General features: G+C 41.4%; 2 protein-coding genes across 2 annotated transcripts; both read left to right on the top strand.

Annotated features, from left to right (window-relative positions):
- Nucleotides 1-19607: 19607 nt before the first annotated feature.
- Nucleotides 19608-39655, top strand: LOC147891609 (uncharacterized). The gene is made up of 7 exons (XM_087388467.1): nt 19608-20085; nt 20261-20660; nt 37354-37644; nt 37775-38020; nt 38696-38820; nt 38929-39027; nt 39144-39655. The coding sequence occupies exons 1-7, from the start codon at nt 20039-20041 to the stop codon at nt 39556-39558; spliced, it is 1623 nt and encodes a 540-aa protein (XP_087244593.1). The 5' UTR covers nt 19608-20038; the 3' UTR covers nt 39559-39655.
- Nucleotides 39656-52714: 13059 nt separating this feature from the next.
- LOC147891608 (uncharacterized) lies at nt 52715-65905 on the top strand. The gene is made up of 6 exons (XM_087388004.1): nt 52715-52897; nt 63604-63894; nt 64025-64270; nt 64946-65070; nt 65179-65277; nt 65394-65905. The coding sequence occupies exons 1-6, from the start codon at nt 52715-52717 to the stop codon at nt 65806-65808; spliced, it is 1359 nt and encodes a 452-aa protein (XP_087244130.1). The 3' UTR covers nt 65809-65905.
- The last annotated feature ends 6184 nt before the right edge of the window (nt 65906-72089 follow it).

Genomic DNA, 72089 nt, shown 5'->3' with positions numbered 1-72089 from the left:
CATAACCCAAATGGCATAAGAGTTTCATTCCATTCTGGCTCATGTGCCCCAACCTGCAATGCCACAAAGAAGTGCTTGGCTACTCGGTTATTGCAACAACATGATCAGATACCCCTGATACATGTAAGGGATACAAAGTCCCACACTTGGCACCCCTGGCCAAAAGCAAAGAGCCCTTCTGAATTTTCCAACTCTGAAAGCCAAAAGTGGTGTGAAAACCAGCATCATCTAGCTAAGCCATTAAAATAAGACTCTTGGTCAACTTAGGCACTTGTCTCACATGTTTCAAAATAAATGCAGACCCATTTGCCAAAGAAAAATTTATGTCACCTACTCCCACTATGTCACATGCATAGTCATTTCCAAGATGCACACAACCTATCTTTCCACTGTTATAAGTGGAGAACCATTCCCTATGGGGAGTAACATGGAATGAAGCACCAGAATCCAAAATCCAATCCTGGGAATATGCATCATCTGAAGTGGTAAGCAACTCTGCAGATAAGCTAGACATGAAGAGAACGTCATTATCACTATCATGTGTGACTGCATTGATCTCCTTGATCTTCACTTTTCCTTTGTCCTCCCTTGGACTCTCTTCCTTCTGATTTGCATCCCAATTTGCATTCTTTTTCTTTATCTTTTTGCTCTCTTTTCATCTTGTAGCAATCCTTTTTCGTATGGCCCTTCTTGCCACAGTGGTAACACTCAATGTTCTGTGCCCTGGATTTGCTACGAGACTTCCCTCTTTCTTGGGACTTCCCCCTGAACTGTGATCTGCCCCTTTGCACATTTAAGGCTGCATCTTGCTTGTTGCCATCCATAGACTTCCGTCTAATCTCCTCAGCCAACAAGCTACCCACAACATCATCAAATTTTAGTACTCCACCAGGTGCAAAGTTACTGACAGCTGTACAGAAGGTATCCCATGAGGATGTAAGAGAAATATTGCCTTAGTCTCTGCATCAAAATTCATCTTCTGAGGCTGAAGCTAGCTGAAAATAATATTGAATTCATTCAAGTGAGAAGCAAAGGAGACCCTTCCTTCATCTGCAGCTCAAACAACCTCTTCATGAGGTAAACTTTATTAAAGGCAGTTTCCTTCTCATAAGTGGCACACAGTTTCTTCCACAAATCTTCCGTAGTCTGCTCATTTACTACTGTGAAATAAACTGACTCTGCAAGATGAAGTCTAATAGTAGACTTTGCTAATGCACCCAACTCATTCCAATCATCCTCAGACATATTTGCAGGCTTAGCTTTAATCCCTACCAAGGGTTTAATCTGCTTCTTTTGAATAAGCACATCCCTTATCTATTCTTTCCACAAAGAAAAGTTTGTCCCATCAAACTTGTTAATGTTGAAAAACTCCTTTTCAGACATGGAAGAGGATGCCATGATGCAAATAAAGCAAAATGCCAAATACTAGTGCCTGTAAGAGAGAATCACACCAAATACCAAGTGCACCCAAATGTGTATGCGACAATAGAGTGAAATATCACCAAAACTCAAAGCTCAAAGCATCAAAATATGCAGCTGACTCATGTGCATGTACTATGCATCCATATGAGCAAATCTGGCCCAAAAGAAAATGCCAATTGCAATGGCAATCCAAAATGCCAATAAGTGCCAAATGCCTCAAGCATAAACACCGTCCATGGGCATAAGCATCAATAATATCTCATCCAAGAGAGCATAACACTATCAGTGCATCAACTGCAATGTGTCAAAGTTGTCCCTCAGCATAAAATATCATCCATGTGCAAAGCATCCATAAAAATAGCATCCCACAAGGCAATCTGGGCCTATCAGTGCATCCAATAAGGATCGCAATGCATCCAAATGGCCTATAAATCATCCACTGCAACCCAATGCACACCGCGAATGAGCGCACATGGCTCAAACTGCAACCAGAGTGATCTGCATAAGGTATGCTCAAGAAATCATGGTCCCACAAAAAAGACCGCTACTAAAAATAGAACCTGAGATACCTTAAAACATGGGCGCCATTGCATAATCGGACTCAGCAAGAAAATCTGCAAATATCTCTCTTCTGCCAAAACTCCAAAATCCCAACGATGAGTGAGAAATGGGAGTCAACACTTATCCACTGCCATTGGCATAAATCTAAGGTTTCAAAACCTTAGAATGAAAAATGCATAATAGAGAGATGAAATCGAATACACAGAGATCTATAACTCTGAAAATACTCCACCGAATCACGCAAGAACTGACAGGTAGGGGTTTTTGGGCATCCGGAACGCAATGGGATAGACGGTTTTGGAAACTGTGGTCTCAATCACTGGGTCCAACACACGGACTGAAAAACGTTTTTGGAAATAGAACTGTTTGTAAACTCCACCGGAGTGCGAATGATGAGCAACATAGAAGTTTTAGGACCTCCTGAGTCCATTGGAATTGATAGATCCGCAAATGGTTGCTCTAAACTTGAGTTCCAACACCCAGGCAGGATAACGTAGGAACTGACACAGTGAGTCAGAATTCCAATGAAATGATCCCAGATTCAAGAATGAAGGTGTTTCCAAGCTCCTGAAGTAAAGTGGACACCAAAAGCAAGCAATAGTTGCCTCTACAAGTCAATACGGAGTCTCTGTCGTCGAACAGAATAGGGAAAAGCTTAAAAAACGACTTTTTCTTTGAAAACACTTAACAGGCTCTCAAAACCACTTCGCAAAGCCAAAGTGACTTTTCCAAAGGTTCCTCCAAGGTCTCTACACACTCGGATGCAAGTAAAGTCACCCACAAAGCTTCCCACAGAGCTTCTCCTTCCTCCCACAGAGCTGCTGAGCTTCCAGGCATTCAGCACGCTCAGCTAGATCACCCAGGCTCTGATACCAGTTGAGAGTGCTCTCAATGAAAGTGGAATGAAAGAGGGAGAGAGAGAAACAGAGAGCCACACAAGTTTTGGTGGGTGCAGAACACCCTAATCTTCTTTTTCATTCATTTATATATGTGTTTGAGTATTGTATATAACCGGGGTAAAGGACCAGTGACCTTTAACCCCCACATATACATACTTCATGTTTTACCTTCTTAAACTTTTTTCCCTCGATCATGTTCTTTGCAACAACAGTGGAGACTAAACCCTTCATTTGTTTGACGGGAATTAAATTAGGATTAATGTTTTCTTCCTGAGGTCTCAAAATTTCCTTGCAGCAAATACACTTTGCAATATCACAGATTTGCTTGCAAGAAAGACACACACATACAAATACAAAGGCTAAACAAGATGTGCTCTTACCTTGCTTTTTGTACTCTGCACTTACATCCTCCAGTGCCAACTTTCAACTCCGCAATGTTTTGAATTATCTTGCCTCATTGTCCGTCTCCAAGAACCGTTCTCTTCATTCTTGCTCTTCGTAGCTCATTCTTTGTCTTTGAATGCTCTTCTATTTCCCTCTGCTCTTTCAAGTTTGGATTTATCAACATTTCTTACACCTTCTCCATTCTTTCTTGGACATACAATGTCTTGTACATTTTCGCAGGTGAATGTTGAGTTGAAATGTATCCATACAATCCATTGTTCCTGTCACCCACAAACCTCAATAGCATTGTTGGATTAGAAAATGGAGGGCTCAAATTTCTCAATGGGAATTTTGGGTAAATCTGTTCATCGCACCATAAGTCGATATGCTGGGTGCTCTTCCCATGTTTTCCTTCTGCTCAGCATTTACAAGCAGAACCTTTCCTCTTTTCTATAGTGGTGCATATTGTTCTTCCAAATCAATGTGCAAATGGTGTAATCGCTTCTTTTGAGGTTCTTCTTCAGCAGTATGGTTGCACGAAACCATTTCGTGAGGTTTGGTTCTTCATCTCATCTACTTTTTATAAAAAGTATCGTTAATCTTTTGTGGTAACCATTCAAATATCTTTATGAGAGGCCACCAGAATGCCATCGAAAGATATGCGAAATCTATATGGAGAGAGAATCTATATGGAGAGTTTAAGGTAGTGTCTTCTTAGTTATTTAAAAGGACTGCTTTATCCCTCCCTGAATTGACACACTTGTAGCCTTGAACTGACTTTCTCCATAGCGAATTTCTTACAAGGCCCCAAAATGAGCTCTCTTTTTTCCTAATGCATAATGAATACCTCGACCCGGATATTGAAAAGCAATGCCTCGCTGAGGGACAATAGCTAGTCCGAGATTATCAAGAGAAATTTGATCGATAGCTCAAGACCAACAAGGGCACAGACACAATACATATAAACTATCTAGCCATTAGTAGAGCCCCTAAAGCCTCTCCCATCTTGGAAAAGGTAGATGAGGAAAAATCAGGCCGCACATCTATGGGATGTTCTCTCCTAAGAGATAAGATGTTCGAAAAGGACCCCATGTGGCATCAAGATGCAGAGGCACACCCTATGTCCTTTTATGCCTTTGAAGAGCCATAGTCAAAAGGCCAAGACCCGGTCACTCAACCTTGAGATGTGGCCGGGCTAGCCACATTCTTATCCACATAAGTAAAAATGCCTATTGCATTGCTATTAAGAGGGAATCCCATCCTTTGGAGAGATCTTTCTGATTGGATGAATGGATAGTGTTAGATATCAATGCTCCACTCTTGTGTAACTACGCGAGAACCAGCTTACTCTACTTGTAAGCCCCCCATATGAGGAGAAGGCATTTGAGTAGCTCGGTTATCCGGTAGGTCCTGGTTTGGACACCAGATGGGGGCCATGTGTGGCCTGATGGGGGCCATGGTGTCCTGGTTTGGACACCAGATGGGGGCCATGTGTGGCCTGATGGTTGGACGGCTTCATATTGAGTTGGCACACCACCAACTAGGCTACATGCAAGTGTGGGAAGGCATCCCTTGACTGACCGCAGTGAGGGTAGATGGAGCATTTCTCGAGGTAGCCCACTCTCAGGTTGCAGGGCCCATTTGGAGCCTCAGATGATCTCGGATGGCTGTGGGCCAAATGGCAACCGTAGGTCCATTGCTCTGTTTTGCGCACCGGTTCTATCGTATGGTCGGTGGCCTATTTTAGGACCGACCCCCAGTCGACTATTTTGGGCGGACTGGGTCGGCCACCCAATTGAGCCTAACCGACTATAACTGGTGGCTATATAAGAGCAAGCCCGTGAAGCCCATTTCATCACTGGCTTCAGCAACCCTTATTCCTTAGCATTCAGTCTCCGTCTTCTATTGTTTCCAGCACGCCATCGAAGCTTCTTTCATAGGAGCGCACAGTTGGGAGGCGGCGCCATCTATTGTATCAATTCTACAGTAATCAAATTTTTTATTCTCCATACTATCTTGTTTTCTCTCTTGCATATGAGATCCTATTATCTGTTGAGCACAGACGTTGTATTATTTTCTTACAAGGTATCAAAGCCTGGACTCTAGCAAGAAGATTTGGTAGTGTGTTTCTGTTTGCGAGCAGATTGTGAGAGATGGCCCAGCCTGCAAGACTGCGAATCCCACCGTTCGACGACAGTGGAAAGTTGGATGGCTCTAGCTATCCTCTCTAGAAGTTCAAGATGAAGACCATCCTAAGCACATATGAGTTTTGGGACACTGCTACTGGGGTGGACATGAGGCTGGTTCCGAGACCGGATCCAGCCAATGTAGGACAACAGATAGTACCAACTGCGGATGAGATTCTCACGTGGACAAGAAGAAATGCAGATGCACTGTGTTCTATTGCCTGCAGTGTTAGTGATTCTGTCATGGCGTTAATTTAACATGTCACCACAGTAGAGGAGGCATGGACGGTCTTGAAAAATTAGTATGAGACCAGAATCAGATGCAAATTCAGAATCTGGAGACTCAACTCGCGAATGAGAAGTTGTCTAAGTCTGAAGCGGCACAAAAGTTCATCACCAGGGTAAAGAATCTATGCGATCAGATGACTGCGATTGGCATCACCATCACCAGCGAGAATCTAGCACGAAGGTGCATACGGATTCTCCCACCAAAGTACGATGGTCTTGTTACGGCGCTGAATACGCAGAACAGAAATCCGCCCCTCAACTTTGAGGATTTTAGCGCGATGCTTTTGAAGGAGGAGATGCGTCAAAAGACGAGGACTGAAGAAGATTCGACTTTTTGGACCGGATCAAAGAAAGGTAAGGGTAAGGACTCTGGTAACCCATCTTCTTCTGATGATAAAAAGCGAAAGAAGAAGATCAAGTGCTTCTATTGCAACAAGGCAGGGCACAAGCAGAATGAGTGTCACAAGAAGATTGCAGATGAGAAGAACGGAGTGAAGAAAGAGTCCAGCAACAACGCACAAGCAGTACCAATAGAGCTGTTCGTAGCAATTGAGGAGATTTGCACGGAGGCAGTTCATGTACTTGCGGATGAACCTTGGATCATTGACAGTGGTGCGTCGCACCACATGACCAGTCGGAAGGATTGGTATACCTCTCTACAACCGGTAGGGAATGACATCATGGTAGCAGTCGGCAATGATGCAAAATGTCCAGCAAAAGGAAAAGGTACGATTGCTTTCAAGTCAGATGGAGTTGTAAAACAGTTGTCCGATGTTCTTTATGTGCCAAATATCAAGAGGAACTTGTTGTCCATTTCTGCGATCATGGATCGGGACCTCAAAGTTCAATTCGATAAGAATGGTGCACAGATCCTGGATCTTCAAGGAAAGGTCATTGGTAAAGGTACACGGCGCAACAACATTTACGAATTCTTAGCTTTCAGTGCTCGAGCGGATGTGAAGAACACTAAGCTGTGGCATGAGAGGTTTGGTCATCTAAACCTTAGTTCTTTGAAGGAGATGCATAAAAGTGGAATGATTGCAGACCTACCAGAAATTTCTGATCTGCCTGATGTATGTGAAGCTTGCATGATGGGCAAGCAGCATCGGCAGCGCTTTCCTAAAGAGGCCAGTAGAGTAAAGGCTCCTCTAGAGCTCGCGTTCATACGGACCTCTGCAGAAAGATGGAGATGGAAGCTTTGGGTGGTTCCTTCTACTTCATGACATTGATCGACGACTACGGTAGAAGGATATGGATATACTTCCTGAAGATGAAAGACGAGGCTTTCAGTAGGTTCAAGGAATGGCATGTAATGGTCGAGAAAGAATCGGGGAGGAAAATGAAGAAGCTGAGATCAGACAGAGGAGGAGAGTTCACATCGACTGAATTCGAAAGTTACTGCAAAAGTCATGGAATCAAGAGGCAGAAACCCCCGCCACATACATCACAGCAAAATGGAGTAGCAGAATGCAAGATGCACGTCATTTGCGAAATGGGCCGGAGTATGATGAAAGGGAAAGATCTGCCAAAGACTTTCTGGGCTGAAGCATGTAACACTGCAGTTTACATTCTCAATCGTAGCTACACGAAGGCTGTGAACGGGATGACTCCACTGCAGGCCTTTTCTGGTAAGAAACCTTTAGCTGCACATTTTAGAGTTTTTGGATGTAACTGTTTTGTGCATGTCCCTGATGCTACCAGGACCAAATGGGAACTGAAGAGCCAGAAGTGTATTTTCTTGGGCTACAGTGAAGAGGCGAAGGGTTACCATCTCTATAACCCTATTACCAAGAAGGTAATTGTAAGTTGCGATGTGGTCTTCTCAAAACAGCCACATCAATTGGAGGAGGATGCTTCCTTCCCAGACAACCAAGACCAGGATATCCATCCAGTACCACCACCAACAGCAGACCGAACTCCCCCAACGGTGCTTGGGAGGATTCAAGACAAAGAAGATGAAGAAGAGCCTACAGAACCACAACGGCAACGGCCATTCCTGAAGTGGGTAAAGCAGCTTTTGGATAGCAGAGAACCTCCAGCCATTGAGGAGGAACCATCCAAACATCGCCGGTCCAAGAGATTAGAGGAGCAAAGAAGGGTGCAGGAACACTTGGTCACCTATGCTTTGATGACAGAAGTGATCCATGCTGATGAACCCAAGTGTCTTGAAGAGGCACAGGGCGATGATAGGTGGATGGAGGCTATGCAGTCAGAGTATGGCTCCATAATGAAGAACAACACTTGGGACCTTGTGGATCGACCACCAAAGCACAAGGTAATCGGAACCAAGTGGGTGTACAAGGTCAAGTACAAGTCCGACGGCACGTTGGATAAGTACAAGGCTCGGCTCATGGCAAAAGGATTTGCACAGGTACATGGTTTTGATTATCAAGATACTTTTGCTCCCATAGCTCGACTAACCACAATTCACAGTGTTTTGGCTTTAGCTGCCCACGGAAGTTGGCCTGTGTTTCAGATGGATGTGAAATCCGCCTTTCTGAATGGAGATCTCAAGGAGGAGGTATATGTGGAACAACCACCAAGTTTTGAGATCCCCAGTTCAAAAGGTAAAGTCTACAAACTGAAGAAGGCAGTTTACAGGCTGAAACAGGCCCCACGAGCATGGTACCAGCAAATTGATGCCTACTTTCTGCAAAACAAGTTCACGAGGAGCCCATCTGATGCAAATTTGTATATCTTCAGAGAAGGAAGCAGGTGTATGATCGTGGTCCTTTATGTGGACGACCTTGTCATAACAGGGAACCATGAAGAGAAGATCTCGCAGACGAAGCATTTGCTAGGAAGAGAGTTTGAAATGACAGACCTCGGACTGATGCATTTTTGTTTGGGGATTGAAGTTTGGCAAGAGCCGAAACAGATCTTCATTTCATAGCTGAAGTATGCTGGAGAGATACTGAAGGCATTTGGCATGGCTGAGTGCAAAACAGTTGGTACCCCTATGGAGGTTGACACGAAGCTCTCAAGCGAGGATTCATCACCACTGGTGGATGAAGCACAGTACAGAAGGCTAGTGGGCAGCTTGATTTACCTGTGCAACACACGGCCGGACATCAACTTTGCGACTGGTGTACTAAGCAGGTTTTCCAATAAGCCCCGGGAGAACCATTGGAGGGCAGGGATGCAGGTGCTGAAATACTCGGATTGGGCAGGAGACGTGGATAGCAGGAGATCAGTGACAGGGTACTGTTTCTCACTTGGATCTGGAGTTGTGTCATGGGTTAGCAAGAAGCAAACCACAGTTGCTCTTTCTTCTATCAAGGCCGAGTACAAATATGCATGCTTTGCTTCTTGCGAAGTAGTGTGGTTGAGGAGGATTTTGGGAGACATGGGTGCAATGCAGAACAAGCCTACGCAGTTATCATGTGACAATCAGAGTTGCATGGCAATTGCAAAGAACCCGGTGTTCCACGCTCGCACAAAACATATTGAGATTGAATATCACTTTGTACGCAAGCTGATCATGGATGGAGAGGTTCTTAGTGTATTGTCCGACTACAGAGAATGCTATGGACATCTTCACAAAGGCTCTTGGAAGAGACTTGCTGGAGAGGCATCTTCATCGACTTGGCATTGGGCCGAAAAAGTAAGTTCACTTGCGGGTGGACATTGAGGGGGGGTGTTAGATATCAATGCTCCACTCTCGTGTAACTATGCGGGAACCAGCTAACTCTACTTGTAAGCCCCCCATATGAGGAGAAGGCATTTGAGTAGCTCGGTTATCCGGTAGGTCCTGGTTTGGGGGCCATGTGTGGCCTGATGGTTGGACGGCTTCAGATAGAGTTGGCACACCGCCAACTAGGCTACATGCAAGTGCGGGAAGGCATCCCTTGACTGATCGCACTGAGGGTAGACGGAGCATTTCCCAAGGCAGCCCACTCTCAGGTTGCGGGGCCCGTTTGGAGCCTCAGATGATCCCGGATGGCTGTGGGCCGAACGGAGACCGCAGGTTAGTTGCTCTGTTTTGCGCACCAGTTCTATCGTATGGTCGGTGGCCTATTTCGGGACCGACCCCCAATCGACCGTTTTGGGCGGACTGGGTCGGCCACCCAATTGAGCCTAACTGACTACGACTGGTGGCTATATAAGAACAAGCCCGTGAAGCCCATTTCATCACTGGCTTCAGCAACCCTTATTCCTTAGCATTTAGCCTCTGTCTTCTACTATTTCCAGCATGCCATCGAAGCTTCTTTCACAGGAGCGCACGGCTGGGAGGCAGCGCCATCTATTGTATCAGTTCTACAGTAATCAAATTTTTGATTCTCCATACTATCTTGTTTTCTCTCTTGCGTACGAGATCCTGTTATCTGTTGAGCACAGACGTTGTATTATTTTCTTACAGATAGATGGTCACCCTTGAGGAGGTGCCCACTAAGGTAGTCAAAGCCCCCACAGAGGAGCTAAGCCTACTTAAGATACTGCTCAATAAACTAGGCCAATACTTTGAAACCAATTAAACTAATGCTATACTTTCGATCACCTCCATGACAATCTTGTATGGAGGAGCAAGTGTTGGCATAGTCACAAAACTGTGTTGGATCAAGTGGGGATGGCCTAAGATTGAAAGTATTAATCTAGTGGTCAAGCTAGTAGATGATACGACATCCCAACCAATGGGGGTCCTGAGGGACATCAAGATCAAAACTTTTGGACTCACCTACCATATCTAGTTCATCGTTATGGATTTCCATGGCCAACTAGATGGTTATGACGTGATTCTAGGTAGACCTTTTATGCATGCAGTAGGAGTAGTTCATGAGTGGTCCTCCAATAGGAACTATTTGCACAAGGACAAACATATGAGGGTCGATCTCCAAACCTAGAAGGCCCACCCCATGATCAGTAATCTAATCATGGTGGTAGAGTATGATACCACACAATTGACCGCCCCTATAAATGTGCTCCAAGCCTGAAATGAGGACATAATAGAGGACCGGGGCAAACACTAGTAAGCCCTGCTACCAAAGCCCAAGTTCTCTACCATTGGATGCATGTCCTCACGGCCATAGATGCAGTTGAGAAGATAGGAACACAAATGGCGGTGTAAGATTCGAAGGTTCTCAAGACTATAGTCCCACTAAATATGATTAATGTTTTGAGGGCACTGGAGGATGGAAATACAAAAGGCCAAGATTGAACTCCACTGGTTGAGGTACATCGATGTTATCATGGCTTACCACTAATTCTCTTCCCCTAGTTGTCGATGTTATCATGGCTTACCACTAATTCTCTTCCAACTAGGGAGCCAAATTAGATAGAATTAAGGCCCCCCAAGGATCCCTAAAGGCAAAGGAAACCCCTCTAACATCATGAAAAATGACAATGACTCATGAGTTGTCGTTTGCAACACGTTATCTAGATTTTTTGCTACTCCTAAATTTTAATCAATTTTACAATATTTTGGTGACATTAAAGAGAACTAATTTCATAACTTTTGCAAACTAAGTATACTTTTGAGCTTTTTTTAAAAAATGTACATATTGCTAGTTTAAAGGTGGGATTATTCTTGCTTTTCATGTCAAAAAAAAAACCAGGTCAGTGATAAGATCCAATATTTCAAGAGCTACTAGTAATTCACACATGACTATGAAATGTATAATACATCCTTTACTTAGAATTACCAAAATATGCTTTATTTTGTACAATTAATTAAGGAATTTCATCTCAATCATTGTAGTTCATTCCAATCTTTGAATTAGAGCATATTTTTTATGTTAAGATAAATAAGTACATGGAGTCCATGCTCATAGAAGAGGTTTATTGAAATTAAAAATGTCTCTAGGATTAGATAGTAAATAAACTATCTAAATGGTCAAAGTTTAGAAAAAAAAGTAATATAATCTATTGTCATTTGGACCAAATGGTTCAATTTCGCATAATGGTCAATATTTAGATGGTAAGTAAGTTTTGAGTTTACTTTATTTTATCTAAGCCATCAAAAAATTATAACTTTTAGTTTATCAAAAGTAAATTCTAAGTCATGAAAGCAATAACAATTATGGCTCGAAAATAATGATGTGAACTTGAATTTTGAAATTTGAAATTTCATGACGGATTGATATTTTTGTTGACGGAGTGAAATTTATGTCCAAAAAATGGGGGAAAAGAAGAGGTCCAAAATGAGTGAAATCTCACTTTCATCCAATGAAACTTCCTGTCCCAAAATTTCCCATCAATCGATAAAAATTTTGTCGAAGAATTCCACCCACAGAAAAATTTTCGTCCGTCAGAAAATTTTCATCATCAAAATCAAGAGTCTAGAATCCAAGTGAATTTCAATCCATCGACGGAAATCTTAGTCCGTCGATAGAAACTCTTTTTCTCATCAATGGAATTTGGATTCCAGAATTCACTTGGATTCCAGAATCTCGATTTTGATGACAGAAAAATTTTCCATCGATGGGAATTTTCTAGCAGAAGGAAATTTTTTATGAATTTTTTTCCCATCAGCGGGTTTAAGTGGATGAAAGTGAGATTTCTCTCATTTTGGACCTCTTCTTTTCCCCCATTTTTTGGATGAGAATTTCACTCCATCGATGGAAATATCAATCTGCCAAAAATTTCAGATTCCAAAATCCAAGGTCACATCACAACGGCTTGGATTGAAATAAAGTAAATTGATAAACTTAAAATACTCACTATTTAGATCAAAATTAAATTATTTGATCCAAATAATATAAGATGATAAACGTCTTTAGTTAATATTTAAATCTAAAAACATTTCTACATTCAACAAACCTCTTCTATGGCCATGAACTCCATATAACTACATATCTTAATATTGAAATATTATTAAATTCAAGCACTAGATTAACATTATATAAAAAGGAAGTATTTTTTAAAAGACAATGCATTCCTATGGGTTTATGGGTAGCACATCACATACAACATGGAGTTTGGAAACATATATTGGTACAAAACTTATACTTGAGGGCAATGTTGTTACTTCTGTGGAAGTAATTGTTATAAAACTCTTTTAACAAACAAGCTCAAGAGAAAGTTAATTTAAAGATTCTTTTAAAAAAATAAACTAAAAGAAAAGTAGAATTCATCAATGTGTAGAAATGTCTAATTACAAGCTCTAGAAGTTCTCGTGTATGGATTTGAGTTTAAAAAAATTGGACAATCAAGCACCAAAAAATAATTGGTATTTTAAAGCAAAAGGTCCAAGGACTTCCCCAGTTGGAAGTATTTGATATAAAACTCTTTAACAAACAAGCTCAAGGGAAAGTTAATTCAAAGATTCTTTTAAAAGAAAAGTAAAATTCATCAATGTGTAAAAATGTCCAAATTACAAAGTTCTCGTGTATGGATTTGAGTTAAAAAAAGATGGACAATTAAGCACCAAAAAACAATTGGTATTTTAAAGCAAAAGGTCCAAGGACTTCCCCAGTTGAATAGAATAGTTTATTCTCCTTTGTAATTTGTCATGTTTTCCAAGTTATCGATTAGAACACTTTTTCCAATTCATAATATTTAACATTTTTGGGTTTTAGAGTAAGATGTAAGTAATGTTTTTTCCATAAAAGTAGCTATTTTAAAAAGATGTTTTTGACACAAAATTGTGTATTTTGTCTCCATAGTTTGAAAAAAGGTACTTTTTTTTATTTTTTTCCAAAAAAGGAGTTGTGTTGTCATTTGCATGATTTTATTGTTGTTTTTTATGACTCCCTATTCTCTACCTATAGCTAAGGCCCCGTTAGAAACTAAAGCCCCATAGGGAGATTAGGCCCTAAGTGCCAATAGCTAGACGACTCCTCCTAAGGAGAAGTAGCCTAAAGAAAAAAATTTGGAGGATGATGAAGAAGAGGAGACTAACATACACCAAGTCCCCAAGCATTTCAATGCCTACACTGTCCAAGACCATAAGATACTTATCGAGCAAGTAAAAAGGACTAATAAGGAGGGAAACCAATATGGTCATGATGGTCCCCATAGTCAAGGACAAGGAAGTGGACCTTGCACTAGAAGATGAAGACACTAAATGAGTACATAGCCAACGACCTTACAATTGGGCAAGAAAAGGCTTTGAGTGACCTCCTATGCGAATACAAAGATTGATTTACTTGGAAGTACATTGACATGAAGGGTGTGCCCCCCCAAGGTCATGCAACATACCATCTGAATGAAGGATGACATTAGACCGATGAGGCAAAGACCCTACCCCATGGTCATGCAACATACCATCCCAATGATGGATGACATTAGACCGGTGAGGCAAAGAACCTACCCCATGAATCCCAAATAGTGACAAGCGTGAGGGAGAAAATACTAAAACTCATTGACGCAGGATTCATTTATGAGATCGAACACACAAACTGGGTGTCCGCCATTGTCATTGTTCTTAAAAAGAATAGTAAAATCCAAGTATGTGTTGATTTGTAAAAGACAAATGCTGCAACATCAAAAGACCATTATCCGCTGCCCTTTACAGAGCATGCGCTCAAGAGAGTTATGGGAAAGGAGGCTTATAGTTTCCTGGATGGATTCTCTAGGTACAATTAAGTATCCATAGCACTGGTGGATCAACACAAAGTACCATTTGCCATAGAATGGGGAGTATATGCTTCCAACATGATGCCCTTTGGGCTCACCAATGCTCTCGCTACATTCCAGTCCTTAATGATTACAACTATCAAAGAGTACTTGAGGAATTTCTTGGAGGTGTTTTTAGAAGACCTGTGCATACATTCCACGTGGCTTAAGCACCTTAAATACCTCATATTTGTTTTTGAGAGGTGTCACCTCTATCGGATTTCTCTCAACCCTCTCAAATGCCAATTTTTGGTTAAGCATGTGGTTATATCAGGGCCATGTTGTATCCAAGAATGGAATTTCTATAGATTACAAAAAAATCAAACTCAGTTTTGAGCTACCTCCCTCTACTAACACAAAGGGAGTGTAGAGATTTACTGGGAATATGGGCTATTATCGTAAATTTATCTATGACTATGTCAAGACTGCTCACCCTTTGTATAAGCTGTTGATCATATTCAACTGGATGGATGCTTTGCCAAACCTCCTATGAGACCCTCAAACTTGTTTTGGGTTCTGCCATGATCTTGTGAGCAGCACCTTACTGGAATTTAATATTTCATGTGCATATAGATGCCTCCAAGTTTGCAATAGGGTGCGTGTTGGCACATCCTAGCGAGTATAATTTGGACTATCTGATATATTTTGCAAGTCACCAACTTAATGATGCAAAGATGAATTACTTTAAGAGTTTGATTTCACCATAGCTGTATGAAAGGGACGCACCCATTTTATGGCTAATCATATGTCTTAGATTACCAATGGAGAACTTGTAGCACCAGGGGTGGATGATGATCTTCCAAATGCCCCATTATTCCTTGTAGACTTAATACGGAAATGGGCTTATGAGATTGGACATTTCCTGGCCAACTGGTTCCCACAAGACAAAGCCTTAACAAAGACATGGCTCAAAAACTCATCAAGGACATGACATCATACCAATTGATAGCCAACCAGCTCTATCAAATGGGTAAGGATGGCATAATGCACCACTATGTTCACAAGGATGAGTTTGTAGAGGTGGTGGAAGAAGACCATTCGGGTATTGTAGGAGGGCATTTTGCAGGAGAGCTCACGAGCCACAAGGTGCTATAAGTAGGCCTATGGTGGCCCACTCTCTTTGTAGATGGAAGCTGAATTTGTTGCCAGCAAACTTCCATACCTCATAAGAAAGATTATATTCCTCTGATGGGAGTTCTCAATCATAGATCAACCTTGGAGCATTGAATTCATAGGACCAATCAGCCCATGGGCAAAAGGGACACAAGTCCAATATATTATCATGGCTACTGATTATATTACAAAGTGGGCAGAAGCCAAGATGTGCATCAGCTAAATTCATGTATGAAAATGTGATCACAATTTGTCCTCCCACTCAAAATCATGTGTGATCGTGGAGCTCAGTTTATCAATGATACGATTCATATTCTAATGAGTGAGTTCCTTATCGTTCACAGAAAATATACCCCCTACTACCCTAGATAAAATGGCCAAGCCAAGAGCTCTAATAAGACTCTATGCCAACAATGACCTGCACGGTAGAAGCCAATCGTAATGACCAAGAGCACAAACTCACCATGGCACTCTAGGCATATCACACAGTGTACAAAGTCGCGGCCAACTACACGTCCTTTAAGTAGTTATTCCCATGGAATTTATAGTTCCAAGCCCTTGGGGTGGCCATACAAGATAGAATATCAGATGAGGCTATTCCCATGAGGCTAATAGAGCTTCAAAATCTCAACGATGAGATGAGATTAAGAGCAACATATGGCATCAAGGTTGGAAAACTTCAACAACAAAAATGGTTCGACCGCAACCTCGGAAACAAGAACTTTAAGGAAGGCAACCTTGTGCTATTGTAAAGCATAAGAAATACTAAGAGTAAGCTTAAATATCATGGAATGGGTCCATCTCATTGTAAAGCATAAGAAATACTAAGCGTAAGCTTAAACATCATGGAATGTGTCCATATCAAGTTGTGGAAATCACGACGCAAGGGTCATACTGCGTCGCAACCCTTGACAGAGTCAAAATGGATGGCTACATTAACGGGGCTAAGCTTAAACATTACTATGGCCCCCTAACTCTTCAGACACTACAAACCATCCACAAGATAAAGAACTTAAGAAGGAAGTCACCTGCATGAAAAGGCAAGCAATAAAGGAGGCTCAGGCCTACCAATCTAAACTAAAACAATTGGGGCTCATATCAATTTGTAAAGCAGCAGTGGAAGGACTAAATCCTATGGAAGATCTAACTATTGCACCCGCTAGAGTGCATGTGGATTTTCAATTATGTAGGGAGACAATCTACTCTGCTAAAGCCTTTGTGGACCCCGGAGCAAGTCATAATTTGACCTTTGCCAAGAGGTGTGCAACAAACCCTTGACATCTGAGGTAACCCTTGAACCCACCCCTATCATTGTATGTGCTGTAAACAGTTAGAGCACGCCATCCATAGGATATGTGGAGATAACAATATTAGTAAATAACCATAGTGTGGTAAGTAGATGTTATGTAATGCTTGCAAGTGCTGTGGACAAACAAGTGGTCCTTGGCAAGACTTGGTGTTGGGCCATCAATTGCAAAATTGACTAGCATGAACATACAATGACATTGACAAATGATGGTCGCACCTCAGTGGTCTCAATTAGTTAAGGAGTCTTGGAGTCATAGATCTCCTCAACCTACAAGTCCAAGAAAGTGCCCGCCCATGTCAACAAAAGAACCAAAGTCCACCAAGCACAATCGAAGCTCCACCCGTACCACCGTTAATACTCCGGGTGGGATAGAAAGTACCATAACGATGCCTTCCTCCTTAAAGGACAAGACCACCAAGGCACCAAGAGGAAAGGCAAGAAGGACACCACCAGTAGCTATCTCCACGTTATCAATGGTCTCAACCCCTACCTCTCCAAAGTATACCACTAGATTCCTAGAGACATGCTCTAAGCCAATACTCTCCAATCTCTAGTGGGACAACTTTGTCATGCAGCTTCGCTCCCACCCTTACTAGTGGGACAACTTTGTCATGCAGCTTCGCTCCCACCCTTACTTTCTACATCAATTCGCGTGCAAGCTTCTAAACCAAGGAAATCTCAAAGAAGGAGATGCGCAATAAAATCCAAAAAGAAAGGAGTCACCCCAAGTGGATTCCTGAGAGGTTGCTAGAAGCTCAAGGCTACTACAAAAGCAATGACTATATTTGGGTACCTAAGGCTGGTGACATAGCTACTCCACCTTCCTTTGGAACCCCCATGAAGACTAAGCAATCTTTGACGTCATCCAATGACAAAAGCAATAGTAGTTCCAGAAGAACTTGCCTCTAAAATAGAGGTAGTCCCAAAGAACCTATTGCTCACAAATCAAAGGAAAAAGTACCTATAGCAAGGTTTGTACCCTCGTATTCTTATGCTACAAGGGAAAATGTTATAAATGACCATGGCAATCACACAAGAACCTACTCCTAAAAAGGGAGCAGAGATGCAAGAACCTGCTAGAGCAGCAAAGGGAAAGTCAGAGGCCAAGCTAACCAGTGAGCCCCATGGGTTCCCAATAACAATTCCTTAATTGCAACCTCTACTTATGCTTCTACATCAATAGCTAGCATGGTAGCACCACAAGAACCTACTCCTAAAAATGGACTAGTGCCATAAGATCCTACCACTACCCCTAGTTTGCAAGTATTGGCTTCAAGGGCGGCCATCTACACAAGTGACACAGAAGATCGAGTAGTCCCACAAGTTAACTAAGAGCTCAAGTCTATACTGCTACTAGTAGATGCTTGTGCCAGAACCACGCAAGTCTACACTAACAAGTTGACAACACCATTTGTTCACAACTCCAAGGCGCAACTCTCCGCACTCCTTACAGGTGCGTTCAACAAATATGCCACTTGGAGGGAGGCAAGGTACCCTAAACCCCTACAAGTATGATTTTATTGATCATATCACGAGGTCAAGGTGAAAATAAGAGGTCCATGAGGTAGGTGAAAATAGGCAGTCTCAATAACCAAGCCTAGCCATTAGGTGAAAATAGCGCCCTCGGCCAGTTATAGGTCAATGCGAGCACTGCAAGTTTGTATTAAAAGAGTCAACCACCACAAATCAGCTTAGGTGACTAGGGTTTGAGAGTCCCCACACATTCAAATTCTAGGGTCCCTAGATCGCCATATCGCATGCCAAGCCAGCACGGCACTTTGGTCCACAAAAGTTAGTTGAAAGGACAGCACACCTTCCACATGCACTCACAAGTCCATAGGTGAAGTCCAAAAAGGTCCTCAAATCTCTAAACATATAAAAAAAACTCAACTTGTTGCTTTAAGGCTAATGCAATGAGACTACTAACACAGCATGACTCTACCACATCACTCACTGCTTTACACCTAATGCAACAACTTCGGTCTCCCTGTGATGTCCCTTTAATTAAAAAATATAGGATGCTTGGATTTTATATGATTGATTGCAAATTTGGAAGAAATCAATTGATCAAAATTCAAGGAAATATAAGATTCATGTTGAGAAGCATGGATAATATTTGCATCAAAGTCCACCTCATCATCTTTGTTTCAAAATCAAGTATAATCACTTTGATCATGAATTCATGTGGTAAGCATTGATAATATTTGCATCAAAGTCCACCTCTTTATCTTTGATCATGGATTTATTTCAAAACTATATCACTTCTCATAACCACTCATGTAAAATTTTATTTCAAACCAAGTACAATCACTTTTCATAAACCACTCGTGTAAATTCTTTTCATATTAAAAACATTTAGGTGGCAATTCAACAACATTCAATGCATAATATAGGTATGCAAATCACACAAAAACTATCGAAACATGTGAACTTCCGCGAAGCACTGCAACTCAACCAATTTGGGCGTTTGTGCACCTGTGTTGGCTGCCCGCGCTCGAATCCCTTGAGACCCCTGCTACGCATCAGCGTAGGTGTCTCTTGTAGATGGCCGTGTGTGTCTAAGCTTTTTTTAAAAACATGTGAACTTCCAGCTAAATTAGGAGGTTCACACACCGCTAAAGGGAGCCCAACCACACCCCAACGTGTGGGCACCCAAAAAGACTCCTACGGAGTTTGAAATGGGCGCACCCCATTATACACCGGCTACCCATCGTGGGTTTTACAAAATTGAGTGTCCAACCATGGGCAACCCCTTAGCACACTGCCCAACGGATTTGCAAATGATGAGCGAGACCCAGTAATTGGTGGTGGCCATTGTTGGGGGTAGACAAGCTTGACTGCGCTTGGGGAGGGCAGGACCGGAAGTGGTGTGTGTAACTAGATGCCCGCCCATCGGTAAAAAACTCGCCTACTAGTAGGGGCTGAAGTTATGCCATGTAGCAAGTAGGTGCGAGCTAGGGCTTATCCTTGTCCACCGTGGCATTAGCTTGTGTTGGCAATTGTGCTCCTCCCAATCGCTCAATTTCCAATTAGCTAGGGAGCAGCCAGCACCCCCAAGGAATTGTGCGTACGACGATCGACAGTGTCGAAAAAGAGCGCTTGCTGCAATAGCCTGAAATCATATTCGGAACTTGAGAAGCTGCTGCCATAGAATAACAGTAGAGTTTAATGAAGCAAGACACTTCTGTCTTTTGGACTACTGTGAAGAAGAAGTTGTTCTCCTGCAGAGTGGACGTGAATGGAAATAATTCCATTAGCTGATAAAGGCACATCTTCACTTCTTTAATACTTTGTGGGCTGAGTACACGCGCTTCTTATCTACAATGAACCTGCTGGAAGCTAGTCGCCTCAGCTTATTTCACAATCTCAGGTGGCTGTTTACTTTCTAAACGCTCATATTTGGATAAGCTCTATTCCTAAATAGGTGCAAGCTGTGTGGACTGGGTGTGCGACATACTCTGTGGTTTTTTCTTCTGTCACATGTATGGCGCCGAACTGCATACGGGATTTGTGCTTAGCTTGCTTCACATTGGTTTTGTTTTCAGCTTCTGTCCGAAATCTGTTTCTTCTCCAGAGCAAGATCATGCAAAAAGTGGCAGGACATTGTTTGCGGAGCGTGCTTTATTAGCACATAGCCCCTTCGCTTGTCACAGAAACAGTACAGTCATGACGGTGAGTGATAAAGAAACTCAACGTGATCAATCTGCCAGTCTCGACACTGAGGCCGTCCAAATTCCAGTAAGGGCCTTGAAGTTGCCAAAATCCAGGAAACCTGAGGCAGATCCACATACGGGCTGGTGTAAAATGATGGTGGAAATCAAGGAGCGTGGCTCTGCTGTGCCAGTACTCCGAGTCTACAGGAAGGCAGGAAAGTTATCAAAGGAGACCGTAGTGGGCACCCTAATGAGGTTTAAACAGTTGAAAGAGTGGAGGTTTATCACAGAGGTGAGTAACAATTATTAGAAAATGAGTTTTTTCATGTAGTTGGTTGCTAAGGTCATCATCACCTGCCCTTATACCCTTTCTCTCAGCTTCTACACTGACTTCTCTGCAAGCTACAACTCTAGCTTTTGGCTTCATTAACAGTAGGGTAGTGTTTCTGTTTTAGGTTTAGAGTTAGGTTTAGGTCCAGCCTAGAATAGGAGCCCTTCTGGGCCCCCTCAGGGCTGGAACAAGTGAAGAAATGGGAGGGGAAGGGCTGCCTTTATAGGCTACCCTGCACCCCTCCCTAGGCTGCCATTTATGGGGCCTAGGGCTGCCTTTTATGGGGTCAAGGGACCAGCCAACCAGCCAGGAAAACCGACTGACAAGTCGGCCATCTTGGTTGGCTCAGCCCTTCCAGTCCTATAAATAGGGGGCCTCCAGGCCCCCATTTATCATTCAGTTCCCCCACTCCTTCAGCCTTCTACAGCTCCTCTCCAGCCCCCTCTGAACAGCCTGATACTCACCCACAGTGGCCCTCTGACCAGCCTCAGCCTTTGGCATCAGTTCAGCCCTTTGGGAAGGTGTTCTTGCAGCGTATCAGACGGGGAGTCAGGACAGCAAAATGGAGTAAGGTTTGGGGTCTGTTTCAGCAGCTCTTTTCCCATTCTCTATTTACCCTCATCTCCTTTCTCTCTCTATGGTGTATAACGATAATTCCTCGCTAAAGGTTTAGAGAAGGTCTTGCTGTGAATTACACGATGAGATTACCGTTGCATGTTACATGTGTTAGAAATGAACCCAACAGAGGGTACACACAGCGTAAGACTTATAGTAATGCCCAAGAGCTCTCACAGTGTGTGTGGGGTGTGGAATTACAAACTTCTTTACTTAATGTGCGTCACATAGATTAGATGTGCAGACTCATCAATAGACAATGAACCAGCTAGATAGAGAAACCACCAAAACATATTTCCGTCCAAAACTATGGACACAATACAAAAGAGATATAGATCCAAAGTCCCACCAATGGTGTGGTCCTCTGATCTTACCACAAGGTCCTCCTCCTATCAGCTGGCTATCTCTAGACTCGAGCCTGTGTGCTCCACCTCGAGCGTCTGTAGACTTTCCGTCCAGTGTGTTCTTCTCCACCTTACTGCTTGTGAATCAGCCTAGGTGGACAGCCCCTGCCAAGCTTTGTCTGCAGCACACAGGTCCCTGTTCCACTGCTCCAACCTGCTTGTGAATGGCTGCTCCGGAAGGTATGATGATTTCAGCACCTTGCTGCCCTAGAAGACAGCCAAGGTCCAGCCTCTCCCTAGAGCTAAGTCTGCAGCACCTGTTGCACTCTCTCACCTCCTGTAGATAGGCCGAGAGAGTAGACTTCCTGCCGCTCCTTTCTGCCTTGGAACTGCTGGCTGCTGGATAATGAAATGAGGCAAGTGCCTCTCCTTTTATAGGCCTCAAGGCCCTTTCAAATGGACCGACCAGCCAGCCCTAAATGGGCCGACTGGACAGACCTGGTTGGCTGGCCCAACCAACCTGGTTGGCTCAGCCCAACCAGCCCTATATAAGGGCCCTAGCCAGGCCCTTTTTGGGCTGCTGCTAGGCTCCCCTTTGCTGCTGCTGGAGACCCCGCTGCAGGCTGTATACCTGCCCATAGACCCCCACTATGCTGCGCTATTTCTTGGCTCCCTGATCTGCCCACACGTGTGTGCCTCAGCTCCGTACTGTTCCGTACTGTTTCTGACGTCATCCGTGAGCTCATGGCCTCTTCTCTTGCGTCCCTACTGCTGTCCTCTGCTCCGCCTTATGCTCCTGCAGGTCAGCCAGGTACCCTCCTTCCTTGGGAAACCCCACCAACCATGAATGCTCCAGATCTGTCCCAAATCCACACATCTAGCTATTCTCTCTTTGGGCACATCTTGCCCTAGGTCTCCCTCCCCCACGCTCTCCTCATTTGGGGGCTTACAGATGGGGAGGTGACCTTTCCAACACCCCCTCTCACCGACACATCCAGGTCCAATGCCAACACGTCGATGAAGATGCTCCAGTAACTCCCTAGTCGTAGTCCTCTGGAACTTTTTGATGTCGAAATCTTTTCCTGGCTTTTCATCCAGTGGCTCCTGCTCCACCAGGTCTAGTTTCGCTTCCGCTTCTGCACACCATCCTGGTACACAAGTCCATCTTTGGTAGCACCTCATGGCACCACCTCCTTCAGTCACGTTCCCGCCTTTGAACTCGAGCAATTTAGCCGTCACAATCTTCCAGTTGTCCCAGCCATTGATTGGAAAAAGCATATTTACCAGTTCAAGATGAACGGGGTAGAATATGTTTTGCGAGGTGAAAAGGATTTACCTCGAGGACCATTGATTTCAGCCATGGAAATTCGGAAGACTCCGAAAGAGTTTCTGTGTCTGTGTATAGCATCGGTAGAGTCGATTGATGATGCATCGGCTAGCACTAAGGCTACCCAAGATGGGGAAATGGCCGAGTTGGCTAAAGAGATATCGGAGAAGTTCTCTGATTGTTTTAGGAATGAGTTACCTTATGGGTTACCTCCAGAGCGGAATGTTCAGCATAAAATTGAAATTATCCCGAGGGCAGAACCTGTAAATAGACCTCCCTATAGATTAAGCTTTACAGAAGAAGCTGAGGTGCTCTGTACTGTTCTGATATCATCCGTGAGCTCATGGCCTCTTCTCTTGGGTCCCTACTGCTGTCCTGTGCTCCGCCTTATGCTCCTGCAGATCAGCCAGGTACCGTCCTTCCTTGGGATACCCCACCAACCATGAATGCTCCAGATCTGTCCCAGATCCACACATCAGGTATTCTCTATTTGGGCACATCCTGCCCTAGGTCTCCCCCCCCCACACTCTCCTCCTTTGGGGGCTTACAGATGGGGAGGTGACCTTTCCAACAACATGAACGAGCCACTATCAAAGTACCAAACAACATTTGAAGTTTCACCCCTGTTGAGTGATGCAACTTCTTGTCTAGAATCCTACCTGCACACAAGAAAACCCCATTCTTCAGCCACAAGGTTGGGGCTAGCCGCTATTTGCATTGGAATGGCTGGATTCTGGAATTTGTAATCAAAGTGTCAAACTCTCCCCTCTTTTCCTTTGCAATTCTTTAATTACATTCACTAATGAACTACCTCGATTTTTTGTAGTAAGGGTATTTGCCCTTCTAGCTTATATGTAAGCAGTCATGCAGAAATACAGCAGCTAGAAGCTGAAAAACAAGCCATCTCATTGCAGCAGCAAGAAGAAGAATAATTGAGGTGATAAGACATTGCTTTCCTAAAATCCTAGCCTAGTCAACCCATGGGGCGAAGTCAAGTTATCAAGGTTGACTTTATCCAAATGACCTAATAATACTAGTGTGCTAGCACATTAACTAACACTAGCATACAACACCATACCAGGGGCTAACCTATCAACCCCCCTCCATGGTATGGATGAAGTACTTTGGAAACATCTCAGAGATACTTGGAACTCATGCCATGGTTGCACATGTTCATCCAAATGGATATAGCAACCTAATGAGTGACTATCATGAGATTGAAACTGCACTATGTTGTGTTTTCAGAGGATGAGTTTGGGCATGTTTCTGGATTCATCTAGATATATGCTTCTACCGTATTAGTGGACATGCAAATTCCACCTTGCGAAGTTTTCGTCCATGTTGCGGCCTATTAGTATTGCGATAATTCTTTTTATCTTAAGTGGTGCATTGCCCTATTAGCTAGATTTAGATGCTCGTCTAGGAGATACTAAAATGAAATCGTATAGTCTTCACAAGTAGTTGCAGCTTGAATGAAGAGATTTTGGGCTACTTTTTTATTACACTTTCGGCCTCATAGGATGAGGTAGCAACTGTTGTTTCTTGCTTACCCAAGAAATGCATAAGTGACCAAAAAAGAAACCATTACCACTGGTTGACTGCCAGGTATCAAAATTACCAGCCCAATCCGAATCGATGTAGAGCATGTAAGTGATAGTCACCCCCCTTGGGAAAGAGCAAACAAGAGACGGGATGTACTGCAAATATCGGAACACAGCTTCACAGCTTGCCAATGTGAAGTGTTTGGGCTGTGCATAAACCTGCTCAGCTGGGACATTGCATATTGAATGTCAAGACATGTGCTGCATAAATAAATGAGGCATCCCAGAGCGGGGCTGTAAACAAAGGCGTCAAAAGGGTCACTGGCATCGTGAATGGACAGCTTAAGCCCCAGCTCCATAGGAGTAGAGGTGGGCTTGCAATTTTGAAATCTAAACCGCTCCGGGAGAGCTTACCAATATACTTGGACTGCAACAGCCCAATACCTCTATCATCCTGTATAAGCTGCAGTGAAGCAACCCCAGATTTGACATCTTAAATGTTTACTATAATCCAGCCTTAAAGGCTGCAATTTTGCAGCATTAGTACCAGTGAGCAGCATGTCATTGTCATGGAGAACAATGATGGGCAAATCCCTCTCTTCCTTCCTTACTTAGAGGGTGCTTTAATGTGCACTATTCTGCAATCCCTGGCTTGTCAAAAAGGCATATATCTTTGCATTCCAAGCACGAGGAGCTTGCTTCAGACCATACAAGGCCTTTCTGAGCTTGCATACATTGTCTTCCTTGCCAGGTTTGACAAAATCCAAACGGCTGTGAAACATGGACCTCTTGAAGGTCCCCATTCAAGAATGCAGTTTTGATGTCCAGCTCATGGATCTTCCATCTATGAAATGTGGCCAAGGCAACCACACACATAACAATGGTCATACGAGAAGTGGGGCAAAGGTCTCATCATAATCTATGCATTTCTGTTGTGCATAGCCCTTTGCCACGAGGCGAGCTTTGTACCTGTCTATGTAACTATCTGATTTTCTTTTGAGCTTGTACACACTTTGTGCCAATAGCCTTCTTGCCGGCAGGCAAGTCCACCAACTCCCAAGTGTGGTTTTTCTTAATGGATCCAACCTACGCTTGCATTGCCTTCATCCAACGCACATTATATTGTGCATCATCAAAACAGTCTGGCTCCTCTGCCGCAAGTATGTTGCTGACCCAAGTAGACTCACAGTAGTGTCTCTAGTGTCACTCCGTGTATGGCTAGAAAGTGGTGCAGAAAGCTAACTTTCATGTGCAATTGCGTCATCAATCTCTTGCTGAGAAACAGGATCAGCCATAGGCTGAACTAAGGCATCACCCATTAGTATCTTGCTGCAAATTCTGATATTCCAATGGCACGCCAGGTGCAACATTAAAGGAAATGGGCAGCAGCCCGTCAGAGGCTCCAGAAGGACCTTGATTTTTGTCAAAACCAGCAAAGGGTAGGTCTGTATTTTCAGCCCAAATAATATGACTTTCTGGTAGAAATTAACCAACAAAGGGTACGCACAGCAGAAGAATGATAGAATAACCCTGGATTCATCTAGGTATATAGCCCAGGAGCTCTTACAGTGGTGGTGTGGGTGGAATCACAAACTTCCTTAATGTATTTCACATATACGTGCAGATCAGTAAATAGACAATGCTCAGGAGAGATATAGGACCAACAAAATATTTCTGTCTAATGGACAAAATACAACAGAGGGCCAAAGTCCCACCAAATCGTGGTCCTTTGCCCTCACCAAGAGATGCTGCCTTACTACCTCTGGGACACTCCTAGATCCCTGAGTCCGCTTGCTCCCTGATGAGTGTATTAGACCTTAGTCTCCGTGTCTGATCCCCTGCACCTTGCTGCCCTAAGTGTCAGCCTAGGTGTGCAGCCCTTCTTCAAGCTTTGTCTGCACTTACACAGGCACCCTTGGTCCTCCTGGATGTAGGCCCCAAGTCTGCTGCTCCTCTGCTCCAAATCTGCTTCTTGAAGGCTGCCCTGGTGGATATGTTACGAGGCCCCAAGGGGGTCCTTTTATAGTGTCTGGTAGCCCCCTATCTGTACCGGCCAAGCATGGCCATAATGGCCGATTGCTGCAGGTCCTTTAACTGACCCACCAGTCCTTTTAAGGGGCTTGGGGACCCTCTGTGGGGCTGTGTGCTGGGCGACCTGGTTTGCCAGCCGACCAGCCAGCCTCAGCTCTATTCAAGGGCAGGGGACTGCCCCTTTGCAGCCCTCATTTCAGGAGCCACCGTGTGCCCTCTGCTGGTCCTGTTGCAGGTTATAACCCTGTTAGAAATCGACCAACAGAGGGTACGCACAGCGGAAGACTGATAGAATTTCCCAGGAGCTCACACAGTGTGGGATGGGGTGTGGAATCACAAAATTCTTAAACTTATATGCATAGGATAGATGTGCAGACTCATCAATAGACAATGAACCAGCTAGATATAGAAGACACCAAAATAATATATTTCCGTCCAAAGCTATGGACACAATACAAAAGAGATAGATCCAGAGTCCCACCAATGGTGTAGTCCTCTGATCTTACCACAAGGTACTTCTCCTATCTGCCGGCTATCTCTAGACTCGAGCCTGCATGCTCCACCTCAAGCGTAAGTTGGCTTTGCATCCAAAGATCTCAGCACCTTGCTGCCCTAGTAGACAGCCTAGGCTTCAGCCCCAAGTGAGCTCAGTCTGCAGCAACTCTGGCCCTGCTTTGCCTCCTGGATGTAGGCCCAAAGATCAGGCTTCTGCTGCTCCTATGTTTGCTGACTTGCTGGATGAATTGTGAGGGCACAATGGCCCCTTTTTATAGCCCCCAAGGGGCTGGAAATCCCACCGACCAGCATCCTCTTCCTAGCCGACTTTCTGCCCCTCCCTTGGCCGACTTTATGCAGGAAGCCTTATATAAGGGCCCTTTGCTGGCCCTCTTGTACTGCTGCCAGGCCCCACCCTTGGGCACATCTATGGCCAGGTGGCTGGCCCACCATAGCCTACACCTCTGCCCCTTTTTCTGCACCTGTGGCAGGCCTTGTTGCAGGCCATACACCTGCCCACAGTCCCCGCCAAACAGCTTGCCAACAGTCTGTACTGCCACGTGTCACTACGCTTTTGTTCCAGGCTGGAGATGCTGCGCAGATCTGCTCTGTCCTGTCCTTGACAGTCTTCTGGCCATTCTCTGCCAGATCTGCCCTCCAAGCAAGCTTCCTTCAGCCAGGTATTCTCCTCTCTTTTGATGTGAGGTGCTGCCCATGTGGCAGCCTCTTCTCTTTCTTTCTCTGGGCATCTTCTGCCCTAGGTCTCCCTCCCCCACGCTCTCCTCATATGGGGGCTTATAGATGGGGAGGTGACGTTTCCAACAAATTCTGCCCACACACCTCGCCAAAAGTGCACCTTTCTCTTGGGATAACCTCACCATATTGTGCCCCCTGGGATAACCCTGCCCTGTTTGCTGTGACGTGTTGCCATGTTGCGCCCCCTGGGATAACCCTGCCCTGTTTGCTGTGACATGTTGCCTGTGCCCCCCTCTCTCTCTTTTCTCTTGGCAAGATGCCCATGTGGCAGGTCTTGCCCTAGGTCTCCCTCCCCCATTCTCTCCTCATTTGGGGGCTTATAGATGGGGAGGTGACCTTTCCAACACTTTTTGGTCACGGGATTATAGAGTCTATACCCCTTGATTTCACTGCTGTAGCCAATAAAAATGCACCTTTCTGCCTTGTCATCAAGTTTGCCAGGCAATCCCTATAAAGAGGGCTGCACCCTTGCCCTCCAACCCGACTAGAAGACCTCTAGGGCCGTTTGCCTTAGGCCCTCCGCAAGGGCTGCACCCAGCCCTACATAAGGGGACTGCTCCCCCTCCTTATGCCCCGACCAGCAGGCCTCAGCTGATAAAGGGCTCATAAGAGCTGTGGCTGCTGCACACACATGGCCACGCAAGCCTCCCTGGCTGACCAACAAGATGCACCTCCACGATGGCTGCCATGCCACAACAAATGGACAAGGGGCCCTGGATGGCTACGCAACCCACTGCATGTTGCCCTACCCTACAGTGCCCTCACGGGGAGCGGGCACATCCACAAGCAAAGGCCCTCTCTTTGAACCCTAACCTAACCTATCTTTGGCCGTGCACACCCATAACAAAGCCCTATCTCTAGAGTGACATCAGGACATGTTGACCTCCAACACCTCCTCTTAGCTCCTAGATGGAACACTGGTGTTTGGGAACTGGGTGTTGCCACTGGAACAATTGGAAGAATTCATTGTGTGATGCTTCATCACTAAAGACCATCAACTTTTGGATGAAACACTAGCACTAGGGAGCTAAGTGTGTCGTTGGAACAATTGGAGGAATCCATTGTGTGAGGCTCCATCGTTGAAGACCGCCAGAGGTACTGTTGAAAGAAGTCCCCCTCTTGGCATGAACTAGGTGTGTCGTTGGAACAATGGCACCAGGGAGCTAGGTGTGTTGTTGGAACAATTGGAGGAATCCATCGCATCAGACCGTCAGCTCATAGATGGAACATTGGCGCCAGGGAGCTGGTGTGTCGTTGGAACAATTGGAGCAATCCATCGTGTGGTGCTCCATCGCTGAAGACCGTCACAGGTACTGTCGAAAGAAGCCCCCTCCTGGCATGAATTGCCTCAACGCGATCACTTGAAACCTGGTACTGCTGCTTCCAGGCCATAGGTGCTAGATACACTCCTAGTCCGGTATTGGTACAATAAATCATTTGGTATAACAATCCAATTGCTGGTTTTGGTACATCAAGAAAAGGTACCGAAACAAAAATCCAACTGATACTGCTCCCGATGCAAGGTCTGCTTCCCTGCATAGGCACCTATATCTCAGAGCTATACAACCCCCTCATGTCCCCAAATTGATGAACCTTAGTGGTCCAATAAGAATGGGCATATAACAGCTCACTAGGATCAATCAACTGTGTCTGGATTCCCGCACTAGCAATCTTCTGACCGATCCGGATTTCCAGCAGCTCATTAAACAATAGCTATAGAGGTGATGCGTGAAAGCCTGCCTCAATCAGAGATTCCATCGCCAGTGCACTTGTCCGGCAAGTACCGCTGCTACAAACAAGCAACCAATCCTCCATCTGGATCCAGAAAGCTTGCTGGCAGTGCATCCTGTCGCGTGCTACTAGAAGGCAAGATTAAACAATATAGTGGCGATAACACCATCCTGTCGGCTACTGGTCCCCTTACTGCTCCTTTGAGGACACTGCTGCCAATAATGACCTTTTTGGCCATATCGGTTACATGTACGTGACGCCCTGAGTGCTTCCTGTTCCTCAGTTGTCAATTGCTTCCGACCTTTCTATTCAACTGGCAAAGCCTCAGGTTGACTCTTATAGGTACAATCTATAAATCTCTCCTCTTGGTCAAGCACCATTGGGACCAGTTCCTCCAAGGTCAACACATTCATCCTTCCATTGGTTATCAAGGACGAATAGAAGGCACCATACTAAGAGGATAGCTAGGACAGTAGAGTTATGGCCATGCCCTTGGAAAATATCAGCTTCCTTGCTTGGAGGATCTCGTGTTGAAGTTCCTTTAACTTGTTGATATGCTCCCTCATGGATGAAGACTTCTTGGGATCCAAGAATTGCATCTGGACTTCCTCTGGAAAACCCTCTCCATGGGAGAGGTTCGATTATTCAAGGACGCCAAGTGCTCCCAGATACTCTTGGCCACCATCATGTGCTTCATGTGATGAATCACCTGGTGAGTACAGTCCCTTGCATTGACTCGGTCCCAGAGTTGAGACAAGCTCTCGGCCTCCCTCTGCTCTAGGACTGGAAACTCCCACCAAAATGAAGTCCTCTAGATCATATGACTGTAGCACAAACTCCATCATGACCTACTAAACACCGTAATTGAGTCCATCCAATGGACAAACGATTGGGAAGGTGGGAACTCTTTTCCTCGCTCTCTACCATCTCAAACAGGGTTGCCATTTCAGAGTGAGGAGGGAATGAATCTGAGAAAAGAGGGTGGATGGGATAGAAGGAGAGAAGGGCATGGACGGAAAGAAGTCTTTCTTGAAAGGCTCTGCAGCACCCTTTTTGTCTTTCCCACCTGCATATGCATTTCCGGAACCATTGTCTCGGTTGAGATTTCTTGTTGTCCTTGGCTGAAAAAGCATGTCCCCACTATGAATGGTGCGTTGCCCTATCAGCTAGATTTAGATTTAGAAGCTCGTTTGGGAGAGACTAAAATGAAATCGTTTAGACTTCACAAGCAGTTGTAGCTTGAATGAAGAGATTTGGACTACTTTTTGATTAGCCTTCTCCTTTAGTGCAAGCCTTCGTCATGGCTGAGTTTGCCCTTCACCTTCGGAGTGCCGACAAAAACTCAGTATGAAGACTTTGTATAAATGGATGCTCAAGTATGTGTGGGTGTGTGGATTTGTATGTGTGAGAGCATACTTTTATACTATGGTCTACACCCACTGTTGGGCGTTGATGACGTCAGTGGGGATGTCATAGTAGCTAGTCCCTGCTATGCGTGATGGAGTTTATGGTTTTCAATCTTATGAGTGACTCTCGTGAGATTGAAACTGCACTATGTTGTGTTTTTAGAGGATGAGTTTAGGAATGTTCCTGGATTCATCTAGGTATATGCTTCTACTGTATTAGCGGACATGCAAATTTCACGTTGTGAAGTTTTCATCCAAGTTGCGACCTGTTGGTATTGCGATAATTCTTTCTATCTTAAATGGTGCGTTGCCCTATCAGCTAGATTTAGATTTAGATGCTCGTTTGGGAGAGACTAAAATGAAATCGTTTAGACTTCACAAGTAGTTGTAGCTTGAATGAAGAGATTTGGACTACTTTTTGATTAGCCTTCTCCTTTAGTGCTAGCCTTCGTCATGGCTGAGTTTGCCCTTCACCTCCGGAGTGCCGACAGAAACTCAGTACGAAGACTTTGTATAAATGGATGCTCAAGTATGTGTGGGTGTGTGGATTTGTATGTGTGAGAGCATACTTTTATACTATGGTCTACACCCACTGTTGGGCACTGATGACGTCAGTAGGGATGTCATAGTAGCTAGTCCCTGCTATGCGTGATGGAGTTTATGGTTATCAATCTTATGAGTGACTCTCGTGAGATTGAAACTGCACTATGTTGTGTTTTTAGAGGATGAGTTTGGGAATGTTTCTGGATTCATCTAGGTATATGCTTCTGCCATTTTAGTGGACATGCAAATTTCACATTGTGAGGTTTTTGTCCAAGTTGCGGCCTGCTGGTATTGCGATAATTCTTTCTATCTTAAATGGTGCGTTGCCCTATCAGCTAGATTTAGATTTAGATGCTCGTTTGGGAGAGACTAAAATGAAATCGTTTAGACTTCACAAGCAATTGTAGCTTGAATGAAGAGATTTGGACGACTTTTTGATTAGCCTTCTCCTTTAGTGCTAGCCTTCGTCACGGCTGAGTTTGCCCTTCACCTCCGGAGTGCCGACACAAACTCAATACGAAGACTTTGTATAAATGGATGCTCAAGTATGTGTGGGTGTGTGGATTTGTATGTGTGAGAGCATACTTTTATACTATGGTCTACACCCACTGTTGGGCATTGATGACGTCAGTGGGGATGTCATAGTAGCTAGTCCCTGCTATGCATGATGCAGTTTATGGTTTTCAATCTTATGAGTGACTCTCGTGAGATTGAAATTGCACTATGTTGTGTTTTTAGAGGATGAGTTTGGGAATGTTCCTGGATTCATCTAGGTATATGCTTCTGCCATATTAGCGGACATGCAAATTTCACGTTGTGAAGTTTTCGTCCAAGTTGCGGCCTGCTGGTATTGTGATAATTCTTTCTATCTTAAATGATGCGTTGCCCTATCAACTAGATTTAGATTTAGATGCTCGTTTGGGAGAGACTAAAATGAAATCGTTCAGACTTCACAAGCAGTTGTAGCTTAAATGAAGAGATTTGGACTACTTTTTGATTAGCCTTCTCCTTTAGTGCTAGCCTTCATCATGGCTGAGTTTGCCCTTCACCTCCGGAGTGCCAACAGAAACTCAGTACGAAGACTTTGTATAAATGGATACTCAAGTATGTGTGGGTGTGTGGATTTGTATGTGTGAGAGCATACTTTTATACTATGGTCTACACCCACTGTTGGGCACTGATGACGTCAGTGGGGATGTCATAGTAGCTAGTCCCTGCTATGCGTGATGGAGTTTATGGTTTTCAATCTTATGAGTGACTCTCGTGAGATTGAAACTGCACTATGTTGTGTTTTTAGAGGATGAGTTTGGGAATGTTCGTGGATTCATCTAGGTACATGCTTCTGCCGTATTAGCGGACATGCAAATTTCACGTGGTGAAGTTTTCGTCCAAGTTGCGGCCTGTTGGTATTGCGATAATTCTTTCTATCTTAAATGGTGTGTTGCCCTATCAGCTAGCTTTAGATTTAGATGCTCGTTTGGGAGAGACTAAAATGAAATCGTTTAGACTTCACAAGCAGTTGTAGCTTGAATGAAGAGATTTAGACTACTTTTTGATTAGCCTTCTCCTTTAGTGCTAGCCTTCGTCATGGCTGAGTTTGCCCTTCACCTTCGGAGTGCCGACAGAAACTCAGTACGAAGACTTTGTATAAATGGATGCTCAAGTATGTGTGGGTGTGTGGATTTGTATGTGTGAGAGCATACTTTTATACTATGGTCTACACCCACTGTTGGGCGTTGATGACGTCAGTGGAGATGTCATAGTAGCTAGTCCTTGCTATGCGTGATGGAGTTTATGGTTTTCAATCTTATGAGTGACTCTCGTGAGATTGAAACTGCACTATGTTGTGTTTTTAGAGGATGAGTTTGGGAATGTTCGTGGATTCATCTAGGTATATGCTTCTGTCGTATTAGCGGACATGCAAGTTTCACGTTGTGAGGTTTTCGTCCAAGTTGCGGCCTGCTGGTATTGCGATAATTCTTTCTATCTTAAATGGTGCGTTGCCCTATCAGCTAGATTTAGATTTAGATGCTCGTTTGGGAGAGACTAAAATGAAATCGTTTAGACTTCACAAGCAGTTGTAGCTTGAATGAAGAGATTTGGACTACTTTTTGATTAGCCTTCTCCTTTAGTGCTAGCCTTTGTCATGGTTGAGTTTGCCCTTCACCTCCGGAGTGCCGACAGAAACTCAGTACGAAGACTTTGTATAAATGGATGCTCAAGTATGTATGGGTGTGTGGATTTGTATGTGTGAGAGCATACTTTTATACTATGGTCTACACCCACTATTGGGCGCTGATGACGTCAGTGGGGATGTCATAGTAGCTAGTCCCTGCTATGCGTGATGGAGTTTATGGTTATCAATCTTATGAGTGACTCTCGTGAGATTGAAACGAGGATGAGTTTGGGAATGTTCCTGGATTCATCTAGGTATCTGCACCATAAAACTCCAAAGAGAATAGTTGGTGCCGTCCAACCTATCTTCCTAGGTAAGCATTTGAAAGACATCATTTGGGTTTTATAGTGTCATTTGCAAACAAAAAGAGGCAAAGAAATCTCAGCAAAGTTCACTGCCAAAGCCTATACTAGGCTTGCGGATGCACCTCAAAACTGCAGAAAAGTCTCGTATTGAGATATGTACTGCAATCTTAGAATGCTCTCTCAGAAATCAGCCAATGCTTGGCTCAACAATGCAGAAACCCAACTGACTTTGTGGTTGTGCCCAGCCAAACTCCAACAACTGGGCTGCCCCCAAAAGAACCCAAGAAACAACTCAAAATGACCTTCAAAAATTGTGTGCGCTTCCCTTCAAGTATGCTTGCCTTAGCAAGCAATAAATGACTGATTTTTATCTCTGTTTTGGAAAAAAAACAGCAAGTCCCCAACCGAATAGACTGAAAATCACGCGGAAGCGCAAGGATGGGCTGTCCTTGCATGATACTGCCTGAGACAAGTTCAAAACAGCAAGGTGAAGTCTCTAGAAGCCCCAAAATAGTCCCGAGACTGATGGAACATCTTCAAAACAGTGAAACAGGCTTGAAAAACACTTTGAAATGTGTCTTGCCCTCAAGCAAGCTGCTGATCAGAAAAATCAGTCAAGACATCCTCCAAAAACAGGTCAAAATGCTTGTAGCTTGCCCCATATGCATGCAAATGTGCTCCTCCAGCTGTAGATCCTTCAAGGAGCAGGTTGAGATCACTACTAGCTGAAAAATAGGTCAAAAAAGCTCCAACAGGTGGCAACTTGCTCAAACAGCTGCTTCTCCAAAATTTTCACCACAAATACAGGGAGGCTCCAGGGTCTGAGAAACAGGTAAAATTTTCTTTAATAGGTGGCAACTAGCTGTGAAATGCACTGAAAGTGCTGTGAAATCAGGCGCAATGCTTGTAGGAGGTGTCACCCCCTCCAGAAGTGGTCCTGGTGCTGGCTGAGTTCAAAAACAGCCTGGTGTTTTCCTGACAAATGTGAAGTTCTTCGCAACATAATCGAATTCACAGGACCTAGGAGGCATAGAGAATGGAGGGGGAACCTGCTCTAATACCAAATGTTGGAAATGGAAGCGAGAGAATGCAAGAGAATGGAAGCTAGAATGAAATTGCAGCAACACAAAATGAAGTACAAAGCTAGGGTAGTCATAGAGAGAAAACTTTCGGATGGATTCTAACTAGAGTCAAAAGATGTGTATTGACTACAAACTCAACCTCTAACTGAGGTAAGGGGTAACACCCTTAATAAAGTAAAAAAGTGCCCCTAGCTCCTTATTACATAACATTGGTCATTGTCTTTTTTTTTCCTTTTTTTTTGGACAATTTTAAATGCAAGATCTGCGACTGTTGTATTATTTAGGAATTTAGTTTATAAAGTCAGAAGAGTGCATTGTCTTGAAACAGTCCAAGTAAATACAAGGGATATTATACAGGTTCAAAATTCAGAATTTGAAGTTGGGCTTAAGCTGTCACTGCATGAATACCAATATGAACCTTTTGATGCCACTCTATACAATCAGGCTGTTGGATGTCTCATTTAACTATTTTAGACATGTCCTCACATTTACTTCGGTGTGTCACAAGACCTCCAATTAATATGAAGTCCAGCCCATTTTCAAATACTTGCAGGGTACCCAACATATTGAATTGTTCTATGTCAAGGGAGGTGTTCTTCAGTTTCATACATTCAGTAATTCAGATTGGGAAGGTAACTATGATAGTAGGCAGCCACAAGCGGAAACTGTTTCTTTCTTGGCAGCCCGTGCATACCTTGGTTTTGCAAGAAGCAACCCAATGTGGCTACCGTCTCTTTGTGAAGTTGAGTACAAGGTAGCCTTCACAACAATAGTTGAGGGTGTATGGATCAAGAGATTGTTGGGGGATCTCCATGGAAGTTTGCAAACTTGCACTCGTATTCTCGTCGATAGTCAAAGTGCTATTGCAGGAGTACGAAATCCTGTGTTTTCATGCTTGCACAAAACACATTGAGATACACTATCACTATGTTAGAGAGAGATTAATGTAGGAGAGATCAGCCTAATCTATTGTCCACATATGATAATGTTGCAAATCTTCTTCACTAAGGCGTTATCCAGAGAAAACTTTGAAGCTTTCTGCAAAGCTTTGGGCTTGATTCCTTCTGGTATTTGATCTACTTTCTTGTACATGTTCACACTATCACTACAATCTCATGAGATTGAAACTGCTACGAGGATGAGTTTGGGCATGTTCCTGGACTCATCTAGGTATATGATACCTTGTCTATGGTCAGCGTTCTTTCACAAAGTATAGAGGAAGTGGGTGTGAGTATGCTCTTATTTCAGAATCAAGCTTGGCTTGGTTATGATACTCCATTGCTATCTCATTGAAGTAGATTAGTATTTTTTCGAATGAGCTATGACATGTCTCAAATTTGATATGGGAATATGCACTTGTGAATGGTTTGGTGAGGTCTTCTAGTGTTCATGAGCTTAACAGCTCTGAGCCCTCCTCTCTCTGATGAAACAGGAGAGTGAAATCTCTTCTCTCCCACTTTACAGAGCTGGGCATGCACAAAGCACGTAGTTTCTCATCTAGAGGATGAGTTTGGGCATGTTCCTGGACTCATCTAGGTATATGCACGAAGCACATACTTCCTCACCTATGCCTCAATTTTCCTTTTTCCCAGCCTTTGTACCTTGTCCTTTACATTTTTTCCCTTCCCCTTACCAATCTTCTCTGTGTATAACCCCAAACACCTTTTGTTTCACCTTTTCCATGGCATCCCTCCATGTGGAGATACGAATGAGATGCTCAACAAATGATCCAAACTGATTCAGATACCAAATAGATTTGTTATTCTTGCGTGCATGTGTGTGCATGGGGCATGCCAACATGTGGTTGTGTGCATGCAGGTGTGCGTGTTTTGTGCTCGCAGAGAAGGGGAAGGGCACCCACAGGGGGTGGGTTATAACTAAGTGATTGCAAAGAAATTTGTGCAGAAGCAGCATTTTGGGGTGGTGGATGAGACGGTGTTGGTTTGGAACAGCACTATGAGGGGGGGGGTCTCCTAGTCTTTATGTTTGGTATGTGTTTGAGCTAGATTGCCATGGTGGGGTAATGATGGTAGAACAGACTTGAGAGAATTGTGCCCTTTTCCAGAGAAATTAACACAATATTCCCATTATTTGATATTTTTGCAATTCTCGACAAGGATATCCCCAATAAATAGTTGGATTTTGCAATCTCCAGTTTCAGGGTCCATTCATACGTTCAGTCCATTCATACATTCTTGCATCCAGCTTTTTTCTAAATTGACTATCTGGAGGAAAAGGCTGCTGTTTATTTTTCTTTATAAGCTGGTACTGATTCTTAAGAATTTACACTGCCCTTCTGTAGATTATTGAGTGGCTGCGGCAGCAGAGCTGGTGGACATTCAATGAGTTGGATTACAATCTTCTCATAGTTGCTTATGGAAAGTTGGGTGAACCTGAGAAAGTTGAGAGAGCCATACAAAGCATGAAGAAGTCTGGCTTCTCACCAAACGTTGCATCATATACTTCTCTCATTGAAGCATATGGGCAGAAGGAACTTTTCAGTAAAGCAGAGGACATATTTAAAAAAATGTTGCAAGAAGGCCCTGCACCTACAGCACTGACATACCAAACATTAATTAAGTCATTTGTGAAGGTAATGTAATTGGTCACCAGCTTCCCATATCAGCCTCATTCATTTGTCATTTGTTGGAGGCATATAATGTTCTCGCTTTTGAAGCAATGAAGAAAGTCTAAACAGCTGAATGGTTTCCTTTGGAACCTAGGGAGAAAAATTTGAAGATGCTGAGCGAATATTCAATAGTTTGGGTGTGGAAACTGGTACTATTAAACCAGACCAGAAGCTTTATAATCTGATGATTCATTCTTATGGAAAATCGGGCAAAGTGGAGGAAGCATCTAGATTGGCTCGAAAAATGAAAGCAACGGATGTTCCCTTGTCGGTGGTGACGTTCAACAGCTTACTTGCTTGTCAATCAACTGTGGCAGATACAGAAAGTGTTTTCCGTCAGGTACCAACTGTTGAGATAAATGATTGACGTTTAGTAAGACTCTTATTTCCTGCACTTGTATAATAAAGTGATGTTCTGGATATGAATTTTAGAGCTGCTTGGACAAGGGGTGTTCCATTATTTTTTTGTGTCTTGTCATCCCAAACCTTATATTGCAGCGTAACAATGTATGAGTTCATAGCACGTTTTTGTCTTTCATGTTTTTGTTTGTTTGTTAATGGGTTCCCCTGGAAGCATATGGCCTTATTTGCAGAGTCCTCCCTGTGTTGGAGGTAGTTTTTGTGTGCGTGAGCGCATGCTTGTAGGTGGGTCTTTGGGGCAGTAGTAGGGTGCTCTGATGTAGAGCTTTCTTCACTTCCCGAGTGCCGGCAGAAACTCAGTGCGAAGACCTTTGTATAAATGGATGCTCAAGTATGTGGGTGTGTGGATTTGTATGTGTGAAACACCCACTGTTGGGCGGTGATGACATCAGTGGGGATGTCATAGCGGCTATCTCTGCTATGTGTGATGGAGTTTATGGTTTCAACCTTACGAGTGACTATCATGAGATTGAAACTGCACTATGTTGTGCTTTTAGAGGATGAGTTTCGGCATGTTCCTGGATTCATCTAGATATATGCTCTGATGTAGAGCTTTCTTGCTATATCTGACAGGTGTTTCCTCATCCCATGCCAGATGCAGCGAGCGAAAATTGAGCCAGATGTATTTAGCTATGCTTCTCGGTTAAGTTCATTTTCAAGAGCTGGAAGAGCTGAGGAGGCACATTATTTCTTCAAGACAATGATTGCATCTGGAATCAAGTACGTGAGGTTAAGATAAGCTTTACAACACTCTTTTTTGGATGTCTCTGCTGGGTGGTGACATTTAATGCTTAATGGAAACGGGATTTGATGCCACCTTGCATGCAGGCCAAATCGCACAGTTTACAATGTACTGTTGGATGCTTTTGCTAATGCCAGAATGGTAAAAGAGGCTGAGTCCCTTATCAACCAAATGAAGCAGGATAGGTAAATTTTTGGTTGTCGCTCGAGGATGAGTTGCTTTATAGCCAGTGGGTGCTGCTCCTAGCATAATTCTTTTCCCTTTTTCCTGCATTGATAAGCTGTTTCATTGTGATGTGCAGATGTAGCCCTGATTTGCACTCCTTCACAACCTTAATGAATGTGTATGTAAATGCATCAAACATGGAAAAAGCGCAGCAAGTGTTTGAGCAGATGAAGATATCAGGTGTAAAGCCTAATATAGTAAGCTATAGTACCTTGATCAAAGGGTATGCTGAAAAAGGGGATTTAGATGGAATGGTCAAGAAGTATGAAGAAATGCAGCGTCAGGGTATAAACCCTAATCAAACAGTCTTCACTATCATGATTCAGGCCTTTGGGAGGCATGATAGTTTAGATAGGGCTATTTCGTGGTTCAAGGAGATGATTGCAGCAGGTCTAGCACCAGATGAAAGGGCGCGGAGCACATTAGTTGCATTGTCCAGAGCTGCAGCTAGAAAGCAAGAGGTTCTGGATCTTCTGGAGAGTGTTGCTTGATGTGATATGTAATTATATGGATGTCTGTTTGAAAAACATAATGAATGGCTTTTCTCGCTTAAGGTACTGTTGGTTATTCAAAGCACTTCATTTTCAAGAGTTGGTGCGTCATGTTTCTGAACTTCTCTTTCCCTTCTTTCCTGCCATTTGAGGATCAGAACTTCTCATTTGTGCAGAGGTGGATTCCATAAAACCAAATGTTGGAACTCTAATAATGTAATGGTGTGTTGGGAACTCTGATAATTAGGTGCCTGAAATCCCTTGCGAGGCTGGCATGAACCAAGGTTGATGAGATGGGAATAAGAATGAGAAGCTCACATCTTAACCTAGTGTGCCGTTCTGACTAGTTGTGATACTGCGTTGTGTTGTCAGTAAAGCTATCCATGATGTTCCTAGGTGTCCCCTGGAAGCTCTGGGCAAACCCCAAGCAAAGTGCACACAGAGTCATAGGCTTAAGGGATAGACGTGCATACAGTTTGTCACAATGAACATCCGTCTCAAAAGAGAGTCCGTGGGTGGGGTCGCCAAAGTGTTGGCGGCTTGGCTCACCTCTCACATAGACCTCGACGGTTCGAAGTCAGTTGCATCATTGCGCGCGTAAACTACCTAACTGGACTGAGAGTCAGCCACTCCTAGTGTGCACCTGGGTCAAATTTGCGGGTGCTCTTGCAAGCAGACCGGCTGATATATCACTCACAGTATGTCGGGTTGTCCAACCTCCTAACATGGCTCAACCAGCCATCTACAATGTTCAAACTTCATTCCTCTAATCGTTCGATCATCCCACACTCTATTGTCAACTTATGTTATCTTATCATATTTAGATAAATAGATAACCCAAATCATAGCATACCAGTTTTGCTCTAGCTTAGACAATAGTGCTGATTTCACTCCGCAAGATAGAAGACTGCAGCACATTGATATTCAAAGTTACGTATCAGATCAACTTGTATAGGGCATCAAACAAGGGCAAATGAATCAGATCCGTATTGCAAGAAGATACATAAACCAATATGCAGCATTATAGCTTTAAAACTGAAGAATGATCAACTCGGCTTCCTCCTCCGAGTGCCTTTTTAAATGTAAAGATCAGGTGATGAGACTTCTTTAAGCTTTCTCCTTACACAAACCAAAGGGGAGACACAAGAGGAGGAGGCTGAAAACTATGTTCCTCTTACTTGCAAAGTCCACACAACACAATAAACACAAGATGTATTAAAACTCTATCCATGGTGTGAAACAAATTGTACGTGAGTGGTAATTTGACTGTGCAGCAACTATAGTAAACTAGAGTAGCTACAGTCTACTCCAATGAAATAGAAATTGGCTTACAATGTGACATTTCATGTTTGGATAATATGTCCAATCCATATTGTCTCAACATTAGCCCTCCCTTTCAAAAATCTAATTACCTCAATGCCAAAGAAATGAAATAGCTCCATAATTCTTTCATGTCAAATTTCTACTTCAAAAGTAGCTTGACATCACAAATGTTTGCATCACTACAATTAAGTCATTAACATAGGTGACTATAAACACTATCCTCCTATCTTTCTTTTTCACATAAAGCGAAAAATATGCATTGGATATCAATAATCCAATACTGAAAAGATGCTTCCGTATTCTATCGGACCATGCTCTAGTCCACTTGCTCAAACCATACAAAGCCTTGTGTAACTTATAATTGTGGTGTGTTCTCATAACTTGGAGGATGCCCCATACACGTCTTCTTTCATGCAAGAAGGCATTTTTGCATCCGTTTGACTTAAAGACCATCCCCTTGCTACAACCATAGCAACTGTTACTCTCAATCAAGGTTGCCATTCTAGCAATTGGACCGAATGTTTTTTCATAATCAATGCCATACATCTGCGCATAACCCTTGGCAACCAATTGTGCCTTGTATATCTGCTCAGAGACCCATCTACATTTTGTTTCAATTTATAGACCCATTTGCACCCAATTTCCTTCTTATCAAGAGGCAAAGACATCAAATCCCATGTATGATTTGCATCAAGAGGAGCCATCTCTTCATTCATGGCTTCATTCCAATGGTTCTCCCATGTTTCTGGCCCACTTCATCCTCAAAGTATGTGGCTCTGGTTCCTGTATCACCTTGACCATATGGGCTAATCATGTCTCAATCTGTCAGTTGGATGTTTAATATGATGGATCTACACACACCTCAATCACTGCTGAGTGTCTTCAAAGCATTCTTTCTTTTACTTGCACCAAAAATAACAATAGAAGGAATCTCAAGTTCCTCCTCAAGGCTATGTTTTAATCCACTCAACAGAGTGCCCTATAGAAACATCAAAAATTGTAGAATGGTCCACCTGTTCTTTCTGTTTGCATCATGCCTACATATTACTATCTGGACTACCATAAGAAGACCCATTTGATCTTAGCCTCCCTATTTATACATTGGGTCCATTATTAGAGGACTCTCTAGGTCCACTAAGCACTTATGATGCGGCTCGGCATTTGGTAGATCGCAATTCCTTATTTGCATTTTGTGAGTGGAAGGCTTATAACACATGGACCCTTTCTACAATAGAGAAGACCCACCCAAGGTGCATTTTTCATCCTTAGGATCCAGCTTTGTTCTCCTCTCATCAGAGACATGAATACGATAACATACTTTCAAGTGAGAGATGTCTCGTTTACAAGGTGTAAATTTTCCTTCGAGCATCATGCCATGATATACACATCAATTGCTACTGCTTCAACCTAATAATGGTCTAGCATATTCTTTTCATCCAAGGTAAACATCCTCCCATTTTTGTTGCCATTTGTGGCCAAGTGGCACCAACCTTTCATATCCTCAACAAAGCATCCATGAGGATTAAATATAACTTGCAAACCCTACTCGACCATTCAGAAAACTAAAACCATGTTCTTTGTGATGCTAGGAACATGAAGCACATCTGCAAGTTACTTCATTCTGCCATCCTACATGGACAATGGCACTTTGCCAACTTGTGCAAATAGGATGTGAAATATCATCGCCTATTTCAACTGAACCTGGTTGATACACATTTCTCACATCTCTAAACCACTCACCAGGTATAATCGTGTGGTTAGAGGCACCTAAGACTACATACCAACCATTCCTGCAATCTATTGCATCTCCTATCATGGATGGGGTTAACCATATGCTGCATCACAGATAGTTGTTTATTTTGACATTTTTCTTCTTACTTGATGATGCATTGTTGTCTTGCTATAAATTCTCAATCTTATGTCATTCAAAATTTTAAAGTAGGGTTTTGGTCATGTGTCTTGCTTTGCCATGATATTAGCATTCAGTGCTACTATCCACTTGTTGTTTCCTCTGCCACCATGAATTGTGTCCTCTTTAGCGCCCCTTGGTCTAGAGTTACCTTGTCCTCCTTCCTAGGGTTGGTTTTCCTATGGCTGTTGCTCTTGATTTGTATTTCCAAAATGACCACAAAAATGACCTTTGGATGATGACCTTCCTCTGCCTCTACTTGCATTTGAGTAGAACAAAATTTCTTGCGCATTTGCTATGGATGAACCACCCTCATTCCTCATATCCTTAATGATGTGAGTATATAATCAATTTCTAAAACTTAGGATATGTTCCACTCGAACAAAGGTCCGAGACTATCCATATTCCTTTTCAAGGCCATTCAAGGTCACAAACCCATTTTGCATCATCAACTAGCATTCTAGTTAAGCCAAGGGCATATGAAAGGCCTTTCATTGTCATGGAATAATCATGGATGTTAATTTTTTTTCTCTTCACATAATGCAACTCCTACTTGAGTTGCAACTTTTGTGCTTGGGTATTGGTGCTATACATCTTCGCTAATGTATCCTACACCTCCTTAGGCATCCTACACATGCACAATCATCGCATCACTACCACTTGAAGAAATCCAATACATAACTTTCTTGGCTCTCTCGTGCCATGCCTTGATGGCTACACTTGTTGTTGCAGAGAGTGGAGAATAGGAGAGGAAACTTCTTTTAACATTCTTCTTACATAAACCAAAGGGGAGAGACATAAGAGTGAAGGTTAAAAGCTGTGTTCTTTTCTTACTTGCAAAAACCATACAACACAATAAACATTAAAATTACGTATGTAGTATATCTCTATGAGTTTTATACTAGCCCTAGCCATAAATGGTCCATAGTGTCAAACCAAACTATATATCAATGGCAATCTACCTATGCTAACTATAGTAAGCTAGAGTAGCAGTCGTAGAGCTATTATTCAATGGTGACATATTAGCGACTCTTGCAACTAACCATGCTGGTGAAATCAATCAGGGACAAGCCCCTGGGTGTTGTATCAAAGCAAACACCAACTGAGCTTGATATCTCAACATGATACAAGTTGTTACAGAAGTTGCTAATGTAGTGGTCCTAGGATCCTACCATCACCTTGAGTACTTGGGTCCCACTCTACTCCTTACATGGAGTGGGCTACAGGGTGGCCATTGTCCAATTGGCCATTAACATTTTCAATGACATTCGCCTATCCTTCCACTCCTTTGGGTCAACGCTTAGCAATTGTCCCCTTGTGGCATTAATTGGTTAACACTCAATCCCATCAATTTCAAAGGCTTCGCATGTTGTTTGTCTGAGTTGAGGCTATTTTCTAACTTGAATTGGCCAAATCAATGAAAAATTAGCATCTGTGTGTGTGCACGCACGCACGTGTGTGTGTGTGTGTGTGTGTGTGTGTGTGTACACACGCATGCATCCTATCAAACATCTATCCTACTATACTACTGGACCAGTTTTCAATGTCAAAGTGAACCAATTGCAAGCATCTACTATTGCCCTTTTCAAACACCTAGTGAGAGTTGTCTGTTTAATAACCAACCTCTCAATATCACATAAGTGAGAATAATCCATATCATACCATTCCTCTTAACAAGGTTTCAAAGTGGGAGTCAATTATTATACTCACATTTATGTCAGTACATTGTAGAAAGTACAACGATACTAATGACTAGTCTCCAATAGAGAGTACAATCTAATTTAGTAATACTTGGAGAAAATCCATTGTAGAGTGCTCCTCGAAGTTTCCAACACTCTCTCTTCATGCCTTAGATTTTTTAATGCAAATCTGATGGAGAAGTATGCCGACTCACTTGCATCCATCCACAAACATAGCACGTTAGAACATGCACACTATCAATTGTGGGACTACAGGCTTCAATGCCGGCACACAGTTGTTATCCGTGTCACTCGATCTAGATTAGCATAATCAAATCTTGGCATTTTACTATTCAATAGTAATCAGAGGTGGGCAATTAAAGATATGAAGAAATGCATATAAAATGTTAGTGAAATCCAAGTAATAAGTGGGAACCTCAAGTAAACCATAAATTTGGGTATTCCAGCAAAGTCCAAGGGAATTCCCAAGGTCAAAAAATCCATATATAACCTCAATATACTTATACCTTTCCTCGATCTCCTGTTCGAACTTTCCAATTATCAGTATCACAAATAAATTTATGCACAAATCAAAGTGAGATAAGGTCCTTGAGAATGTCAAAATTGAAGGATTGACTCCATGCTACATGGCCTTTTCACCATTTCACACTTAAAATCATGCTATATTCTTGACTTCTATTAATAATTACACCATGAATGTTTCTTAATTCAATAGATAGGAAATCTCTCCATAATATAACTAATAAGATAAAAGAATACTATGATGGTAATTCTCTCCCCAGTCACATTAGGAGAAGTGCTCAAGAAATGCAACACAATGTAAAAAACTGCTGGCAAGTTATCAACTCATGACAAATGATAGCCTTTTCCCTTTATCAAAGTATAAAGTGTAAAGTGTAAAATATCAAAGTATAAAGTGTAAAGTGTAACCCAATACCATCCTAAGGGTAGAATATTACCTAGATGCTCTAAGTACATAAAGATGGTTGTGCCAAACCCTGCTACTATAATGAGATTCAAGTCACCAATCAACCAAGCCTTAGGGATCTTCAAATAGACCAAGGACTAATCCAATCTAATGATCATAAAATACAGTAATAAAATTTCCTTGTTATCTCTTCTTAAACAATGACCATCGTTGTTAAGTGGGAGTTATAGGTGGAATTTTCCTTGTATAAGATGGAATTTTTCTTGTATAAGATGGAAGTTTCGTTGTTATCTCTTTCTTAAACAATGACCATCCTTGTTAAGAAATCTAGAAGTAAAGTATCCAACTTCATAGAGACTTCTGATTGGCCTTTTCTTAACAAATGGCAAATAGTCTTATATATATATATATATATATATATAGTGGGATTCCAATGGCCTTTTCCTCTTCAATCAAAGTTAGAGAAAAGCCATTGAAACTTCAGTAAAAGACCTCAAGCAAATGTCAAATGGCTAGCATGCATAAATTCAGAAAAGCCTGTGACTGTAATATACTACAAAGACGTAGAATGGCCGTCGTAAAGTACAAATCCAAAGAGAGCAAACTTCGAAAAAAGATCAACTGCAAAAAGACTTACCTTGGATAGAGGTATGGAAGGTTCTTCTTCTTTTTCACATTTTCTCATTTCATCTCGTAGTCCACTAGTAGAAGCGTCAACTCGGTTGGTTGATTCTAGGACTTGGCTCGACTAGCTAGTCAAAATCAGGTTCTTTCCCTTTCAATTCCTTGGACAACTTGGATGCCAACAACTTCTATGAGTTCCACCCAAGGTCTCCCTCTAATGAAGGATCCTCTTTTGTACTGCTAACGGCACCTTTAGACTGAGTAACTACATTAGTACTTATTGGATCTATGACCTTGGTGAGTATGAATTCTAACCCCTCTATAGTTCAATATTGTCCTAGGTACGGCATTTAAGATATTTCTTCCATTATGTCACTCAGTCTTGATATGATTTTTATCACAGAATAAGCATCTAATTGGTCCTTTCCCTTGCTATTATCATTCTTCCCTTTATTATTACATTCTTGAGCCTTGGTGGCCTTCCATATTTGGTATCAATTAATACCTAGTTCACATCTACAGTGTGCTTCCACCTCGTTTCCATACTTTGTACATGCTTCATAGTACTTTTTCCTACATTCATCGTCAGTATTCCCCTTCCTATAGCACTTGTTGCACCATTCTTCATTCGGGCAAGGCCTCTCTCAAAAACCCATTTCCTTCAAGCCATTCTTAAGGGTGGACTTCAACTTATTGTATTTGGTGACACTGTCTCCATGGATGTTTTTATCGAAGCTATATTTATATATATTAATATAAAACCAAGTTGGCCAAAGTTTAGTGAGACCATTTTTATAGTTCACAAGATTGATATAATGTAGTATACTTTAAAATATTTTCCTTTAAATTTTGTAAACGCTAGCGGAACTTTAAATTTTTTCCATTAAAGTTTCAAATTTTAAAAAATCCTTTGAATGTTCATTTTTATAGTAGGTAGTCCGATATCATGTAGTCATGAGCTGTGCCGTGGTGTAGACACCCTTTAGCCAAACTTCGAGACAACTTCTCTGCCTCTTTTCTGGTCTACATGCACATCACATAGACTGGCTCCACAGCTTTCATGTACATCACGTAAACTTGCACGTACATCCTGTAATCTCTGGTTGTTCGGGATAAATCCAAAGATCAATAGAGAGATATAAAGCTCTCTCACTGGGACAGCTGGGCAGACTTTCTATACTAGGGATTTCATGGGTCTTTGACGTTCTTCCCAAAATATGAGAGAGAAATAAGCACAGGTTATGGGTCTCTGCTGATCCCAAGCATTATAGCTCGTACTATATAAGATTTTGGACCTAGCTGTGAAATATGTTTGTTCCAATCGAGCAATACTATACGAGGCAAAATCAACTTTGAGTAGTATCTATTAGAGGCATACTACCTTGGTGGTGGCAGAGCCATAGAGCTCATCTCATGCTCTCACCGCGGTAGAGGACTTCTCAAAAGAGACAAGAACCGAAATCTCTCACATCCCACTCATGGTCTACTATATGCAGACGTGATTGAAGTTATTGTTGATCTATACGTGTTCCTACAAAAAGAACATCACGCCAAATTGTAGTGTACAACTCCTTGACAACAAACCATGATGTATGAGAGTGCCCTTGAGATAATGTCTGATTCTTCATGATCACCACTACGGGAGAGCCAGCACATAAGGTCTCAGAAGCTAGATACTAGAGATGATCTCAGGAATGTTTTCGTGTTGAGCACAAGTGAAGGCAGTCCCAGATACACTTTCTCAAGCAAGTAACAGAACTAAAACAGGCTAGAGTTGCGCACTCTGGTTGCAGTTTGAGCTTCTACTTGGGGACTTCATAGAGTCAATAAGTTAAGGGCTTTGAGGCGGAATGCATAAGCCAACAATAGATTCCATCTCCTATGCAAAATTAGAACACTAGTTTTTGGCCCACTTTTGGCTTCAATAAAAAGACAGGAAGATTTCGAGGCACCTGGTTGAAGGCTCGCTATACTGCACTGATGAGCAATTTTTTGAGTACTACGATGCACTTCTGAAAGTATCATTTGTATGTTCTCTGACTACGAGAGCTTTAGACTCCACGTTTTGTCGTAAGCTCCCTGGCATAGATATTCGTCCATATAGTCTGATAGTTGCCTTGTTCCATGGGCAAATGGCTCCTTGGGAATGTATTGCCAGAGCTGTGAAGGAGAAGAAGATGCATCAGTGGTGGGTATTGTAGAGGAGACCAGCATCCATTTCATGAGAGGGTGAGGAGATCTCTCTAGAGAGAACGTTGGGAGGAGGGCGAATCACTCTTGAGGTGAAGGAGAGTAGATGTCCTTGGTCCTCACAGTTCCTTCTTTACTACACCTGCTCACCATTATCAATGTAGTGGTCCCAACAATGGCACTTCGCAGTTTGTCACCTTTCAAATTATAATGCATGTACATCCCTATGTACATGCTCCACCCCCAATGCCATGTAGTGTGGTGTTGTTCCCTCCGAAATTAGTCATTTAATTTCAATGCAAGTACTTCTTGGACACACATATCTTCATACCAATCCCCGCATCTCCTCTGATTCGCTTAGATTCTCATGGCTGGCATCCAATTACTCTACATATTGTACATTCTGCTCCTCTCCATGTTATGGAACACTATATGATATAGATGATGATGTTCCCTGTCACTCATTTTCCCAAGTACTATATGTCCTTCTACACTTTTAATTAATTGATCCTTACACACAGGATTTCCTCCAAAAAATCATGTATACCTCATGAATTTAAAAGCTAGGGAATTCCAACATCCATTGGTGAACTAGGAGGCATAATAAATAATTTCCTCATGTAAGGTCTCTCATCTTTCTGAACCAAGGGAGAACATTTACTAGAGCCCCATTCCTCCAAAATTACTAATGTAATCTTCTCAATGATACGGGGTCAAAGCTAGTAATGTTTGTATGGATTACCCAAATGTCGATAACTCCAGGTCACAAGCATCTTGAAGGGGATGTGTGTGTGTGTGTGTGTGTGTGTGTGTGTGTGTGTGTGTGTTTTGGAGAGAGAGAGAGAGAGAGAGAGAGAGAGAGAGAGAGAGAGAGAGAGAATCATTATTCAATAAAGTGAGATGATGTCTCATGTATTTTGCAAATTGAAGAGTAATATGATTGTATTGCTAGAATATATCATTCATTTTCATGAATATTAAAGAAGTATATTCCATTTGTAATGTTTCTTTAAATGATATCTCTCTTTGTAATGTTTTCATTCACATGCCAATTTCCTTTGCACTTGTTTGCTCATAGCTAGATCTAAGAAATATTTGGATTCTGGATATGCTGCTAGCCACAACAATGAGGCCCTTACCTGTTTGATACAAAAGATGGATCCCTTGGTATAGAAAGTGTGAAAAATACCATTTATGGTTGAATAAGAGGGGCAAGTAGAATTCCAATGCTTATGTGCATAGCCTTGCAAGGTCATAAAGGCCTTATGCATCCTTTTCCTTTGACTAAAGGGACCTCATCCATTTTGTATGCCCAAATAAGTGAATATATGGGTCCCTTGGTATAGAATTAGGTTTCCTTGGTATAAAAAGGCCAAATCAATAAAATAGGGCTCCCAAATTTATGACCTTTGATCCTTAAGTATAGAAACTAATGAAGAAAGATTGGTTATGAGTAAATAAATGAGGCAGGTGCAATCCAATTTTGATGTGGCCTTTCCACAAACTCAATCCCATCGATTTTGAAAGCCTTGATAGAACAAAAAAATGGTCAGAGCTCAATTAGGAAGTGTGTAATGATTCATGGCAAGGATGAAAGATCATGTCGATCACACGTTATTCCATTGTGAGCCTAGGTAAGTGAGTACAATGCATGACTACACCTATGAGATCTGCAAGAGGAATATAGATCCATAATTCTTCCTTAATTTTCTCAATTACACATACCTCACACACACACTCACACATTGTCATGCACCCACATGAAGCTTTGAGTTCCCAATAAGCCTACATTTGGAACAAAGGTAGACAATGTTTGATTTGCTTTCACTTGTGTGTGTATCCCAATTACCTTAGCGAAGAAAGATGACATGTATCCTATAGATAACTAAGAGGTTTATGATCATGGCAAAGGCTTGCGGGCATGGCTCAAGGGATGATCTATCATAGTTTTATATAGTGATTTCAAGTTTTGCCTTGGGAATCACAAGCAACCTCCATTAGCATAATACAATCCCCTTTGCAAAAGTAAGGCTATAATAAAAAACAATTAGATCCTTTTATAGAGCTAAGGAAAAACAAAAGCAAAATTTTCATTCATTTTTGGGGGACTACCCACTAGATCCGATCCCTGTGATCAAATTAGCTTGCAATTCATTTGGTTTGGCATGCTAATTCGATCTCAAAGGATCACATCATATGCTAGACTAACCCTGGGGATCGGATAAGAAATTGAGCCTCTTAACATTCAAGCCCCTTGGAAAGTTTTTTGCTTTATAAACGATTTTGCCTTATAAACGATTTTGTCTTGATCTCTCAGCAGATCTTCCATGACTTGCATGCACTTCTGATCTCTTGGATTGGATCAGCATGAATTTGCTTGCCATTCTGATCCTAGGAATCGGATTAGCGTGAGAGAGAGAGTGTGTTATTACACACACATCCGATCCTTAGGATCAGATTTAATCGAATACTCTAGTTTGGTGATCCCTTGATTGATTTTTCTACTTTTTTCATGAGAATTTTAGGAAAACTTGTGGTTTTAAAGCATATATTGGGGTTTCTTTAGATGAATTTTCTTTGGTCAAATATTGAATTTTTGGTAGGTTTTTTGCAAGGTTTTTGCAAATAAAGAGAGAACTTTGTGCTCCAAAATTTATATTGTCTTTAGTTTTGAACTTTGTTTTATCATCTTATCAAAATTTTCTAACACAAATGCTATTTTGTCATGCTCTTTTGTTGCAGAGCACTCAAGCTCAAAATCAAGCAACCCAGTTCCTCTCCTTCTCCAATTGCTACCCAACCCCCCAAGAAAGCCAAGACAAAATCTAGTTCTGATGTTGACACATAGTGGATTCAAGCCAATATATTAAAAGGAAAAATATTGTGCACACAAAGCTTGTTGATCCCAGGACTCTCCTTATTCAAACAAGGAAACTTCTTAGGCCACCTGTGGACCCAGATACTAGTAGGAGACCTCTTGAAGTCAGACCACCATACCATCTTTATGTGTCAAATTTGAAATCGAAGATGAATATAAATCCTTTTGCTTATGTGGACCCGTTTTTTATCATGGTGATCCAACTCAATTTTGATGCAAGCAGAACAAATAGCTATGATTATTTTGTTATTGGTGGGTGTTACAGTGTAGAGGCTAGGGAAGAGACCAATCTTCCCACACTTCCCACACTTTAAAAATGCAGAGTGTAAAATATATGCCAGTCTCACTAGGGAAGAGACTAATCTTTTGGTATGGGATCACAACAATGACAATGGCTACCCACAAGGTATGACTTTCATACAAGGAATTTGTTTCTTCCACAATGAATACCTAGATTTCATAGAGCTAATGAGAAGGTGACCCTTCAATTAAGGATTCATTGTTGTCAAGAAACAAGATTAGTTTTAAATGAGACAAAACGTTCTAATGCCATGAGGAGGTACGACCAATTTTTCCAATTGGCATTCAGATCAGGTCCAATATGGGATCTTCAAGTTGAGATTTTTGAGCTGTTGGAAAAGGGGGAGGTAAAGAGGCAAAAGCAGGTGAAGTCAAAGGATGAACCCAATATCATTCTAAAAGGATAGAGCAAAAGGACTGATGTTACTATGAAGGCATATCGAACGAGATGAAAATCACAATGTGGAGAGTAATGCAGAGATTAAAGGACGAAAAGATCATCCTTTCTACATTGGCTTGGGTTAGCACAAGAGCTCACCCTTGATTAGATGTCCCAATTTTTTGAAGAGTAAGCTCCTATGCTCATTTTTTTATTAAGTTTATTTAATGATTATGTATAATTCATTGTATCTTTTTATTTCTGCCATAAGACTTATATAAGAATGCAAGAGCAAATGATGGTCCAGCTCAATGTACAATCTTGGGAACAGATTATCCTATCTCTAGTGTATTTGAGTCCTTGAAGCCATTCTTGATTGTATTCAAAAAATAGTAAGTATATCATCAAATTTCTCATTTGCAATTGCTATTGATTAAAGCGTAGCATTGTTTTCAGTTTTCTTGTGTTTGTAATGCAAAAAACCAAAGCAAAATCCAATAGCTTGGAGTTTCCTTGTCCAAGTAATTTTCTTGCCCACGTAGACTTGAAAAGGATAGGAGAGATGGTCTCCTTCTTTTGAAGAAAGATGAGAATATGAAGGGATTGAGTCCTCTCTGTGACCCTTTAAAGATTAATTACTATAACGTTTTTTGCTATGATATCAATGATTTTTTTTGGGGGGCAAAAAAAAGATATATCAGATTATAGTAACCTTTCATTAGAGGAGATTTGGGTTCTCAAAAGGGCCTCCAATTAGTGTTTCCTAATTTTAAGGGATTAGAGAGGGATTTGAGGTGTACCAATGAGAGTGCTCCTTTGTGTGGGCAATGGTACATTGAGGTGTAAAAAAGGACATGTTGAGCATTTATAGTAGCAGCAAAAAATAGTAAAGTCCTCAGTAATTGTTGAGAGATGCATCAGGAACATGGAAGGAGAAGCTGGTGGGCTCTTCATTGTGGCCTGCTCTGAAAACAATAGGGTGAGCAACAACATGAACATTAATAGTACGGTCAGTAGCATGAACATTAACAGAAGGATTTTGCTACCAACGTTCCCAAGTGCTTACAAGTTAGCCATAGCAAACGCTTCCTATGGTTTCAAATTAAAGGTAAGTGTCAATGATATCACTCTTGGATACAATCAGATTGATGCTCTGGTGTCAGTATTTAAGGCGCATAACACAGCTCTAGTTTGGATCTTTCTTATTTTCCATTCCTCTACCCATGTAGCATCAATTGCAAAAGCTCTAATGGATCATTGTCCTTCTTGGGAGAACATGATATGGTAAGTTCTATATATTGTTGCTCATAGTTTTTAGATATTGAGATTTGTTTTAACACATTTGAATATACTATAATGTTTGCTTTCATTGATTTGATTAACAAGGTGAAGACCAATTTTAAGCATGTACCAAAAAACAAAATGATCCATTCATTTGAGATAATGTCCATTGGGTACTTCACTACAATAGAGAAGGGTAAAATAATTTTCCATTGTCCTCGTTGTGATGTAAATAATGTCTTTCATTTTCTTACCACTGTGGTGACTAGAAAACTAAGGTGAATTGACGGAACCAAACCCATCATCAACCCATACCAAAAGCCACAACGTCTAATCAATGAGATTTTAGAGTTATTTACAGTACAAGATGATTGGGTGTGTAATTTCTTCGCGGGGACAAGAACAACACTATCCATGCTTTGCAAAAGCATAGGAACTGCATTACTGTTGAGAAAGATCCTTTGCAAGATGGATTCATCTTGCAAAGGGTCTGTGTGATCAATGACTTTTCTGATGCTAATCAGAAAGTTAGAGCTATGCAAAAATATAGTTGGCATCTAGAGAGCCCCAGCCTAATGTTGATCCGAAAGTTGGAGCTAAATATAGTTCTAACAATGTAGCAATATCGTTGGCATCCAAAGAGCCCCAACCTACCTTTAACAATGAAGAATTTGAGTTGGCAGAGCTATTTGAGGAAGTAGCACTTGAAGAGGTTATCCGAGAATCTACAAAGCACACAACCCAGCAAACAACGGAAAGACTTGATGAGCAGTTGTATAACATTTAAAATGTCAATCTTTCAATTAATGTAATACATTTCTAATGTAATGAAAATACACTTTTATTGAATATGAGCTCTCTTTTCTCTCTTTCAAAGTATGCAATTGTCATGGTAATTAAGCTTTTGAAAGTCTTATATAGTTATTTTTACATTTAATTTATACAAATGTTTTTGAATTTATTTTGTTATAGTGTTTTTAAATAATAAATTGAAGTATGCTTATTAATACATTATTTAGCAAGCTTTAGTATATTCTATTATGTAGTTTTTAAGATTATAATTATTTAAATAAAAATGCTTGTCTCCAGACTTCCATATTATCTTTGTTTGATAATTTTTAGATAGGAGGCCTCCTCTTAAATCTTAAGGTAATTATTTTGGGTTTAAAACTTCTATTAAAAATATATAATTAATGAAGGCTTCCAAATGTAAATTGCACAAAGTTTCAAATTTAAAAGATTACAATAAAGTATTATCATCAACTCTCTTTGTAGGAGGAAAAAGAGATCAAGGTAACACTCATTAATTCAATGAAGAACAACTTTGAAACATATAGTACTTTTCATCTCAGACAAAGTCTCCCTATGAGAGTATTTGTAGATTGTCTTAATATGTAGTTCTATATCCATTAAAGTGTTCATCATACCTTGTACAATAATTTTCATTTTAGAATTTTCAAAATTATCCCGAAACAAAAATCTATATAGAACTATTATGTTTTTAAATGGATAGGTTTAATTTTCACCTCAATTTCAAATTTTAATTACATTTTGGTAATTATTTTGAGAATCTTAAAAGTGGGTAACACACAATAGTGCTCACTTAATCTGTAATAGCATTTTGAAGCAAACGATTTCAACAATGAACACCATTTCTTCATATATATAGTGAAGGGAACTTTGGATTTTTGTGTTTTGGCAGTCATTTGTACTATAGGTTGAGTCACCAAAATGATTATTACAAGTAAAAAGGTATTGGAATGTATTGGTTTTGTAATTCTCTAAATTTTGGCAACCCAAGCTAAAGTAGTGGAAGAGAAAAATGTTCTCAAAGAAGATGAAGAGGTGATTGACATGTGGAGGATAAGGCATCAATAAGGAATATTCTTGTTTTTGAGCTCACAAGTAATGACTTTTGGTCTTTCCACCATTTTTCACAATGAATAAAATCACTTCTTTTGGATTAATAGGCTCTACTATCCTTTCCACAATTCCTCATAACCACACATGGTCATAAAGTTCAAGTCTTTTGGAGTGAAAGCATGTATATGCCTTAACACTATCCTCATGATGTACATGGTTGTAAACTCAAGCTTTGTAGTCTAAAGGAGGACTCTACAAGCCCTTCAATGTCTTCTGCACACACTTCGCCGTAATGTTAAGTTCTTTTTAATTCAAGCTCATCAAAGAGCCAAGTTTAAGGTCTCAACATCAATCACAAGTACATGGTCTTTTGTTAAAGGTTCTCTTCATCAAATATATTTTGAGCTTTTACACCAATAAACCTTCTATACACTTCAAGACCACATGGTTATTATCTTCCAAGCCTTCATCAAGAGTTTCATAAGACACAAGTTTTGATGGTCTTCAAGCCACAAACGCATGGTCATATAGCCGTCGTTACATTCACGTGTCAAGAGTTTCTAAAGGCATGTCATCTCACCCTTTCAAGTTAGACAAGTACATGCTTATTCTTAGCCTTCAACTATCACAATTGAAGATTCAAATGTTCCTTCATTCAAGTGTCATGTCTTCTCATCTTCTCACGTACAAGTACATGCTTATTCTTAATCTTTAATAATCACAATTGAAGATTCTAGGTTCTCCAAGTGTGGGATGTGAAAATTTCAAAGGTGATTTGAAAAGTATATTCAAGTGTTCAACGTGTTTCTTATACTAAAGTTACTAGTTATAGCATTGTTATTTTATAATGGAAATATCACAGGACAAGATCAGAACAATAACTCAAATTATAATAATTATGAAAATCAAATCGTCAAACTTATGAACATATTCTAGATGGAAAATCCATAAAATGTTATTTAGAGCAAGAAAAGAGCCCAAAACTCTTGCATCATCTCCAACAAAGATGTTAACAATACAACAACCTCAATAACTTAGTAAACAACAAAATGAATGCGATGAAAAAGCATAATTATTATCAATATTATCGATTTCAATGTAAAATATGCCCACTTCTTTAAATTCATGGAAAGATTTGGAGAATTGGCTTCAAAAAAAGGACTCCCCAAAATCATCATGTAAGAGAATTAGTTTAAACAATCAAACCAAATTGCCAAAAAAAAAAAGTCCCAACTACCTAATCAAACCCAAGTACATAACAGATTAGTTTAAACAATCCAACCAAATTCCAAAATAAAAACAAGTCCTAACTACACCTAATCAGACTAGAGGACATAGAAGATTGTGCTCAATGGTAACTATGATCAGTTTATGATAGTAATGGTCACCAGATAAATTATGCCATTACATGCTTATGCAAGAACAATTAATAAGAAGAGGTGCAAACATTGATACTAAAAGACTTGAACAAGTATTCTCCATCATGAGAGAAGGATTCATAGAGGAAAAGGTAAACTTTTTGCCAGATGCGATAATCAAGCCAAAGGATATAGACATTCCGTTGATTATTCACACAACCCTATCAAACATTTTCAATCTTTATAAGATTATAATCAACATCAATGTCCTTCCACTCCAAGGGGGACATTGGATCCAAGAGACAAAGGAAACGCTAGAATAGAGGTAATCAAAATTGTCATTATTGTAGGCCATTGGGAACCTGAATGCAACAAGAAACAATGGGATATAATCAAATTTCCAAATCAACATGCTTCTAAAAACTAATATTTATCATATCTTTATGCCTTAGTTGTGCCATGTCAATAACTTTATGCCATAATTCTAAAAGTTGAATTAGTTGATACTCTATTACCATGGCATGAAGATTTGTACTGAAGTTACTATTCTAAATAATCTTCCTTCTTTAATTGTTTTTCTAACAAATTGACACCCTCTGTATTTTGTATCCAATTCCATCAAAGATACTGTTGAGATATGGTGCCATGAGCACATATTAGAGGCTAAGGTGTGGTATAGGAAAGAATTAAAGTAGCCACCCTAGGATGTGGACTACATGATGTGGAGATGTGGATCAAGGATATCCACAAGGAGAGATGTGGATTAGAGGATCCCACATGTGTTGACTATTTTAAGGGCACTCTCTATATAAGAGGCCTATCATGTATTATTGAATTGAGATAAACATTTTCTATCTCCAGTATGGATGCTCAAGTATGTGTGGGTGTGTGGATTTGTATGTGTGAGAGCATACTTTTATACTATGGTCTACACCCACTGTTGGGCGTTGATGACGTCAGTGGGGATGTCATAGTAGCTAGTCCCTGCTATGCGTGATGGAGTTTATGGTTTTCAATCTTATGAGTGACTCTCGTGAGATTGAAACTGCACTATGTTGTGTTTTTAGAGGATGAGTTTAGGAATGTTCCTGGATTCATCTAGGTATATGCTTCTACTGTATTAGCGGACATGCAAATTTCACGTTGTGAAGTTTTCATCCAAGTTGCGACCTGTTGGTATTGCGATAATTCTTTCTATCTTAAATGGTGCGTTGCCCTATCAGCTAGATTTAGATTTAGATGCTCGTTTGGGAGAGACTAAAATGAAATCGTTTAGACTTCACAAGCAGTTGTAGCTTGAATGAAGAGATTTGGACTACTTTTTGATTAGCCTTCTCCTTTAGTGCTAGCCTTCGTCATGGCTGAGTTTGCCCTTCACCTCCGGAGTGCCGACAGAAACTCAGTACGAAGACTTTGTATAAATGGATGCTCAAGTATGTGTGGGTGTGTGGATTTGTATGTGTGAGAGCATACTTTTATACTATGGTCTACACCCACTGTTGGGCACTGATGACGTCAGTAGGGATGTCATAGTAGCTAGTCCCTGCTATGCGTGATGGAGTTTATGGTTATCAATCTTATGAGTGACTCTCGTGAGATTGAAACTGCACTATGTTGTGTTTTTAGAGGATGAGTTTGGGAATGTTTCTGGATTCATCTAGGTATATGCTTCTGCCATTTTAGTGGACATGCAAATTTCACATTGTGAGGTTTTTGTCCAAGTTGCGGCCTGCTGGTATTGCGATAATTCTTTCTATCTTAAATGGTGCGTTGCCCTATCAGCTAGATTTAGATTTAGATGCTCGTTTGGGAGAGACTAAAATGAAATCGTTTAGACTTCACAAGCAATTGTAGCTTGAATGAAGAGATTTGGACGACTTTTTGATTAGCCTTCTCCTTTAGTGCTAGCCTTCGTCACGGCTGAGTTTGCCCTTCACCTCCGGAGTGCCGACACAAACTCAATACGAAGACTTTGTATAAATGGATGCTCAAGTATGTGTGGGTGTGTGGATTTGTATGTGTGAGAGCATACTTTTATACTATGGTCTACACCCACTGTTGGGCATTGATGACGTCAGTGGGGATGTCATAGTAGCTAGTCCCTACTATGCATGATGCAGTTTATGGTTTTCAATCTTATGAGTGACTCTCGTGAGATTGAAATTGCACTATGTTGTGTTTTTAGAGGATGAGTTTGGGAATGTTCCTGGATTCATCTAGGTATATGCTTCTGCCATATTAGCGGACATGCAAATTTCACGTTGTGAAGTTTTCGTCCAAGTTGCGGCCTGCTGGTATTGTGATAATTCTTTCTATCTTAAATGATGCGTTGCCCTATCAACTAGATTTAGATTTAGATGCTCGTTTGGGAGAGACTAAAATGAAATCGTTCAGACTTCACAAGCAGTTGTAGCTTAAATGAAAAGATTTGGACTACTTTTTGATTAGCCTTCTCCTTTAGTGCTAGCCTTCATCATGGCTGAGTTTGCCCTTCACCTCCGGAGTGCCAACAGAAACTCAGTACGAAGACTTTGTATAAATGGATACTCAAGTATGTGTGGGTGTGTGGATTTGTATGTGTGAGAGCATACTTTTATACTATGGTCTACACCCACTGTTGGGCACTGATGACGTCAGTGGGGATGTCATAGTAGCTAGTCCCTGCTATGCGTGATGGAGTTTATGGTTTTCAATCTTATGAGTGACTCTCGTGAGATTGAAACTGCACTATGTTGTGTTTTTAGAGGATGAGTTTGGGAATGTTCGTGGATTCATCTAGGTACATGCTTCTGCCGTATTAGCGGACATGCAAATTTCACGTGGTGAAGTTTTCGTCCAAGTTGCGGCCTGTTGGTATTGCGATAATTCTTTCTATCTTAAATGGTGTGTTGCCCTATCAGCTAGCTTTAGATTTAGATGCTCGTTTGGGAGAGACTAAAATGAAATCGTTTAGACTTCACAAGCAGTTGTAGCTTGAATGAAGAGATTTAGACTACTTTTTGATTAGCCTTCTCCTTTAGTGCTAGCCTTCGTCATGGCTGAGTTTGCCCTTCACCTTCGGAGTGCCGACAGAAACTCAGTACGAAGACTTTGTATAAATGGATGCTCAAGTATGTGTGGGTGTGTGGATTTGTATGTGTGAGAGCATACTTTTATACTATGGTCTACACCCACTGTTGGGCGTTGATGACGTCAGTGGAGATGTCATAGTAGCTAGTCCTTGCTATGCGTGATGGAGTTTATGGTTTTCAATCTTATGAGTGACTCTCGTGAGATTGAAACTGCACTATGTTGTGTTTTTAGAGGATGAGTTTGGGAATGTTCGTGGATTCATCTAGGTATATGCTTCTGTCGTATTAGCGGACATGCAAGTTTCACGTTGTGAGGTTTTCGTCCAAGTTGCGGCCTGCTGGTATTGCGATAATTCTTTCTATCTTAAATGGTGCGTTGCCCTATCAGCTAGATTTAGATTTAGATGCTCGTTTGGGAGAGACTAAAATGAAATCGTTTAGACTTCACAAGCAGTTGTAGCTTGAATGAAGAGATTTGGACTACTTTTTGATTAGCCTTCTCCTTTAGTGCTAGCCTTTGTCATGGTTGAGTTTGCCCTTCACCTCCGGAGTGCCGACAGAAACTCAGTACGAAGACTTTGTATAAATGGATGCTCAAGTATGTATGGGTGTGTGGATTTGTATGTGTGAGAGCATACTTTTATACTATGGTCTACACCCACTATTGGGCGCTGATGACGTCAGTGGGGATGTCATAGTAGCTAGTCCCTGCTATGCGTGATGGAGTTTATGGTTATCAATCTTATGAGTGACTCTCGTGAGATTGAAACGAGGATGAGTTTGGGAATGTTCCTGGATTCATCTAGGTATCTGCACCATAAAACTCCAAAGAGAATAGTTGGTGCCGTCCAACCTATCTTCCTAGGTAAGCATTTGAAAGACATCATTTGGGTTTTATAGTGTCATTTGCAAACAAAAAGAGGCAAAGAAATCTCAGCAAAGTTCACTGCCAAAGCCTATACTAGGCTTGCGGATGCACCTCAAAACTGCAGAAAAGTCTCGTATTGAGATATGTACTGCAATCTTAGAATGCTCTCTCAGAAATCAGCCAATGCTTGGCTCAACAATGCAGAAACCCAACTGACTTTGTGGTTGTGCCCAGCCAAACTCCAACAACTGGGCTGCCCCCAAAAGAACCCAAGAAACAACTCAAAATGACCTTCAAAAATTGTGTGCGCTTCCCTTCAAGTATGCTTGCCTTAGCAAGCAATAAATGACTGATTTTTATCTCTGTTTTGGAAAAAAAACAGCAAGTCCCCAACCGAATAGACTGAAAATCACGCGGAAGCGCAAGGATGGGCTGTCCTTGCATGATACTGCCTGAGACAAGTTCAAAACAGCAAGGTGAAGTCTCTAGAAGCCCCAAAATAGTCCCGAGACTGATGGAACATCTTCAAAACAGTGAAACAGGCTTGAAAAACACTTTGAAATGTGTCTTGCCCTCAAGCAAGCTGCTGATCAGAAAAATCAGTCAAGACATCCTCCAAAAACAGGTCAAAATGCTTGTAGCTTGCCCCATATGCATGCAAATGTGCTCCTCCAGCTGTAGATCCTTCAAGGAGCAGGTTGAGATCACTACTAGCTGAAAAATAGGTCAAAAAAGCTCCAACAGGTGGCAACTTGCTCAAACAGCTGCTTCTCCAAAATTTTCACCACAAATACAGGGAGGCTCCAGGGTCTGAGAAACAGGTAAAATTTTCTTTAATAGGTGGCAACTAGCTGTGAAATGCACTGAAAGTGCTGTGAAATCAGGCGCAATGCTTGTAGGAGGTGTCACCCCCTCCAGAAGTGGTCCTGGTGCTGGCTGAGTTCAAAAACAGCCTGGTGTTTTCCCGACAAATGTGAAGTTCTTCGCAACATAATCGAATTCACAGGACCTAGGAGGCATAGAGAATGGAGGGGGAACCTGCTCTAATACCAAATGTTGGAAATGGAAGCGAGAGAATGCAAGAGAATGGAAGCTAGAATGAAATTGCAGCAACACAAAATGAAGTACAAAGCTAGGGTAGTCATAGAGAGAAAACTTTCGGATGGATTCTAACTAGAGTCAAAAGATGTGTATTGACTACAAACTCAACCTCTAACTGAGGTAAGGGGTAACACCCTTAATAAAGTAAAAAAGTGCCCCTAGCTCCTTATTACATAACATTGGTCATTGTCTTTTTTTTTCCTTTTTTTTTGGACAATTTTAAATGCAAGATCTGCGACTGTTGTATTATTTAGGAATTTAGTTTATAAAGTCAGAAGAGTGCATTGTCTTGAAACAGTCCAAGTAAATACAAGGGATATTATACAGGTTCAAAATTCAGAATTTGAAGTTGGGCTTAAGCTGTCACTGCATGAATACCAATATGAACCTTTTGATGCCACTCTATACAATCAGGCTGTTGGATGTCTCATTTAACTATTTTAGACATGTCCTCACATTTACTTCGGTGTGTCACAAGACCTCCAATTAATATGAAGTCCAGCCCATTTTCAAATACTTGCAGGGTACCCAACATATTGAATTGTTCTATGTCAAGGGAGGTGTTCTTCAGTTTCATACATTCAGTAATTCAGATTGGGAAGGTAACTATGATAGTAGGCAGCCACAAGCGGAAACTGTTTCTTTCTTGGCAGCCCGTGCATACCTTGGTTTTGCAAGAAGCAACCCAATGTGGCTACCGTCTCTTTGTGAAGTTGAGTACAAGGTAGCCTTCACAACAATAGTTGAGGGTGTATGGATCAAGAGATTGTTGGGGGATCTCCATGGAAGTTTGCAAACTTGCACTCGTATTCTCGTCGATAGTCAAAGTGCTATTGCAGGAGTACGAAATCCTGTGTTTTCATGCTTGCACAAAACACATTGAGATACACTATCACTATGTTAGAGAGAGATTAATGTAGGAGAGATCAGCCTAATCTATTGTCCACATATGATAATGTTGCAAATCTTCTTCACTAAGGCGTTATCCAGAGAAAACTTTGAAGCTTTCTGCAAAGCTTTGGGCTTGATTCCTTCTGGTATTTGATCTACTTTCTTGTACATGTTCACACTATCACTACAATCTCATGAGATTGAAACTGCTACGAGGATGAGTTTGGGCATGTTCCTGGACTCATCTAGGTATATGATACCTTGTCTATGGTCAGCGTTCTTTCACAAAGTATAGAGGAAGTGGGTGTGAGTATGCTCTTATTTCAGAATCAAGCTTGGCTTGGTTATGATACTCCATTGCTATCTCATTGAAGTAGATTAGTATTTTTTCGAATGAGCTATGACATGTCTCAAATTTGATATGGGAATATGCACTTGTGAATGGTTTGGTGAGGTCTTCTAGTGTTCATGAGCTTAACAGCTCTGAGCCCTCCTCTCTCTGATGAAACAGGAGAGTGAAATCTCTTCTCTCCCACTTTACAGAGCTGGGCATGCACAAAGCACGTAGTTTCTCATCTAGAGGATGAGTTTGGGCATGTTCCTGGACTCATCTAGGTATATGCACGAAGCACATACTTCCTCACCTATGCCTCAATTTTCCTTTTTCCCAGCCTTTGTACCTTGTCCTTTACATTTTTTCCCTTCCCCTTACCAATCTTCTCTGTGTATAACCCCAAACACCTTTTGTTTCACCTTTTCCATGGCATCCCTCCATGTGGAGATACGAATGAGATGCTCAACAAATGATCCAAACTGATTCAGATACCAAATAGATTTGTTATTCTTGCGTGCATGTGTGTGCATGGGGCATGCCAACATGTGGTTGTGTGCATGCAGGTGTGCGTGTTTTGTGCTCGCAGAGAAGGGGAAGGGCACCCACAGGGGGTGGGTTATAACTAAGTGATTGCAAAGAAATTTGTGCAGAAGCAGCATTTTGGGGTGGTGGATGAGACGGTGTTGGTTTGGAACAGCACTATGAGGGGGGGGGTCTCCTAGTCTTTATGTTTGGTATGTGTTTGAGCTAGATTGCCATGGTGGGGTAATGATGGTAGAACAGACTTGAGAGAATTGTGCCCTTTTCCAGAGAAATTAACACAATATTCCCATTATTTGATATTTTTGCAATTCTCGACAAGGATATCCCCAATAAATAGTTGGATTTTGCAATCTCCAGTTTCAGGGTCCATTCATACGTTCAGTCCATTCATACATTCTTGCATCCAGCTTTTTTCTAAATTGACTATCTGGAGGAAAAGGCTGCTGTTTATTTTTCTTTATAAGCTGGTACTGATTCTTAAGAATTTACACTGCCCTTCTGTAGATTATTGAGTGGCTGCGGCAGCAGAGCTGGTGGACATTCAATGAGTTGGATTACAATCTTCTCATAGTTGCTTATGGAAAGTTGGGTGAACCTGAGAAAGTTGAGAGAGCCATACAAAGCATGAAGAAGTCTGGCTTCTCACCAAACGTTGCATCATATACTTCTCTCATTGAAGCATATGGGCAGAAGGAACTTTTCAGTAAAGCAGAGGACATATTTAAAAAAATGTTGCAAGAAGGCCCTGCACCTACAGCACTGACATACCAAACATTAATTAAGTCATTTGTGAAGGTAATGTAATTGGTCACCAGCTTCCCATATCAGCCTCATTCATTTGTCATTTGTTGGAGGCATATAATGTTCTCGCTTTTGAAGCAATGAAGAAAGTCTAAACAGCTGAATGGTTTCCTTTGGAACCTAGGGAGAAAAATTTGAAGATGCTGAGCGAATATTCAATAGTTTGGGTGTGGAAACTGGTACTATTAAACCAGACCAGAAGCTTTATAATCTGATGATTCATTCTTATGGAAAATCGGGCAAAGTGGAGGAAGCATCTAGATTGGCTCGAAAAATGAAAGCAACGGATGTTCCCTTGTCGGTGGTGACGTTCAACAGCTTACTTGCTTGTCAATCAACTGTGGCAGATACAGAAAGTGTTTTCCGTCAGGTACCAACTGTTGAGATAAATGATTGACGTTTAGTAAGACTCTTATTTCCTGCACTTGTATAATAAAGTGATGTTCTGGATATGAATTTTAGAGCTGCTTGGACAAGGGGTGTTCCATTATTTTTTTGTGTCTTGTCATCCCAAACCTTATATTGCAGCGTAACAATGTATGAGTTCATAGCACGTTTTTGTCTTTCATGTTTTTGTTTGTTTGTTAATGGGTTCCCCTGGAAGCATATGGCCTTATTTGCAGAGTCCTCCCTGTGTTGGAGGTAGTTTTTGTGTGCGTGAGCGCATGCTTGTAGGTGGGTCTTTGGGGCAGTAGTAGGGTGCTCTGATGTAGAGCTTTCTTCACTTCCCGAGTGCCGGCAGAAACTCAGTGCGAAGACCTTTGTATAAATGGATGCTCAAGTATGTGGGTGTGTGGATTTGTATGTGTGAAACACCCACTGTTGGGCGGTGATGACATCAGTGGGGATGTCATAGCGGCTATCTCTGCTATGTGTGATGGAGTTTATGGTTTCAACCTTACGAGTGACTATCATGAGATTGAAACTGCACTATGTTGTGCTTTTAGAGGATGAGTTTCGGCATGTTCCTGGATTCATCTAGATATATGCTCTGATGTAGAGCTTTCTTGCTATATCTGACAGGTGTTTCCTCATCCCATGCCAGATGCAGCGAGCGAAAATTGAGCCAGATGTATTTAGCTATGCTTCTCGGTTAAGTTCATTTTCAAGAGCTGGAAGAGCTGAGGAGGCACATTATTTCTTCAAGACAATGATTGCATCTGGAATCAAGTACGTGAGGTTAAGATAAGCTTTACAACACTCTTTTTTGGATGTCTCTGCTGGGTGGTGACATTTAATGCTTAATGGAAACGGGATTTGATGCCACCTTGCATGCAGGCCAAATCGCACAGTTTACAATGTACTGTTGGATGCTTTTGCTAATGCCAGAATGGTAAAAGAGGCTGAGTCCCTTATCAACCAAATGAAGCAGGATAGGTAAATTTTTGGTTGTCGCTTGAGGATGAGTTGCTTTATAGCCAGTGGGTGCTGCTCCTAGCATAATTCTTTTCCCTTTTTCCTGCATTGATAAGCTGTTTCATTGTGATGTGCAGATGTAGCCCTGATTTGCACTCCTTCACAACCTTAATGAATGTGTATGTAAATGCATCAAACATGGAAAAAGCGCAGCAAGTGTTTGAGCAGATGAAGATATCAGGTGTAAAGCCTAATATAGTAAGCTATAGTACCTTGATCAAAGGGTATGCTGAAAAAGGGGATTTAGATGGAATGGTCAAGAAGTATGAAGAAATGCAGCGTCAGGGTATAAACCCTAATCAAACAGTCTTCACTATCATGATTCAGGCCTTTGGGAGGCATGATAGTTTAGATAGGGCTATTTCGTGGTTCAAGGAGATGATTGCAGCAGGTCTAGCACCAGATGAAAGGGCGCGGAGCACATTAGTTGCATTGTCCAGAGCTGCAGCTAGAAAGCAAGAGGTTCTGGATCTTCTGGAGAGTGTTGCTTGATGTGATATGTAATTATATGGATGTCTGTTTGAAAAACATAATGAATGGCTTTTCTCGCTTAAGGTACTGTTGGTTATTCAAAGCACTTCATTTTCAAGAGTTGGTGCGTCATGTTTCTGAACTTCTCTTTCCCTTCTTTCCTGCCATTTGAGGATCAGAACTTCTCATTTGTGCAGAGGTGGATTCCATAAAACCAAATGTTGGAACTCTAATAATGTAATGGTGTGTTGGGAACTCTGATAATTAGGTGCCTGAAATCCCTTGCGAGGCTGGCATGAACCAAGGTTGATGAGATGGGAATAAGAATGAGAAGCTCACATCTTAACCTAGTGTGCCGTTCTGACTAGTTGTGATACTGCGTTGTGTTGTCAGTAAAGCTATCCATGATGTTCCTAGGTGTCCCCTGGAAGCTCTGGGCAAACCCCAAGCAAAGTGCACACAGAGTCATAGGCTTAAGGGATAGACGTGCATACAGTTTGTCACAATGAACATCCGTCTCAAAAGAGAGTCCGTGGGTGGGGTCGCCAAAGTGTTGGCGGCTTGGCTCACCTCTCACATAGACCTCGACGGTTCGAAGTCAGTTGCATCATTGCGCGCGTAAACTACCTAACTGGACTGAGAGTCAGCCACTCCTAGTGTGCACCTGGGTCAAATTTGCGGGTGCTCTTGCAAGCAGACCGGCTGATATATCACTCACAGTATGTCGGGTTGTCCAACCTCCTAACATGGCTCAACCAGCCATCTACAATGTTCAAACTTCATTCCTCTAATCGTTCGATCATCCCACACTCTATTGTCAACTTATGTTATCTTATCATATTTAGATAAATAGATAACCCAAATCATAGCATACCAGTTTTGCTCTAGCTTAGACAATAGTGCTGATTTCACTCCGCAAGATAGAAGACTGCAGCACATTGATATTCAAAGTTACGTATCAGATCAACTTGTATAGGGCATCAAACAAGGGCAAATGAATCAGATCCGTATTGCAAGAAGATACATAAACCAATATGCAGCATTATAGCTTTAAAACTGAAGAATGATCAACTCGGCTTCCTCCTCCGAGTGCCTTTTTAAATGTAAAGATCAGGTGATGAGACTTCTTTAAGCTTTCTCCTTACACAAACCAAAGGGGAGACACAAGAGGAGGAGGCTGAAAACTATGTTCCTCTTACTTGCAAAGTCCACACAACACAATAAACACAAGATGTATTAAAACTCTATCCATGGTGTGAAACAAATTGTACGTGAGTGGTAATTTGACTGTGCAGCAACTATAGTAAACTAGAGTAGCTACAGTCTACTCCAATGAAATAGAAATTGGCTTACAATGTGACATTTCATGTTTGGATAATATGTCCAATCCATATTGTCTCAACATTAGCCCTCCCTTTCAAAAATCTAATTACCTCAATGCCAAAGAAATGAAATAGCTCCATAATTCTTTCATGTCAAATTTCTACTTCAAAAGTAGCTTGACATCACAAATGTTTGCATCACTACAATTAAGTCATTAACATAGGTGACTATAAACACTATCCTCCTATCTTTCTTTTTCACATAAAGCGAAAAATATGCATTGGATATCAATAATCCAATACTGAAAAGATGCTTCCGTATTCTATCGGACCATGCTCTAGTCCACTTGCTCAAACCATACAAAGCCTTGTGTAACTTATAATTGTGGTGTGTTCTCATAACTTGGAGGATGCCCCATACACGTCTTCTTTCATGCAAGAAGGCATTTTTGCATCCGTTTGACTTAAAGACCATCCCCTTGCTACAACCATAGCAACTGTTACTCTCAATCAAGGTTGCCATTCTAGCAATTGGACCGAATGTTTTTTCATAATCAATGCCATACATCTGCGCATAACCCTTGGCAACCAATTGTGCCTTGTATATCTGCTCAGAGACCCATCTACATTTTGTTTCAATTTATAGACCCATTTGCACCCAATTTCCTTCTTATCAAGAGGCAAAGACATCAAATCCCATGTATGATTTGCATCAAGAGGAGCCATCTCTTCATTCATGGCTTCATTCCAATGGTTCTCCCATGTTTCTGGCCCACTTCATCCTCAAAGTATGTGGCTCTGGTTCCTGTATCACCTTGACCATATGGGCTAATCATGTCTCAATCTGTCAGTTGGATGTTTAATATGATGGATCTACACACACCTCAATCACTGCTGAGTGTCTTCAAAGCATTCTTTCTTTTACTTGCACCAAAAATAACAATAGAAGGAATCTCAAGTTCCTCCTCAAGGCTATGTTTTAATCCACTCAACAGAGTGCCCTATAGAAACATCAAAAATTGTAGAATGGTCCACCTGTTCTTTCTGTTTGCATCATGCCTACATATTACTATCTGGACTACCATAAGAAGACCCATTTGATCTTAGCCTCCCTATTTATACATTGGGTCCATTATTAGAGGACTCTCTAGGTCCACTAAGCACTTATGATGCGGCTCGGCATTTGGTAGATCGCAATTCCTTATTTGCATTTTGTGAGTGGAAGGCTTATAACACATGGACCCTTTCTACAATAGAGAAGACCCACCCAAGGTGCATTTTTCATCCTTAGGATCCAGCTTTGTTCTCCTCTCATCAGAGACATGAATACGATAACATACTTTCAAGTGAGAGATGTCTCGTTTACAAGGTGTAAATTTTCCTTCGAGCATCATGCCATGATATACACATCAATTGCTACTGCTTCAACCTAATAATGGTCTAGCATATTCTTTTCATCCAAGGTAAACATCCTCCCATTTTTGTTGCCATTTGTGGCCAAGTGGCACCAACCTTTCATATCCTCAACAAAGCATCCATGAGGATTAAATATAACTTGCAAACCCTACTCGACCATTCAGAAAACTAAAACCATGTTCTTTGTGATGCTAGGAACATGAAGCACATCTGCAAGTTACTTCATTCTGCCATCCTACATGGACAATGGCACTTTGCCAACTTGTGCAAATAGGATGTGAAATATCATCGCCTATTTCAACTGAACCTGGTTGATACACATTTCTCACATCTCTAAACCACTCACCAGGTATAATCGTGTGGTTAGAGGCACCTAAGACTACATACCAACCATTCCTGCAATCTATTGCATCTCCTATCATGGATGGGGTTAACCATATGCTGCATCACAGATAGTTGTTTATTTTGACATTTTTCTTCTTACTTGATGATGCATTGTTGTCTTGCTATAAATTCTCAATCTTATGTCATTCAAAATTTTAAAGTAGGGTTTTGGTCATGTGTCTTGCTTTGCCATGATATTAGCATTCAGTGCTACTATCCACTTGTTGTTTCCTCTGCCACCATGAATTGTGTCCTCTTTAGCGCCCCTTGGTCTAGAGTTACCTTGTCCTCCTTCCTAGGGTTGGTTTTCCTATGGCTGTTGCTCTTGATTTGTATTTCCAAAATGACCACAAAAATGACCTTTGGATGATGACCTTCCTCTGCCTCTACTTGCATTTGAGTAGAACAAAATTTCTTGCGCATTTGCTATGGATGAACCACCCTCATTCCTCATATCCTTAATGATGTGAGTATATAATCAATTTCTAAAACTTAGGATATGTTCCACTCGAACAAAGGTCCGAGACTATCCATATTCCTTTTCAAGGCCATTCAAGGTCACAAACCCATTTTGCATCATCAACTAGCATTCTAGTTAAGCCAAGGGCATATGAAAGGCCTTTCATTGTCATGGAATAATCATGGATGTTAATTTTTTTTCTCTTCACATAATGCAACTCCTACTTGAGTTGCAACTTTTGTGCTTGGGTATTGGTGCTATACATCTTCGCTAATGTATCCTACACCTCCTTAGGCATCCTACACATGCACAATCATCGCATCACTACCACTTGAAGAAATCCAATACATAACTTTCTTGGCTCTCTCGTGCCATGCCTTGATGGCTACACTTGTTGTTGCAGAGAGTGGAGAATAGGAGAGGAAACTTCTTTTAACATTCTTCTTACATAAACCAAAGGGGAGAGACATAAGAGTGAAGGTTAAAAGCTGTGTTCTTTTCTTACTTGCAAAAACCATACAACACAATAAACATTAAAATTACGTATGTAGTATATCTCTATGAGTTTTATACTAGCCCTAGCCATAAATGGTCCATAGTGTCAAACCAAACTATATATCAATGGCAATCTACCTATGCTAACTATAGTAAGCTAGAGTAGCAGTCGTAGAGCTATTATTCAATGGTGACATATTAGCGACTCTTGCAACTAACCATGCTGGTGAAATCAATCAGGGACAAGCCCCTGGGTGTTGTATCAAAGCAAACACCAACTGAGCTTGATATCTCAACATGATACAAGTTGTTACAGAAGTTGCTAATGTAGTGGTCCTAGGATCCTACCATCACCTTGAGTACTTGGGTCCCACTCTACTCCTTACATGGAGTGGGCTACAGGGTGGCCATTGTCCAATTGGCCATTAACATTTTCAATGACATTCGCCTATCCTTCCACTCCTTTGGGTCAACGCTTAGCAATTGTCCCCTTGTGGCATTAATTGGTTAACACTCAATCCCATCAATTTCAAAGGCTTCGCATGTTGTTTGTCTGAGTTGAGGCTATTTTCTAACTTGAATTGGCCAAATCAATGAAAAATTAGCATCTGTGTGTGTGCACGCACGCACGTGTGTGTGTGTGTGTGTGTGTGTGTGTGTACACACGCATGCATCCTATCAAACATCTATCCTACTATACTACTGGACCAGTTTTCAATGTCAAAGTGAACCAATTGCAAGCATCTACTATTGCCCTTTTCAAACACCTAGTGAGAGTTGTCTGTTTAATAACCAACCTCTCAATATCACATAAGTGAGAATAATCCATATCATACCATTCCTCTTAACAAGGTTTCAAAGTGGGAGTCAATTATTATACTCACATTTATGTCAGTACATTGTAGAAAGTACAACGATACTAATGACTAGTCTCCAATAGAGAGTACAATCTAATTTAGTAATACTTGGAGAAAATCCATTGTAGAGTGCTCCTCGAAGTTTCCAACACTCTCTCTTCATGCCTTAGATTTTTTAATGCAAATCTGATGGAGAAGTATGCCGACTCACTTGCATCCATCCACAAACATAGCACGTTAGAACATGCACACTATCAATTGTGGGACTACAGGCTTCAATGCCGGCACACAGTTGTTATCCGTGTCACTCGATCTAGATTAGCATAATCAAATCTTGGCATTTTACTATTCAATAGTAATCAGAGGTGGGCAATTAAAGATATGAAGAAATGCATATAAAATGTTAGTGAAATCCAAGTAATAAGTGGGAACCTCAAGTAAACCATAAATTTGGGTATTCCAGCAAAGTCCAAGGGAATTCCCAAGGTCAAAAAATCCATATATAACCTCAATATACTTATACCTTTCCTCGATCTCCTGTTCGAACTTTCCAATTATCAGTATCACAAATAAATTTATGCACAAATCAAAGTGAGATAAGGTCCTTGAGAATGTCAAAATTGAAGGATTGACTCCATGCTACATGGCCTTTTCACCATTTCACACTTAAAATCATGCTATATTCTTGACTTCTATTAATAATTACACCATGAATGTTTCTTAATTCAATAGATAGGAAATCTCTCCATAATATAACTAATAAGATAAAAGAATACTATGATGGTAATTCTCTCCCCAGTCACATTAGGAGAAGTGCTCAAGAAATGCAACACAATGTAAAAAACTGCTGGCAAGTTATCAACTCATGACAAATGATAGCCTTTTCCCTTTATCAAAGTATAAAGTGTAAAGTGTAAAATATCAAAGTATAAAGTGTAAAGTGTAACCCAATACCATCCTAAGGGTAGAATATTACCTAGATGCTCTAAGTACATAAAGATGGTTGTGCCAAACCCTGCTACTATAATGAGATTCAAGTCACCAATCAACCAAGCCTTAGGGATCTTCAAATAGACCAAGGACTAATCCAATCTAATGATCATAAAATACAGTAATAAAATTTCCTTGTTATCTCTTCTTAAACAATGACCATCGTTGTTAAGTGGGAGTTATAGGTGGAATTTTCCTTGTATAAGATGGAATTTTTCTTGTATAAGATGGAAGTTTCGTTGTTATCTCTTTCTTAAACAATGACCATCCTTGTTAAGAAATCTAGAAGTAAAGTATCCAACTTCATAGAGACTTCTGATTGGCCTTTTCTTAACAAATGGCAAATAGTCTTATATATATATATATATATATATATAG

This window comes from Dipteris shenzhenensis, chromosome 17, assembly GCF_047967505.1.
Source record: "Dipteris shenzhenensis isolate YYH24624 ecotype China chromosome 17, Dip_SZ_1.0, whole genome shotgun sequence".
In the NCBI taxonomy this organism is placed as follows: domain Eukaryota; kingdom Viridiplantae; phylum Streptophyta; class Polypodiopsida; order Gleicheniales; family Dipteridaceae; genus Dipteris; species Dipteris shenzhenensis.
Note: the sequence above shows the minus strand (reverse complement) of the source record. Positions and strands in the feature narration are given on the sequence as shown.

Coding starts and splice junctions, on each gene's coding strand:
- LOC147891609 (XM_087388467.1), top strand. CDS start 20,039: ATGAACCTGCTGGAAGCTAGTCGCCTCAGCTTATTTCACAATCTCAG. Junction 20,086..20,260: donor AGCTTATTTCACAATCTCAG/GTGGCTGTTTAC, acceptor TTTTGTTTTCAG/CTTCTGTCCGAAATCTGTTT. Junction 37,645..37,774: donor TAATTAAGTCATTTGTGAAG/GTAATGTAATTG, acceptor TTTGGAACCTAG/GGAGAAAAATTTGAAGATGC.
- LOC147891608 (XM_087388004.1), top strand. CDS start 52,715: ATGGAAGGAGAAGCTGGTGGGCTCTTCATTGTGGCCTGCTCTGAAAAC. Junction 52,898..63,603: donor CCTATGGTTTCAAATTAAAG/GTAAGTGTCAAT, acceptor GCCCTTCTGTAG/ATTATTGAGTGGCTGCGGCA. Junction 64,271..64,945: donor CAGAAAGTGTTTTCCGTCAG/GTACCAACTGTT, acceptor ATCCCATGCCAG/ATGCAGCGAGCGAAAATTGA.